Source organism: Rattus norvegicus, chromosome 15 (assembly GCF_021556685.1).
Source record: "Rattus norvegicus strain SHRSP/BbbUtx chromosome 15, alternate assembly SHRSP_T2T, whole genome shotgun sequence".
Taxonomy (NCBI): Eukaryota; Metazoa; Chordata; class Mammalia; order Rodentia; family Muridae; genus Rattus; species Rattus norvegicus.
Genome location: NC_141548.1, coordinates 9,784,223 through 9,856,311, shown reverse-complemented (window position 1 = coordinate 9,856,311; position 72,089 = coordinate 9,784,223). Strand labels below are relative to the sequence as shown.

General features: G+C 40.5%; 1 pseudogene; it reads right to left on the bottom strand.

The window, feature by feature from the left end:
- Window positions 1–42,711: 42,711 nt before the first annotated feature.
- On the bottom strand, window positions 42,712–71,159 carry LOC148000806 (60 kDa heat shock protein, mitochondrial pseudogene; annotated as a pseudogene).
- Window positions 71,160–72,089: the final 930 nt, after the last annotated feature.

Below are 72,089 nucleotides of genomic sequence, written 5' to 3'. Positions count from 1 at the left end.
AAAACCTAGACATGCCTATAAAGAAGGAACAATGATTAAAAGAATTGCCTCTATTAAATTGGCCTGTGAGTATGTCTCTGGGTGTTTTATAGATTTCTAATTGGTGTGAGAGGTCTAGCATAGGCAGTACATTTATTGGAAGGTAAGCCTAGACTGTTAAAAATATCTGGATTAGTAAACTAGAAGAAAAAGGCCAGTTACAAATGTGAATTCATGGTCTCTGCTTCAGTTTCTGATCCAAGTTTCTGCCTTGAGTTCCTGCCTTAGCTTCCTTTAATTATGAACTTTAATCTTTCAACAGAAGTAAACCATTCTTTTCCTCAACTTGCTTTAGGCAATTTTATCTATCATAAAAACAGAAAGCAAACTAGGACAAGCCCCTGCCCTTAAGCTTGGGAGAACTTTCCCTTTTCAGTTTCTGTGAGTTTGCTGGAAACTTGGAAGTAGAACATTTCGCTTTCCCTCACTTCCTCGCCATAGCCCGAAAGCAGATATTGCAAACCAGGAGCACGGGGTCCAGCAATGTCCTGGAGTATTGACAGTGTTAGATGACCCAAGTTGGTTCCTCCAACCTGGAGGGGCATGATTTAACTCTACTTCGTCTTTTAGCCCTGTCCCTGGATCTACTTTCTGTTTAAAGATCAATGAACTCTACCTGTTCTAGACCTTTGTGTGTGTGTGTGTGTGTGTGTGTGTGTGTGTGTGTGTGTGTGTGTGTGTGTGTGTGCGTGTGTGGTTTATAAAACTTCTGTGGAGCTTTAGGTGTTCACCAATTTAATGCATCAGCAAAGCACTCAGAATAAAGAACTCTTTCTCTTGACATGACTCTTTCTGAATTCAGTTACCCGGAAAGTGCTGAGCTCCAAGATGGTTAATTGAATGTTGTTCATTTACTCACTCAGCCAGTCACCAAACGCTCCCTAACAACTGACCTGTGTTTTAGTACAGGCCACAGGCTCGTTCCTCAAAGAAACCACAGATTAAGACTAGACGCAAAGGCTGCAACTCGGGGTTACAGACGCTGCCAAGGGGCCGCGGGACAGACGGGCCCTGTGCAGACGCACAGACGGACCGATGGACACATGTATGGGGGACCGGGGTGAGAGACAGGAGGAGGACATTAAATAAAGGACTTAATATGCAGAAGAAAAAAAAAGAATAGGTTGCAATGCTTACATTACCCCTGAATACTTTCAATTTTTCTAATATTGTTTTGACATTTCTTTCCTAAGAGGAGACTTGTGAAAAGAATTGTAAAATCTCCAGATATCTCTTGATCTTATAATTTTAAACATTTTTCCTAATAAAATGGAATATTCGGAAAGCTTTAGGACTTTTATGACCCCCAAATTTATTTTCTACACTTGGTATTGTTATAAGGTTTAGGTGTAAGGCACTGTTTTGGAGCATCTTTCTTTATTTACTTTACATGTGAATGTTCAAGTTCAGGGACACACTCCTTCCTTTAATGGATCTTTTCCAAAAGCAGAACAAGACAGCAGCTGAGTAAGAGTCTTTTAAAACTCTCCCCACAGATGCAGTGAATTGAACAGTTGTCCGAGTACCAAACCATCAGCAGAAAAGCTGAGGAAAGTTTTTGAGAGCCCACAGCGCTTGCGTTTAGTAGAACAGCATGAAAGGAGCTTGGAGAGGGAGGGGAGAGAGGAAGAGCTGCAGTCATCATTCTTTCTCCCCAAGTAGCACAGTCTGGAGAGAGAGGAACCTGTCACTTGAGGGAGTGAACAAGGACACAACCCAAGCCACTGAAGTACTTAGTACCAAAGCAATCATAATGAAATACAGTGCTGGTCCTACCCTCACAATTTCCAAAGTGATACTTAGTCTGGGGAACTGCATTATGCCACATGGTAAAGAGACTGCCCTGCTACTCTTTTTCCAACATAGAACGGCAGAGTTGGGATTAGAGTTTTGTTTACCAGGGAGTACAGCACAAGACAGTTTTATTTTAAATGCAAGAGCGAGTCTTGCCATAGTGAAACCCAGCACCAATGAAAACTGAAGGCCTAGGAACAGGAAGAAAGAGTGTACTGTAGCCATTATTCTTTCTTGCTCAGGATGAAGCCTCTAGATTACTTCTGGAATCAAGCAGAGACGATGCAACTTTGAGTTGAGCCTATGTATCTGTTTTAATGTTAGAGTGGAATGAGGAACACCTTCCTGTTAGAGTAAACATTTGGGAGATTCTACTTGGGGCTCTCATCTTAGATCACTTAGCTCTCAAACAAAAGACACAAAACCTTTATATTTATAATAAACCTTAAAGCACTAGAGCTGGGCAGATATCAACCTCTTTTTGTCTACCTCTCTGTCAATATCTCAAGATATAACTTGTTATGTTTTGCCTGGTCCACTCCTACTGCAATTCTCTGGTCATCATGGCCAGGCACTCACGATCCCCATGGCATCTTCTCCATTCTTCATCTCTCTCTTTCATGGTCTATGCCTCAGACACAAAGACCAGGAATTGAAGCCCTTGCTACCTCTCTTCTGCCTAGATGGCTTGTCTTGAAGCAACACAGAATCATTTGAATACGCACAGCATCAGACCAACCCATTGCACCTTCTCTCTTCCTGCGACTGTGCAGGGTTTGGTGGCTATGAGACTTGGGTATAACCCACCCAGCCTTGCACCAGCCTTAGTGTTTAAAGCCTCTTGGTAACCATAAAGTAAAGACATACATAATAGACAAATCAAAAATAATAAGCAAGGTAGGAAAAGACACTGCTACTTGATTAAGACCCTGCATAGTAATATCCTGAGTATGGAATACATTGAATTCTCCAGTTAGCTTGCAGAGTGACTGAATGAGTGAACACACAAACAAAACAAAATGACCAACCTCTGGGAGGTCTTTGCAAACACCAGGGTTGTGTGTTGTGAGAGAAACAATCTTCCTGAGGAAAAAAGGAAATCTGATCCAACAACGTTTAGTAGCTGGTGTTAGCAAACTTCTAGAGCCTGACACCAGGCAGTTTATTTTAGACACATCCAAGCAAAGTGCTATTTTGGTAAAAAAAAGGTTCCTGGTAACAACTGTTCCAATTCCATGTACACAATAAAGCTTAAGGTATGACCACATAGGAAAAGAAACCCTTTTGTAAAGTACACGTGACCTCTTCCATAAAGATGGTTTCTTAAGGGCCTAGGGGTGGATCTGGTGTGGCTTTTGTCTTACAGATAGCGTAGTGGTCACCCATCTATAAACTACATGTGATATTTTTTATAATGATGATTGACAGAAAAACAATCCTTAGGATAAAGTTTAGTGAGGAAGAGTCTGGGACATAATATCCTGGGACATTCAGGTATGGTCTAGCCACACAGATAATACGTCACCAGGTTATTAGTATCCATGAGGATTTGGATGTCTTCTTTCTCTCTTTAATTTATTTCCTCAAGACAAATTCTGTTAGGGAACCAGAGGCCTGACATTTGAACTAAGTAGCCCACTGAGCTCCTCAGATTCTGTCTCTTGACCCTGAACATGAGTGGTGGGATTGCAGCTATACCTGGCTTTTTATGTGGTTGCTGGGGATTCAAACTCAAGCAATATCCAGTAAGCTATTTCTCAGTCCACTACTTAATTTTGAGCAACCAGTTGGATGCAGCAAGAAAGAACTCAGGAAGGAAAGTCTTTAACAATTCTTGAGGCAAATGAACGGCAGAGACACAGAATGCACATCAGTTAGTGCCTCTTCAGTTTCCTCAGGAGCGTGGTGCCCTTGTTATTATGGAACTCTTTTGGCTCTTTGCCTAATTTATTCTCAAGTTTTATTGTTATGTCTCACAAATGGGATGGATGGTTTTCTTGCTTTCTATTTCAGGTCATTTCCTCTGGCACATAGCAATGCTGATCAATTTGTGTGCTTGTTCTAGTAGACTTTTGTGGAGCTCTCTGCATGCATTCCTATCAGCTCCAAAGAGCAACCGTTTGACTTCACGTTCACCTGGGGTGCTTACTATTTCTTTTACAGGATTGCTTTGGCTAGTACTTCTAAGTTTTCTTGTTCTTTAAGTCTGGAAGAGAGCTTTCAGCTTTCACACATTAAATTTAATATTTATAGGTGTAAGTAGCCTTGGTTATATTGAAATAGGCTTCAGGCTTAAAAGATTTATTGGTTTTAATTTTATATGTATGAGTGTTTTGTCTGCCCATATGTATTTGTAGCACATGTGTGCTATGCTCGCCAGAAGGGCCATTAGAACCCACATGTGGCCCATCTATATACAGCCACCAAAACTAGATAAGATTGATGAAGCTAAGAAGGTGCATGCTGAAAGGGACCAGATATAGATGTCTCCCGAGAGACACAGCCAGAGCATGTCAAATACAAAGGTGAATGCTAACAGCAAAACATTGAACTGAGAACGGGATCCTCCTTGGTGGAATTAGAGAAAGGGTTGATTGAAAGAGCTGAAGGGGATTGTGACCCCATAAAAACAACAATACCAACCATCCAGAACTCCCAGGGACTAAACCACTACCCAAAGAGTACACATGGACAGACCCATGGCTCCAGTTGCATATGTAGCAGAGGATGGCCTTGTTGGGCACTGATGTAAGGAGAAGCCCTTGGTCCTGCCAAGGTTGGACCCCCAGTGTAGGGGAATGTCAGGGGGGTGCGGGAAGGGGGTGGTGGTAGAGGGGAACACCCTTATAGAAGAAGGGGAGGGGGATGGGATAGGAGGCTTATGTCTGGGAAACCTGGAAAAGGAATACCATTTGAAATGTAAATAAAAAAATCCAATAAAACAGAAAAAAAAAAAGAACTCAACTGGAGTTATAGATAGTTGTGGAAACCAAATCAGGGCTTGTGTAAGAGCAGCAAGGATTCTTACCTATGACCATCTCTTCAGTCCCTGAGGTATACTTCTTGTATGTGTAATTGCCTAAAAATTTTACCGTGAAAGATGCTGAATTGTATTGAATACCTTTTTCTGTATCTATTGACTGATTGTCGTGCGATTTTTGTCCTTCATTCTGCTGACGTGGTTAATATGATCATTGATTTGAATGTAATGAACCATTTTGTTTCCCTGACATCAATCCCACTTTGTCGTGGATCTTGATCTCTTTAATGTGCTATTGTTGAATTTGATTTACTAACATTTCATTGAGAATTTTTTCACCTATGCTCATCAAGAGTTATTATTCGGGTTTATTCTAGGCTCTATTCTGTCTCATTGATCAATGTATCTCATGCCAATGCTATGCTATTTTGATTGCTATAGCTTTGAAGTGCTTAGCGATCACTCAGTGCTGTACTTCCTGCTTTGTTCTTTGTTTTTCTCCAGATAGACAATTATGTTTCTATTATGTGTGCTTCCATATGCATTTTCGAATGGCTCTCCTAAGCCTGTGAAGAGTGTATCAATATGTTAATAGGCATTGTACTAACTATATACATTGCTTTGTGTGGCATGGATAGCTTTAAAATATTGAAGAAAATTAAAAAAAAAAAGAATTGCGCTGTCTAGAATAAGATTCTGAATTGCAGACTAGCTTAGAGGCTGAAGCTGGTCTATATAAATGCAAAGTCTGCTTGGGCTATAGAGTGGGATCAAGCCTCAACTTAGTGAGGCTTTGTCTCAAAATACAAAGGAAAAGGAAAGAAGGATGTAGAGTTTAGACATCCATCCCACAGCCCTGGGTTCAGTCCTTGCAGTTGCAAAATTAATTACAGAGAACAAGGGCTATTTATTGCTGTCTCCTACAACTGGTGTAAATGTGTTCTTTGATGGAGTAGTGGAAAGCCATTGCTAAGTGGGAAGATAATCATAGGCACACAGCATATTTTAGCAGTAGTTTCTAGGAAATGTACTCCTGCAAAATGGAACAGTATTTGTTTTTGGTTTTTTATTTTTCCTCTGATTATTTGAGACAGAATCTTGTCATACAGCCTCCTCTAGCTTGGAAGTTGCTATAACGGCTCAGGCTGGCCTTGAATTCTTGGTCTTACTGTTTTAGACTCCCAAATGCTAGATGGAGCTACATATGTGTGCCATTGACTGTGAAATGTACTACTGTGTGTCAGATTCCACAGAAACCAGGGACAAAGCTTATTCAGTCCCTGGACTCCTCACCCCACCCCCTACCCTAAACCTCTCCAGCTCCAGGCTGGGCTTTGCTTCCCTTCCCAAGCTTTTCCCTATATTTCCCACGTTTGAGCCATGGCTTTCTTGGCTCCTGCTTGGCTTCTTCTTTGCCCTTTTGACTCCTACTTTTCGCTTACTCTCTCCATATTCCCTCTCATAGAAAGGTTTAGTCTGGACCCTTCCTGATGCCTCTGGCTGGTCTCTCCCTCATGTCTACAGTAAAAACCTCTCACCTTTCTTTTCATCCATACCTGGGAGCAATCATGGCTTCATTTCATGTTAACTTATGAGGCCTTAGTGTCAGTGCCAGTGCCAATACACACACACCCTTGCTGGATTCTCATTGCAAGTCTGGGTTATGTTTTGGACTATGGGCTCTGATGGCTTTGATGAGAATGTGTTCCCTGCCCAGGTGAGCCAGCCATGGTAGGTAGGAACTGGGCCTGTTACATGATTGTTGGAGGCCTCTGAGACCTTGGTGTCTAGCCTTGTGCTCTGTCCTAATCTAGTTCTGCTCACACCATTGAGTCATTTGTTTCAGCAAAAGCTTTGTGTTGGTGAGAAAGATAAGGCCACACAGCAATAAATAACCCAATTGTTTCCTTCAGGATATTCCTACCAATCAACTTATCAGTGCCAGCCGTGTGCCCAGTAAGGCAAATAACTCACTTTTCAAACCAGAATCTCCTACTCAAGATTCACATTCACACTTAACCTCTGTGTGTTCCAATCCTGAGTTCTCAGGTCACATACTCTTGTCCAATCCACAGTTGGCTCTCACCTTGAAAGATGGGCTTTCAAGGCAGGAGAGTGGCTTGTGCATGCACTGTCTTGCTGCATCCTGTGAACATCCTTCTCATTAAGACTCCGAGATTGCTCAGTTAGCATCTCCCTTATGGTAGCAAGCCAGAATATATGGCTTGAATAATGACAAATTGTCTGTTGATTATTTTAGTGAACTCAAAAGAGATTTTGGTCTCACGTCCCTCAAAGACCCCAGGTTGGCTGCAGAACTAGTGAGTGGAGGACACTCATGCCATGTAGTTTGGTGATAGCTTGCAGGTCATAGGATGTCAGAGACCAGGACAGTCTTGACTTGAGTGCAGAGGTGACAGGGCATTTGAAAGAGTATCAGAAAGCTGAAGATCGTTTCGGGGAAGGGCATGAGCACCTCTCCATTGTTGTTAGGACAGGACTTGAGTAGAACAGTGTGGCGTGGGAGAGAAAATGCAATCTCATTTCACACTCATATGCTGACTGAACCAGGAGCATATTGGTTCTATAAAACCACTGGGTTATGATTGGAATATTTTCTTTTCTATATAAATTATGGCTTACATTTCTTTCACTTAATGAGTTCTGCTTGAACTTTGAAAATACAAATGAAATGTTTTCAGCATGAGGTCATTCCTGGGGCACTAGAAATGAAAGTGCCATACAACATTTGAGAGAAAAGGGAGATCTATAAATTGCATTTAAGCATTTTTTATTTGCTTAATAGAAAATTAAATCCAATATGCACAAATTGACTGTATTCTACTTGCAATAAGGAGAAAAATTTTAAACACAGAAACAGTAATAGGCAATATGGTAATAAGAACCCCAAAGCCTTCATCTCTGTATGCTTATCAATAAGTATTAATTGCCCTGACCCCATAAAATCTTGAAAGAGTCACAATGTAATCATGTTTTAAATTAAGCTAATTATTGGCATTAAGATTACTAGATTGCTATAAAATTCTATGCCCTGTTGTCCTTGAAGTTTGCAACTCAACGTCATTAGTTTTTTTGTAGAGGCATGATCTTTTATCACTGATCTTGTACACAGATTGCAAAAACGACACATTTTCATGATGTGATAGCAAGTGTTTAATTCAGAATGATAGATGGGTTTCATGCTGCTGTTTTCTCTCTGGGTTATTTGGGCTAGAGCAAGTTGGTAGATAAATACATTACGAGTGCTGGGTTCACTGTCATTTGTTACAATAAATGAGATAGGCAAAAGCCACAACCAGAAACAAAATGTCTTATATCAGGCTGCTACAAATTACTAAATACTTGGGATCAAAGTGCCTTTGGCCTGCAGGGCTTCATGCTCATTGTTTGCCCTCTGGAAATACCTGTGCTACCTAACCTCATGTCCTCTTGCTTTCTACTCAATATAAAACCATAATCAACTGTGAGCTTTCTAATCTGTCTTCTTATAGGCTTTAATTAGTCTTATTTCTTTTACTACACTGGGTCTAAAGAAAATATCCTGACAAAAAAAAGATAAGAAAACCACACTTGAAAAAAGTCTTTTTTTTTTTTGTAGTGTCTGTGTGTAGTAGGGGAGAGGAGAGAGAGAGAGAAGAGAGGAAAGAGAGGGTGGGGAAAGGTGTTGGGGGTAACCTTGTGTTTACTTACCATGTGGTCTGCAAATGCCTCAGAGATCTGGAAGTCAGAAGGACAAGTCAGATCTTATGGGGCTGGATTATAGGCATTTGTGAGTCTCTAAATGTGAGTGCCAGAGGATATGAGTTCTGCTCCAATAAAGATCTTGAAACAGTGAGTCCTCTTTATTGCTGAGCCATTTCTCCAGTTTTGGTTGTTTTTCATCCTAGTTATGGAATGGGGCTGTAATAATTCACACCAGACCTGGTAGAGGAAATGTTTCCTCCGGTTCCCTCCTCCCTCACCCCCAGATCTTGTTTCTGGTTAGTTGGCTTTCTTCTTGATATTGCCCATACCTTCTTTGGTAGGGAAAACTTTGTATAACTAAATCCTTTCAAGAGAATCTTCTGAGTGTCTCATTTGGTGCAAGGGTATCTGAAAAGTGGTTAGTGAGCTTTGTGAAGGTCTTGTGCATACAGGGATCATCTTTAAGAATCACTTCTCCAGGGGACTTATGCTCCTCTTTCTTGTCACTCAGCTTTTGTTAAGTGTCTGACATATCGAAGCCCAGACAGATGAGTCCTATCCAAGACTATGGCTACCTCAGGGATTCTGCATAAAGACATGAAATAAAAAGGCTAGGCATGAAATTATGAGTCAAGCTATAAAAGATGTCCAGCTGTGTGTAGTCATGGCATGTTCTATTTTGCCTTCCTCCTCCTCCTTCTCTTCCCCCTTCTCCTTCTCCTCCTCCTCCTTCTCTACCCCCCTTTGAGTCTCACTCCTCTACTTACTTCTCCTATTCTTCCTTGTTCTCCTCCATTGAGAATAATTTGTGAGGGGTTGGCAAAGTAGCTCAGTGAGTAAAGGCACCTGTCACCAAAACTGGCAACCTGAGTTTGAACTTCAGGAACTTTATGTGAAAGAAGAACATGATCTTCTGAAAATTGCTTTATGACTGCCATACAAATTCCATGATGGGTGTATACTGCCCCTCACCCAATGCACACTAAACAAACAAACAAACAAACAAACAAATAGAATATAGTGAAATAAAGAAAAAATGTGACATGTTGTACTGGGGAGTAAATAGCATTCATCCTAGCAATCCATACATTCTGGAGTAATTTGCCAAAGTGACATTAAGACCAAAGCCACTGTTTGTTTCTTGTTGTTATGTGTAATTTTGCTATTCCATCCAGCTTCCCTTGAATCCATGGATAAATGACACAGACACACACAGTTGTTCAATTTCAACTTTCCTTTTGACATAGTTGCTGGGCAGTACTTTCTCCTGACTGGAAAAGCATGCCCTTATCAATATTATTAGTTCTGCATCTCCTTATCTGCCCTCAACATTAGTTGTTCAGTTACATTGAGTCCCTGTTAAACATCCCTGACCACTTGCTTGTAGGAGCAGCCACAGGCCGCTGCTCTTCCTGAGATTGCTCATGGCTGCTTGGCTTTTCTCTCTTCAAAACATCATGAACCCCCTCTCTTCCTCGAGTCTGTGTGCTTGCCTCCAGGAACCCAAAAATCCCACCTATCTCTTCTGCCCAGCAATTGGCCAATGGCTTCTTTATTGGCAGATCAAGAACCAATTAGGGAACAGGGCCTTAGCATCAGAACCACCCCTACATCTTGTTTTATTATATTTAAAATGGCTTGGTCTGTTTGTCAGCTTCTGGAGACAGGGTTTATACAGTTTGCTATGCAATGGTAAGGATCACTGTAATGCTACTTGTATCATTTACCATTTGGAGCTAATACTGTAGGCTCAGGGCTCAGAAGATTCTCAAACTTAACAGACAGCTAGCAGTGTCACAGGTCTTGCTGCAGCTAAAACTGAATCCAGTATTAGTAGTCTTGAAATCCCGAGAGCTGATTTTACTATCCTTCTATCTTCTGCAGAGGGATTCCTAGCTTTATTGAGTAAAATATTGTCTGAAGAACTTGCCAAATGTGCAAATTCTCAACACACACACTTGATCACTGTATGCTAGTCTCTTCCCCTTCCAATGACTCTACTTCCTAAGTGAAGTTTCTAGGAAAATGTCTGTGCAGGCATATTAAGAATTACCTAAAAGACACAGTCCTGTAGCCCCCGACACAGATTGTCCAGGCTCTTCAGAATGGAATCAGACGTTCTAAACTCAGCCTGAATATTGAATTGAATGAATATCCTGGTGTCTACACTAGAGTCTGAGCCACAGTAAGATTAGAATAAGGGTTAGAGTTAGGGTTGGGGTTGAGGTTGGGGTTAGGGTTAGGGTTGGAGTTGGGGTTAAGGTTGGGTTTAAGTTTGTGGATTGGATTGGGTTTGGTGTTAGGTTTAGCATTGGAGTTGGGGATAGGATTGGTGTTGGAGTTGGGGTTAGGGTTAGGATTGGGTTTAGGAAGAGGCAGTAAGATGATTTTTTTTGCATAGGACTGAAGAAATGAAACAAACATTTTTGTACTTAAAGTAATACAGACCTTTACAAATCAGTAAAGTTTCATAGCTGTTGGAAACTGGGCAAATGATATGAGCAAGAATTTGAATAAACAAATACTTTTTAGTGTGCCTAATTTTAAAGTCAATGAAAAAGAAAGAGAGATGTTTTAACTTCTTAGTAAGAAAGAATGAAATAGTAAATAAATATGACTTTTATATTCCAAGCTTACATAAGGTCAGTGGCAAAGGCATTCTTTAGAGAATATAGATCAGTGATGTGGTCCTTGAAACTGTTATCCCTGTATCTTCAAGACTATTACAATGGTTATATCAGGTAACTTCATATTTCTACTTTTATGGCAGCCTCACCCCAGCCCTGTCCTTGTTGTTCCCTCTGCCTGTAAAATACTTTCCCCAGGTGTGTTACTGTGGGGCAGTTAGCCTCATGTTCTATCCTCCTGCATGGTGTACCCAGCTGTGCTACTGTGTGCCCAGAGCCTTGCCTTCTGTCCTCCTGCATGGCGTACTGATCTTAATTAGTTTTCTCTCACCTCCTCTATGCACAGATGTGAATCCATGGGGGAATTTTTAAAATTTTTTAATATTTTAAATTCATATGTCTGTGTATGTTTGTGTGAGTGTGTACCACATGTGTGCAGATGCCTTGGAATCCAAAGAGCATACCACAGCCTTTGGAGCTAGAATTACCGGCATCTGTGAACCACACACTGTGTGTACTGAGAGCTGAACTCAACACTTCTGGAAGGAAAGTAAGCAGCCTCAACTCTTGAGACATCTCCAGCTCTAAGAATTTTTATATGATTTCCTCTTACATCTCCACAAGCCATTTCTTGGATACTTGTCCCCAGGTAGAGGGGGCAAAAGTGGCTCTCTGGTGGGGCTTTAGAGCTGGCATCCACTTCTGGTTCCCACCCAAATGTTCTGTTTCTGGGTTAGCACCATATAAGAGCCAACATGCAGCTGATACACCTGCCCCAGCAAGGTGGATTAAAACCACGAACGAGTCCAGGTGAATGCTCCTTTCTGAAGGCTCTTTCTGCAAAGAATTTGGTCACCATGGAGAGAAAAGTACTGTCACCAAGTGGCTAAGTTATTGTTCGGTGTCTGTGCAAAAACCATGATAATTAAACAAAGCATAAGTGAGACTGAAGAGTTGGAAGAGATGTTTGCCACACATACCTGGCAACCTGAGCTGAACCTCAGGTGGAATGGGAGGACCAAATTTCAAAGTTGTCCTCTGACTTCCACTTGTGCACCATGACAAGTGTGCCCCCGCCACCATTATAGTATAGTATAGTATCACACACATACTAATCTCCCCCCTACCACACACACACACACACACACACACACACACACACACAGAGAGAGAGAGAGAGAGAGAGAGAGAGAGAGAGATTAAGTACTTTTGTACAACAAATGACTATGCCTAGAGTCCTCTCAAGCTCCAAGCTCCATATCTAGAAGTGCCATTAGTGAGGCTGTGAGTCTTTGAGTTGATCAGCAGTAGAGGGAAATTCTATTTATTTTGTCACCACGTCACTCAGGACAGTGGACAGGTACCATCTCCAGAGAGAACAGACAGGATATGAAGTTGGGAGAATAAGTACTGAGGGGAATCATGGTAACTGTATGTGAACGTGATCAGAAAATTTTACATAAAATATGTAAGTACATACATTAAATGCATGGTATCCTCAAAGAATAAGCAATATTTTATAAATATCATATTAAACATTGAGCTGCCCTGGAGATCTGAGAATGTATGAATCAGGAAACCTTAATGTGAACAGCCGCAGTCTCAGGCTAGGAGAGAATTCTGGGAAGTCATTGTGGGAAGTAGGAGGGCTGACAATGACAAGCTGAAAGGAGCAGCCTGCAGGAGGTTCAGCTCAGGTAACGAGGGTATAACACTACCCAGTAGCTGGAAATAAGTTCTAGTAAATAAAAGTATCACATGTGTGGCAACAGGTCATTTGTTTCTCATGTGCCCAGGGTACACTGAAGACACTCACAGCCAGAACTTTAATGTCTTCAGTCTGGGACCTAACCCTGGCCGAGACTGTAAGGTTAAGTGTGGCCCATAGAGGGTGCAGAAACACAAAGAAGGGAGTGTGGTCTGTACCTGTGCAACTCCAGCATCTGAAAGGCAGGGTCACAGTCCAGGTTACCCTCCCCCAACTCCCTGCATATGACTGGTAATTATATTCCAAGTTTCCAGGAGCTAGAAGAGTGCTACTGAAACACATTATCATTTTTTTCTTTTCGTTTTTTTTTTCTTCTGGTCTTTGTGCCCTCTTTCATCTTTAAACTATACAGTAGCAAGCAGTATTATTGTGCTCATGGCTTTTCACGCATACATTTAATTTCGTTTGTACTTCTAGAAGTATATTAATTGATTTTCTTATCCCTGTAATCAAGCACCTGAAAGAGTAACTGAAGGGAGAAAGGGTTGATTTTGGCTTACAGTTCAAGAGATAGAGTCCGTTGTACTAGAAATGGAAGGCTGCAAGTGTGGGAGCTAGTGGGTCACTTTCTATGACGTCAAGAAGCAGCTCCACTCATATTCCCATTTATTCAGTCTTGGGTTTCAGACCATGAGATGGGGATCTTCCACATTTAGAGTGGGTCCCCTCTTTAGTAAAACCTTTCTAGAAACATTATTTTAGATATGCATCCTTTTTCATATACCTCACGGAGGTGTGTTTCACTGGTGATTGAATTCATTAGGTTTGACCATCACATGTGACTTTAGCTTGTTTATTTAAACTCATTTGCCTCCATTTATAAAACTCTCCTTTTTATATTTAACTAAGTTTGAACTTTTTTATTATAGAGAAATTATGTTTTTTCTAACTCACAGTATACTGCATATAAGCTTTGTCACACTCTGTTGAATTAAAACAGAATTATTAGGGAGCTTGCATGTTATTTTCATTTGAATGTCAACCTTCCCTCAAAGCTTGCTTTAGGAGGGAAAGAGAGGCTTCAGGAAATAGAACAAAGGTTATGTGTCAGGGAGAACAGGAACTTGAAAGACCCTTGAGGGACCCCACTCTTTCCTCACTGTCTCCCTCCAACCCCTCCTGTTCCCAACATTCCCATTTCTACCTGCCCCTAGTTCACTGTCTATAACATATATTCTACATTTTATATATAATAAACACACACACAAACGCACACACACACACACATACACACACACACTGCTGTTTGTATTTCTCTGGAGAATGCAAATAGTAGTTGGTAATCTTTCCACATAATTTAGGGTAGAAGGGAAATATTTCCTCCATGATGCTGGTAAGGATAAGGTTGGTGGCTTGTGTTTTCTCTTTCCTTGATAATCTGAGAAGATGCCTGGACTTTGGCTATGCATTTAATCATTATCACAAGGCCTTCTTTAGCTTCAAGGTGTTCTTGCCTTAGGAGCTGAGCAGGTGTGTCTTTTGTCAAAGTCCTCCCCTGATGACACACAACTGTTATTTCATTACTGCTCAGTGTCCTAAAGGGAACTGGAGCTCAATCCACACTCCTCCCAGTCTCTACCATGATTGAGTCTCACTTTCTGGCCGTGGGGAGTTGCTCATTCAAATCAATATTTTCTCTAATCAACTCACTACAGGTTTCCTCTTTGCCTCTTCTTGGTAAAAAAAAAGCAAACGTTTGATTCCAATTATTGTGTAGAATCCCTGATTTTGAGGAAAGGACTATTGGCCAGATGACTTAGGTCCTTAAGAATAGTTACTTATAAACATTGAATCATGCCTATTCAGCTTATTAACCTCAGCAGGACTCCGCTGACTGCTTGGTATATCAATGCTTCAGCTATGATGCGAAGATTACTATTTTAAAACAGAAGCTGATGATTCAGTGTAACACTGCAAAGGATCCTGCCCTCAGATGCCTGGGCTTCCAGAGTACTTCTGTTCCTTTCTTTTGTAAATGATGACCCATATGACCAGTGCAGGAATCTAATTGAGGATGATGACTCAACCTCCAGTTCTCACCAAGAGCTACTAGATTCTGAGTGTTTGAAAGCAAAGTATATTTTGAAAATTCCACCAAGTTATATGAGTCAAGAGCTGGATCCAACTTAATAGCCACAACCTATTGTGTGTGAATTGAATATCAGATTCCCTTTCATTACAGGAAATCTGTACATTCATTGCTTTGTGAACTTCAGCTTCTCTTCTGAACTAGAAATGAAAGAAAATTGTAACTATATATTTTAGTAAATTACATGTTATTATGAATTAATTTCAGGATACAAATAGCTTCATCTCTGTTCAAAAGCGGTCTTGACCAATCAATGGACATGAAAGTACTGAGAATAGTAATATTCACAGTTAAGCTTTATTGCAGACTTACTTTGTGCTAGGCACTGTGCAAGTTTTTATGATTTTTTATTATTAACCTTGATGACACTTTATGAGTTATTTTTTAACCTTTGTAATTGTTATAGCCAAAACCAGAAATACTGTTGTTTGTATGTGTGACCCAGGCTGGCCTTCAACTTTGTTCCTGTTTCCTTCACCTCCCAAGTACTGAGATCATAGATATGCAGCACTGAGCCTACACTGAGCCTGCACTACATATCACACACAGACACACAGAGAGAGAGAGAGAGAGAGAGAGAGAGGGGGGGGGGAGGGAGGGAGGGAGAGAGAGAGAGAGAGAGAGAGAGAGAGAGAGAGAGAGAGAGACTGGGGGGAGTTGGGGTGCCTTTCAAAACTTCAAAGTCCACCCCACTGTGACACACCCTCCAAAATAAGTCCATACCTTATAGTCCAAATAGCTCTACTAACTGGTGATTAGGCAGTCAAGAAATGTGAACCTACTATGTCACTTTCACTTAGCAGTGACAAATGTTACCCTTGGTTCTTCCTTTCTGTCCTGACTTGCTTGGGTCAGGAATATTTAGTTCACTCCTTGTTACCCAAATCTGTGTCTTCTATTTTACCACAGAATGTGATTCTCCTTCCTGGAGTAACTCTGTCTTTCCACAGGAGTATGCTGTGCTCACTTCATCAATCCACACTGGTATGGACGTTTAGGTCAGTTCCTGTGACCTATCATGAAACAAGGAGAGTCACGTACTGTCAGATGAAGGGTTGCTTCCTAGAAAAATGGGTCTGTTTAAGGATCCTGTGACCCAAAGGAGCTCTTTGACCAACAAAGTGCAGAATCTCAGAAAGACAATTGGTAAGTGCCAGGGTTTTAGTTATGTACTTTAATACAGAAGTTCCTCATCCCAGAGGATTCCATTTAGATGGAGGGGGAAAGTATATCCCAGACACTATTACTGAAGCCAAGAAGTGCTTGCTGAGTGGAGCTGATATAGCTGTCCCCAACCTCCAGAGGCTCTGCTAGCTAGTGCCTGACCAATACAGATGCAGATTGCTCACAGCCAACCATTAGACTGAGCCCAGGGAAACTAAGGGAAGAGGTAGCAGAAGGAATGAAGGAGCTGAAGAGGACTGAAACCCCATAGGAAGAACAACAATATCAACCAACTGGACTGCCCCGCCCCCAACCCCCACCTCCGTGCCCGAGCTACCAGGGACTAAACCACCAACCAAAGAATACACATGGATATGTCCACGGATCCAGCTGCATATATCTCCAGACTGGGAGATACCCTGATATGACCTGTGCAGGCCCAGTGAGGCAAACCATGCTCTAGATGACCCCTGCCTGATAGCACTCCTGAGACCTCTCCTGACAGGACCCCAGACACTCTGGCATCACTAAGAAGAGCAAGGGGTGGGGAAATGGAAGAGAAAGGGACACAGAGGGATGTATGTGGGGTTGTGGGCCCCTCCGCCACTGGGCACAGCTGCTTGGGGAGGCAGAATGCAGGGAATTTGACTGCACTTATCCCACGCTGCTGCCCAGAGTGGTGCTGGGCCATAGGGAAGTACCAAGGTACCGCTCTGTGGGTGGGAAAACATCATCTTAGGTGTGGGAAAGCCATAGTTGGTTTGGAGGTCCCCAGGCCTGCTAAGAGGCTGTGTGGTTCTCAGGCTCAGGCTTGGTGGTGGCAGTTGTGGCTAGGAGTGCAGAGAGACTTTCTACAGGAGATTAGGCTGAGGTACTGTAGGGCAAAAGCCTCTTTCATGGCTCTTCATGGTGGATCTTGGTGAAAAGAGCCAGTCCATGATTCCAAACAGTTTACTGTCATGGCGTAAAATGGATGTGTAAAACCATACCCCATTTCTCAGGGTGGGCTTGAGATTTGCAGATAGGAATATCTGGGAAAGGAAGCTTATTGGCTAAGCCCTCCAGGCCTCTTTGTATCGCATTAGCATGAAGAACTGTGTTTTGAGTCTCTGACCACAGGTCATATCTCTTTTATGTAAGAAGCACGACAGGCGTTCCAAGTCAAGAATCTGGCAGGCAGCTGGGAGTCACCTAAGCCTTAGGTTTGTGCCCACTGAGGCTCCAGGTCTCGACCTGCTCTACCTTACCAAACTTCCTGGCATGGTTTTATGTCCCACAGATGTGGACACAATGAAGAGAGGCAGAACTGGAGACTCAAGGGTAGTGAGGAACCGCCTGATGTGAGTAACTGGTGATGCTACCTGGGACCATGGTGGGGTCTTGGCCTACTGGGGGCTGTGTCTGGGTTCATGGTCCCGCAGCAGCAGAGGTTTGTCTGTTACCACCAAAGACCAGGTATGTGGATGTCTGTTCCTGGTCTGGTCTGCAACCTGGGGAAATGTTGATGTCTGAGGGCTGTGCAGAACTGCCCCCCCTTCCCCTCACCTGGGTGTTATTGGAGAGCTGGTCCTGGAAACATGAGAGCAGGAGGACTGACCCTGCCCCTCATCAGCTGCAGCTCTTGGGAGATCAAGCCCTGCACCTTGCCTAGCTGGCATAGTAGCACTGACCCTAGATGGGGGACTTGCAGGTGAGCCAGTCCTGAGGGTGTAAGAAAGGAAGAACTGGTCTTGCCACTTGTCAGTCGAGGGATGACATGGGTAGGGAGAGATGACCCCTGCCACCTATGTCAGGCTGAAGAGAAGGCCCTGAGGCCATCAGAACTAAAGAGTTAGCCCTGTCCCTCACATGGTGCAGCATTCAGGAGAGCAGGCCCTGCCTCTCGCCAGGGCAGTGTAGTAGAAATGACCCTGAATGTAGGAATTCTGACTGAGCCAACCCCAAGGGTATAAGAAGGACAGAGCCATCCGTCTCTTGTCTGTTGTGAGGTGGCAAGACATTCCCTCTCTTCCCCTTTGTCCTCACTAACAGCAGTGGGAGGAAGAGCTGGCCCCAACACGGTGAGGAGATCAGGAGGGCTGTCCCTGCCCCTCAACTGCTGGATCACTCAGGAGAGCTGACCAGGAAAGCAAGAGTGTAGAAGAGCTAGCCCTGCCTCTTTGTGTGTGGTAGCATCAGCAAGGGAAATATCCTCCCTCTTCCCATGTGTGGCAGGAGGGAAGGTTGGTCCCTACAGGGTCATGAGAGAAGGAGACCTGTCCCTGCCCTTCACTTGAGCAGCACAGTAGAGGTAACTTGGATGTCAGGGATGAGGTGACCCAACTCCCAGGATGTGAGCATGGGAGATCTGGCTGAACAAGTTTTCTGCAGTGTGACAGCATGAGCAAGAGAGAGAGATGCCCTCCCCAACTCCACCGCTTGCCACTTGCTGCCCATGAGAGAGCTAGCCTTGGAGTCATGAGAGCAGAGGAGCTGTCCATGCCCTCACCTGAGCAGCACAGCAGAGCTGCCCGTGGATGTGAGGTTGCAGGCGAACCAGCCCCAAGGGTATGAGCGCAAGAGAGCTGGCCCTGTTGTCTGCTGGGCAATGGTGTGGATGAGGGAGAGATACCATCTTCCTCTTCCTCCCTCACCCCTTGCCACAGGCATCTCTCATCTAGTGAAGGTGGGGGAGCTGGCCCTGGGTCACAAGGATGGCATAACTGGTCATGACTCTTACCAGCTGCAAACACTTGAGAGAGCAGATCCTGTACCTCAGCTGGGCAGCAGGGTCAAGCTGGCCCTGGTTAGTTGTAGAGGTTGCTGGTGAGCCAGATCCGAAGGCTTGAGAATAGGAGAGCTGGTAGGCAGACCAGCTCAGACCCTTCTCAGGCCCATACCCAGGGCTCTGAATTGACTTTGAATTTCTCCAACATCTACCTCATTGATGAGCTGCTATGCAAAGCTACAGGGTCTCCATAACACAATGCAACAATGGGATATCCAAGAGGAGACCCAGTGAGGATCCAGGATTGATGGAGTAGCAGAAGTCAGAGGTCTTGTACCAGACCGAATGAGTCATTGCAATGAACACTTGCAAGAAAAGAAGAGTGGAAGAAGGGTTCACTGGGACACACCATAGCTCCATAACATGAATTTTTCTCTGTTGGGGGGTCGTCTGCAAGGGTGGAGGGTGGGTAGGAAGAAATGGGAAGATGGGTAGGTTTAGGGTGCATGATGTAAAACTCACAAAGAACTAATAAAAAGTAAAAAATTATAAACATTTTAGTAAGGTATTTCTACTCTGAATGCACAATGCATGATTTTGATACATACACATTACTTTTGTTCATTCAAACGTTGAAATCCTTCCTTAAAAATTTATGATTAATTTTGATTAATTAATTATGATTAATGATTCCACCTTTCTCACATTAAAAAAATGAGTCTAGAGAAGAGATTTTGTTTTCTCAGGTCTCTTTTTGTTTTTGTGAAATGTCTCTGTTAATCATGTCTCATCCTGTCCTGTTTAAGGTTATCTCTGCTTTCTTCAGGCTAACGTGAATCTCTCTTTTTTTAATTTTTTATTAGATATATTTCTTTACTTGCATTTCAAAGGTTGGGTGAGTCTCTTTAATTTTAACTGTGTGACACGCTTATTTTACCAGGAGGGATGGATCAATAGCCTACCAAGTGTCCCTTGCTGCCTGATGAGAAGCATGGAGACCAGATTTCCAGCTCCTTTGCAGTGTTTCTTCCCTGGTTTAGGCAGGGTGACTGATTAGCTGGGGTTAGCAAAACCCCTATACATGGTTCCTTCTGGATGGTCTTTTCCAGAAAGTGTGTCTGCAGTCATCTGTCACAGGGGGCAGCTCCAAATATGTTTCAACTTTCCTCCATTTCATCACCAGCAATGGTCATTTGTCACTTGCAAGCCAGAAACTGCCAAAGCTCAAATCATTTTAGAAAGAGTGACATGGAGTGACATTTTTCAAATGCTGAACTTGCTTCAAGGGGAAGAACAAGTTTACTTGGGAGAAGGTGGTGGAACAAGAACAAAATAGAATATTCTCCTGGAGGAGAAAATTACTTTTCCCACAAATGGGCTCTCCAAAGAGAGCTGTGCCAAGATCAAACAGAGTGAAAAGCTGTCCCATCTTTTTTGTGTGACATGTAGTCTAGAAATGTTCAAATATTTTCAGCTTCAAACATAAAATGGCATTAAAATAATCTGTATTTAATTACGAACTCGTGCCACCTCAAAGCAAATCTGAGCATTTCCTATTTGAAATGGTTAATGGAAATGCTCAAACTAAAAATATGCTGATTGGTCTATTTTCTGTTGTGATAACAGAAAAATGGTGATTTATACAGGAAAGTGTTTTTTTTCACTCACAATATTGCAGACTCTGAAAGCAGGGTACTAGAGTCACCTGCCATCAACTGAGGGGCCTCATGCTTCTTCAGCATGACAGAAGAGCTGTATGTAAGAGAGGTCACACGCCACAGAGGCAGAGAAGGTGACATACACAAGAACAATCTAATTCTCAGATTCAATTCACTCCCACTAGACAAAGTCCAGTCACAACATAACCTAACCCAGTTTCTTAAGAGGATGCATTAGTCCGTCCAAACCTAATGACCTCCTGTCTAGTCCCTTCTCATAAACTCTTCCTTTCTTCTCTGTACCCTTATGTGGTGTCCTACATTTCTAGTACACAGCCCTTTGGGGAGAAATTTCATCCAAGATATACTACCTGCTGAACAAATAGATATCATACGAAGAGATTTATTTGACATTTGAAAAAACTGTTGCTGCTGGCAAGTTTAGAAAATGGAGGAAAATCTTGACAAAGGCCTAGGACCAATGGTAAAGCTTTTCCCCAAACGGGTCAGGCTTGGACTTGGCAAAACCTTTTTTGGTCTCAAGGCTAGTGTTTAGGAATGATTGATCAGTGTATCCAAAAACTAGCTATTGCAGGTTCCTCATCCTGGATGCTTACAGCCTATGCATGATCACCTCCAGAGACCTCGCACCCAAACTAGCTAACCCCTTACTCTGCACAGTGACTGATGAAACTGCTGGGCTTGTAGCTTATGGTGTGGCTCTACCAGAGTATGTATACACAGTCCACATGACCCCCACTGTTTCTTATTAGTGTCTGTGTGTCTGTTGTATTCCATTCTCTGCTTTCCCTAGTCAGAATGGTCCAGGAGGAAACCTCATGGGTGACGTCAGGTACTGTGGTGTCTTGAGTTTAGCTAAAGGAGAAATACAATAGAACAACCTAACAGAATAGTCCTGACTTTGAAAGTTTACTCTAAGGGAAAACGATGTCGTCCGAGTCTTGGTTGGATTCTGAGTCAGCTGTACAACGCTATTGGTGTCTATACTTCTTAGCTGGATAATAAAAGCACTTAGGAAGATCAAGAAACCTGGCTTTGATTGTTCTTCTCACCTCCTCCTCTCCAAGAGCTTCCAGAGACTAAACCAGTATCCCAAGAGTACACAGGTGTGGACCTATGGCTCCAGACGCATATGTAGCAGAGGATGGTCTTGTAGGCCATCAATGGGAGGAGATGCCCTTGGTCTTGTCAAGGATCTATGCCCCAGGGTAGGGTAATGCTAGGATGGGGAGGTGGGAGTGAGTGAGTGGGTGGATGAGGAAGCACCTTCATAGAAGCAGGGGGTGGGGGGATGGGATAGCAAGTTTCTGGAGGGGAAACAGGGAAAGGGATAACATTTAAAATGTAAATTAAAAAGAAAAAATGAAAAAAATGTAGAGCAGTTGTTCTCACGTTCAGTAGCAATTGGAATTGTCTGGAGCCTTGAAGCAAAGCACAAAGTTTTCCTCAGGTAGTTACACCTTATTCAACCATGTGTTTAGGGACTATTGTAATCAACTTAGGTGATTCTAATATAGCCCAAGATTTAGAGCAACTGATGTGACTATAATGTGTGTGTCACTGGCTTTAATATGTTCCTCTTTACAAATCATGGCTTCACCTATAGGGAGTGTAGCGGTTTGAATAGATTTGGCCCTCATAGATTTGTGTGTTTGAATAATTGGCCCATAGGAAGTGACACTATTAGGAGCTATGTCCTTGTTCAAATAGCTGTGACCTTGTTGGAACAATGTGTTACCTGGGGTGGTGGGCTTGAAGCTCAATCTCTGCCCAGTGAGGAAGAGCCTTCTGTTGCTGCCTTTGGATCAAGATGTAGAACACTTGAACTCCTTCTCCAGCACCACGCCTGTCTGCATGCTGTCATGCTTCCTGCCATGATGATAATGGATTGAACCTCTGAAACTGTAAATCAGCCCCAATTAAATGTTTTCCTTTATATATAAAAAAAAGAAACCTGGCTTTGAAAACTGTGAAACTGTCCCCACTCTCCCCTTTTCTTGCACAAATAAATGGACAGAATAAAAATTATTTTTTTCTGACAAACTACATGGAGATCATGGTGTTTCACTAGTACATCTTTAAAGGGAGGGTGCTGACACAAGAGACTGACATGAGTCTCTTCTAGAATTCTTTTTATATTTGTAAGGAAAACCTGAGAGTTCTTGAGTTTGTTAGTGTAATACCTTAAAGTGAGGCTGCGCATAGACAGTGCTTTCTAATTTTCTTTATTTCTTCTGAAGTATGGGGTACCCTATTTTCCCCTCTGTCCAGCTATAGTTCTGCCCTTAACTACTGCAGTTACTGGATTGACTTGATAGGTAGAATAATGACTATCATGAGAAGAGGTAGTAACAGTCAAGTTGTATGGGCTGTTCACACCACAACAAGCACGCTAAGCCTGATAATAATTACTAGAGCCACATTTAGGGAAGAAAGACCAGGCTTGAGGATGTTCTATGATCAGACTGGTCACTTACAGGCCCATGTAAACTTGAAGTGGTCTTGTGTCCTTGCAACAGACTCAAGAGGCAATGATCATCCAGAGCTTTGAGTTGTACAGTATATGTAATCTTTAATGGAACCATGCTCCATTGCACATAAGCATAATCACCCTGTGGGTTTTTCCTAGCTTTAGGACTGGTCTTAATGAGTGGTTAATAGCAAGTGTAATGAGCACTACACCGGGCTTAGCAAGCCTGGATTTTGCTTACTTAGCAAATATAATGCTTGTTTGAAAATTGTGTCCAGAAGTACTTGTAAATAACTGTTCTGCGATGCAGACAAAATTTCTCTTTCATTTTGTTTGAAGCATTAATTAACTTTGGAAGCCCTTTGAATCTGTAGAACAAGGGATAGAATTCAGCCTACTTTCTTCCCCTAAAATGAATAAGTTAAAATGTGGTTTTACCATGGCCTTACATGTAAGAATATTCAAGGTGAAATTTCCTATTCATTCTCTGTTTTTAACATTGCCTTCCCTCTCAGCACCAGGATAGATCTCTCAGCCTCTTTATTGATGTCATTGTTTCTATTGAGTGTTCTACTTGAAAGATGAATGTATAGGTATGGGACTGGTGTAATGTACAGATCTACTATGTGTTCAATAAATGTTTAATAATTGAAATGGCATAAGTGGAGGAGGTTACTAAGCCACTCATCAGAGATTAGCATGTGTTCAGAGAATGTGCTGAAGCTAGCAGTTAATGGTCATGGCCGTGTTGTGAGTAGGCCTTCCCAGGCCCATAAAACAAATTTAAGCCCACTCAACCAGTGAATGGGAGAAGGAGGTGTAGGGTGTTCCACAATGCTGGCCCACCCGGTGTCACCACTGTGCAGAATGTCTCTTTTTCTTTTGCTCTTGTGGAAAGGGGATTTCTCATCTAGCTGATTTGTCCAGTTAAGAGAACGAGAGCCTGCAGTGGACTCTAATGCCTGACGGCAACAGCTACCTCTAAAATCTCACTCAGAATCTGATCTGCCGAAATAGATACCAGCACTAATGTACATCCTTCTTCTTGACTACAATTTCAGGGCTATTTCTCAGAAGTGTTCCTGTGAAAGAAGATTCACAGTGGTGGCTCTTTGGGAAAGCATCTGCATGTAGAACATTTTCAGAATAGGAAATCCTAGGGATACAGACAGCAAGCCATGTTTCCCAAAAGCTGAAGAATATAAAGAACATTGTGCTGCTTGTGGACACTTTAAAAGTCCCACTGCAATTCATTCCATAGATTTTTCATGGCTCCTTCAGCCCAGTCACACTCACAGGCAACTGTGCTTAATTTTTTCCTTTAAAATGAATTCTTTGGTCTGATTCTGGAAGGCTAGTCAAATTGCTTCCTCTCACCTAGTTAGAAAGAATGTATAGGCACAAGAAGATACACTTACCAGGTCATCAAGTGTTCTCATTCAGATAGGCAGAGGACACCAACCTCTCAGCACTTACGTATCTTGCATCCTTTGCAGTTTTGCTGTCCCAATGCATTCCTCTGCCATTGTGACTTGTAAGAGACACTGGAGGAGGGCACAGGTACAGCTCTTTGTTCTTTGCATTTATTGTCTAGATTCCTACACAAATTGCTCCATGACTAGACATTTTTCTGAATTTCTCATTTAAAGGGCACATTTCTTGAATCAACAGAAAACTTAAAAAGACTGCATTAAAAAGGAAAGGAAATGATAGCCTAAATTTGAGGTGGGAGTCTGGACTCAGAAGTGGAGAATAAACGTTACTGCTCTTGCTGCCCATGCTGGCATCTAACATTATCTGACATCGACAGAGGTGGGTAGTAGACATCCATCTGGAACCTGCAGCAACACTGAGCATTGCCACTTCCTGACTGTTACTCCTAGAGGGTGCTACTGTTTTCTTTGACAGTTATAATTACATTCTTTTCATTGGTTCTGGATCTGCTATGGAGGGCAACTTCCTCCACCAAGATGTTCAACATACGAGGCCTGAGAGTCTGCTGCCTGGCACTTTAGGTGCCTGCGTTTGTGAATCCGTGCAGCAGATCATGGGATTTCTGGGCATGGTCTGTATTTAGACATAGACTAAGGGACACAAGGACTCAGTGTCACCCTTGTGGTCCCATCAGAGCTTCTTAACCGTGGGCAAGCCTTCTTCTTTCAATCTTTCTAGGATGAGGGCACACAGACACATAGGCACACAAACACAGACACACAGACACAGATGCACACATAGAGGAACACACACAGGAATACAGGCTGTCACAGACACATATGGAAACACAGTTACATACATAGACATGAATAGACACATAGTCAGTCACACAGTCAACACTGTCAAACAGACAAACAGAGAGAAGCACAATGCAAAGACACATGCAGACAGATATGATGCATACACACACACACGCACACGCACACGCACACACACACACACACACACACACACACACACACACACACGCACACATAGGCTCCCAAATCAAAATTTAATGAGAGTGAATAGGGTTTCCACAATTTTATCCTAAACGTTTTCAGCTCTTTGGCCCTTAGACTCCATTTTTACTTTTTTTTTGTTAAGAATCAGCAGAGTATCTGTTCTTTGTTTCAAGTGAGCATTGGTGCTCTACATAGCTCAAAAAATGTGGTACAGCTACACAACGGAGTACTACTCAGCTATCGAAAACAATGACTTCATGAAATTCATAGGCAAATGGAATGAACTAGAAAATATCATCCTGAGTGAGGCAACTCAATCACAGAAAAACACACTTGGTATGCAACTCATTGATAAGTGGATATTAGCCAAACGCTCAAATTACCAAAGATGCACTCCACAGACCACAGGAAACTCAAGAAGAAGGATGACCAAAATGCAGATGCTCCCATTCCTTCTTAAAAGGGGAAAAATATCCATAGGAGGGGATGTGTAAGCAAAGTGTAGTGCAGTGACTCAAGTAACGGCCATTCAGAGCCTGCCCCACATGTGGCCCATATATATACAGCCAGCAAAACTAGATAAGATTGATGAAGCTAAAAAATGCATGCTGAAAGGAATCAGATATAGATCTCTCCTGAGAGACACATCCAGAGCATGTCCAATACAGAGGTCAATGCCAGCAGCAAACCACCAAACTGAGAATAGGATCCCCTTGGGGGTAATTAGAGGAAGGATTGAAAGAGTTGAAGGAGCTTGCAACCCCATAAGAACAACAATGCCAACCAACCAGAGCTCTCAGGGACTAAACCACTACAGAAAGACTATACGTGAACTGCCCCAGGGCTCCAACTGCATACGTAGCAGAGGATAGCCTTGTTAGGGCACCAGTGGAATGGGAAGCCCAGTGCAAGGGAATATGGGGGGCAGTAAGGGGGATGTATGGGGGGGGAATACCCATATGGGGGAGGGGGAGGGGATGGCGGCTTACGGACAGGAACCCAGAAAGGGGGGAATAACAGTTGAGATCTAAGTAAAGAAATATATCTAATAAAAAATTTAAAAGTATTGGTATGACACACTGTGCCTTCTGTATCTAAATGCTTCCTCACAAAAAACATTGCTAAATATTCATGTGTTTAATCTTTGTGAAAAGTAATAGTTTGAAGTGTGTTGAATGTGGATCTGGCAAACATGTGGAGTCAGTAATTTAATTACATATCAGGAAACTCACTCGATAGTAACAAGAAAATGAGTCCTCAACTAACGAGTATGGGTTGGCAGATGGAGCAACAGTGTTGGTGGATGGAGTAAGAGGAGTTACTCTTTATACAGGGATGACTCACGCTGCCCAAAGGTCTGAATGGAATTATCTGCCCAGTGTATGGGAAATGGATCGTATCTGTGTCCCTGGAGTTTGAGAGGCTTTGCAAGCCAAGCTTCTTTCTGAAGTTTGAACACCATTAACTTAGTGTGACTTTTCACAGTGAATTGTAAAGGCAGGAAAATTTGATTTACATTGTCCCTGCTAAGTCCACATAACTAAGTAGCTACAGAATAACCTTTAATAGCCCAGTAGAAAATGTGCTTTTACCTTATTGATTTATTCTATGCAGTGAAAGCAAAAAAAAAAAAAAAGGAAAAAGAAACAAGGGTAGAACAGAAGCTCAGTATGACTATGTTTGACTCTAGGCAACTCTCTCCTCCTGTTGTTTATTCTTGAGCCCCTCCCCCAGGCATGCTTATGTGCTCAGTGTTTAGTACTGTCAGAAAGTTATATAGGGCTATTGTGATAGGAGTGTGGTGGTACTCATCACTGTTTTAATTTCAGGTTCTTTATCAATTGCTGCTGGATAGTATATTTTAAACATCTCTGTAATAGCCTCTGCTGCAAGAAATGAAGCTGTTTTTAAAATGAGGGGTGAAAGCTATACTTTGATATTTGTAGAACTATTTAGAATATAGTTAGAAACAAATGACCGGTTCTGTGACTTTATCAGCCAGGAGTCTTGGGTAGGTTTCCACAACAGGCAAGAATTCTCTCCTATTGTTCAGGGATTAATTCTAATTAGACACCTGTTGGTTACCCCCATGACATGTGTTACTATTTAAGCTTTGGGGATAACTTGTCAGGCTGGTCATTGTGCTTTTCAGATCTAACAGCTGATCAAAAATGCAGAGGGGAAATAACCAGGGTCACTTAGTTCATCGGCAACGTGATTTCTACACCCAACGCTCAGGGGATATTGTGAAAGGGGCGGAAAGTTTGTAGAACCAGGATGACTGCTGTGAGACAGTGTGCGGTGTTTTCTAGACACGATGCATCTATGAAATCTCAACAATATATTTGTGTAAACAAGATCCACATAGTGACAACCCTTGTCCATATGCCAAGAAGCGATGGGAGAAATTTCGCAGATCTCTATCCGTAAACGAAGAAATATAGGGAATCATGGTTGTTGAGTGGCAGAGAGTAAGTTTTTGCCGGAGGTAAGGTTTTTTGATAGGTTATCCAATCTCAAGTAGTGTGTGTTAAACACATGTATGCATGAGCAATGCTTGATGGACTAAGTAGTACTGTGTAAGAGGTCATTAATTCAGTTGTGAGTTAAGGGAAGAGAGGGCGTGGGAGAGATGACAGTAGAAATTATTTAAGTCCACTGTGCTCATGCACAAAATTACCAAAACTATTATCAAAAAAGGATGAAATCTGAATATGTCAAACCATTCCTCTGATGAAGTTGTGCAACTCTCCACGAGAGCTTTGCTTCATCTTAGAAAATTTTATAGTTGATTGCTTATTCAAAGGTGATTGTAAGGTCAAATTCCAAGACATATATTTATCCAAAATCTTACTGCACTTCGGTCATGTGTTCAAGTCTAACTGTCTCCACTTTTTTTTTTTTTCCGGGAAGGGTGTGGCTGTTGAGTACAGCAGAATAATGGTGTGTGATTTCTGAGTCATCCCCTCCTGAGGCAAGACCATGAAGAAACATTCATTTTCTTCTAGAGGCAATGCTTGCTCATTCTAAGGCCTTCAGCTGCCATGCAAGCAGCCTAATGGCCTTGAGGCTGTCATTTGTGAGGAACCAAATCTAGCCTACGGAGGGGGTCACTCGTAGAAGCTCTGTGACTGTGTATAAGGACAAAGCAGACATTAGTTTCAGTGTCAATAGTTCTTGTACCCTGAGGTCCTAACTCCAGCCACCATCTAACTGCAGTTTCCACAATGCCAAGTCAAAGTCTTTCAGGTAAGGCCTTTTCTGACTCTATGGTAGGTGATACCGTGAGAGCTAAATTTTTTCCTAGGCTAATTTGTTTTAGAGCCATTTATTACAGATCAACAGAAAACTAAAATAGTTTTCTTCTACTTTTAGCTGTTGAAGTGGTTATTGTAAGCATTTTTTAATCAAATTTTATTTGTTCCTGTAATGTAATGATCCTTGTCTTTTTTTTTTTAATTTCATGTCTCAGGGATTTCATATGTTCATATCCAATTCTTGTAAACATTTTTCATTTGCCAGGTTTGAGTTTTCATCTCTCAGGCAAAAAATAAACCAAAACAACAACAACCCCTCACAACTAAAACTTTCTAGAACGCTGACATGACTCCCTGAAAACAAGTGGCTGAATTTTGCAGTTTGGGGAAATGGTTAAATATTCGTTGCACTTTTTTATTTGGTAAAAATAAGAGGAAAAATTGAAAAATGAAAATGCCAGCACTAGGGATAAGAAATACAAAATCTCATAAAATCAGTTATAATGAAGGTGATAGATAGCAGTAGGGTTCTGCCTTGACAGAAGCTGGTAGTGGCCTTGAGTTAAGTCTTCAGTGTGAAATTATGCTCAACTGTGAAGGAAAGGAACAAACTTAGAACACATATGCAGCACGAAAGATTCTATCTAAAAGGTAAATTACATTTAGGGATTTTCTAATTATCTTTTCATCCTAGACTCGGTTTATTAGTCTACTCCATTTTAATTAGCTCCAGTACTGGGTGAAAGTTTGATGAAGATTTTTATCACCTAAATGCTCTCCTGGATTCCCGTGTGGAGAACTTGCTTGTGATAAAGACGCAATAATGGGAGGTTCTGAGGACGAAGCGAGCTGATGGAGTTCAACCTTGAGGTGTCAACCAGCAATGAGTGTCTAGTTCCTACTGTGGAGGAAGAAGAGATTAGCTTTGGGTTCAGTGTGCAGGCGACACAAGCCCTGCATTTTAATTGCCTTCCTGCTCACCATCCTAAAGACCTCTCTGCTAATGTAATACCTTTCTGCATTCCACTTTTCAGTCCCTTTTTCTTTCTGCATTCCACTCCTTAGTCTCTTTCTCTTTATTGTGTGGATTGCTTGACCTCCTAGTATGTGTTAGAAGCATAGTACATACAAGTTATGGAAATATTAGTGAATAAATAATATTCATTGTACATACTGCATATCTAATATGTAATTTTACATATTCCATAATATTGTATATTAATGCTAACAACACACTTCAGTGTTTTAATGATTTTAATAGAATATATTGGGCTATTCAGAGATAGTCACATCATGTGTAAGTAGAATTTTTTTTCAGATTTTAACATTTATATTTTTATTTTCCATTTCTTTTAACAACATTTAATTTCTTGTGTGTAGTAAGTACATATATTCCTGTGTATATGTGCAATCAGTACACATGTGAGGATGCCTGAAGATTCCAGAAGAGGTTGTTGGATCCTTGAGAGCTGCAGTTACAGGAGTTTGTGAGCCACCTGATGTGGGTTTGTGCAACCAGATTCTGTTATGTGCTCTTATATGCTGAGCCATGTTTCCACCTCTTATTTTCTACTTCTTATCTAATTGTGTTGGCTTGCAATTAAAATAAGGCTTAACGCCAATAATAACTAAAGCACCCCTAGTTTTCTCTTCATTTCACTTGCATTTCCCCCACTGACAGGCATTATTGGATATTATTAACTATTGCTAAATCGATTTAATGTTTAGCAATATAAGTCCCAAGGAGGCAATAATTTTGCTAAAATTGCTTCTAGGACTATTTGAAAATCTTAGTCTGAGTAGCAAACAGATTTGTTCTCTTTGTCAGATATTCGTGATACTAGTGCCCAGGTGTAAAATTAATTGTTTGCAAATGCTAAGCCTATTAAATAAGGTTTTTCACTTCATTATAATTTCATTCATTATATATTCATTCATTATAAATTCATTATAATTTCACTTCATTATAAGGTTTTTCACTTTATTATAATGGATTTTAAAAACGACTCAAGATTGGCTGACAAGTCACGTGTATAAAGGGCCATTTATTCCTTGAGTAGAAATGAATTGATTTACTTGAGAGAAAGTTAAATAATTGCGTAAGAAAGTAATTTTCCATGGTGTTAGAAGTGGACTTCCAAGGTAGAAAGGATATCAGAATGGAAGTGTAGGAAGCCGATTTTAAAACTCCAAGAATTGATGGAAACATTTTGTGAAGATCAGTTTCAAAATTTGATTTAACATAGTTGCATAATATTAAATTTTGCTGAGTGAGGTAAGGTAACAACACGAAGTAAAATCAATGCTTCTCTAAACCACTGCACTGCAGGCAGATGAGGGATGAATATGGCTGCCCTGTGGTTAGGATGGCAGTTTAAAATTTCCAATATGTCTTTTGGCATTTGATGGTAGAAAGCATTCAGCTGGCAGAACATGGGAAGAGTTAGAGGAGGTCGTAGGAGTCCCTGTTTGGTCCGAGCTCTTGTACTAAGCGCCAGGAGACTAGATCAAACCCAAACAGAGTGACTTGTGCTGAGCAATGTGGGAATCAAATTTAACTTTGGTCAGTTTTCTTAAAATTCAGGCAGTTGCAGACAGCCTGAACCCGCTATGGAGATGTTCTCTCTGTTGAATCTTCTAAGCAGAGTGGCTTCATTTTTGTTCTGCTTCTGCTTTCTCTAATCTCTTTCTGTGAAGCCAAAGTCCTTTGCTAAATCCCTGGGAATACTTTCTCTCTTTTTTCTTTTCTCTTTTTAACATTTCAAATGTTATCCCTTTTCCTGATTCCTTCCCCCCAAACTTCTTATCCCATCCCCCTCCCCCTGCTTCTATGAGGGTGCTTCCCCACCGACCCACTCATCCAATCCCTCCCACTTCCCTCACCCTGACATCCTCCATATGCTGAAGCATCCAGACTTCACAGGACCAAGGGCCTCTCCTCCCAAAGGTTATCAGAAAAGATAAGGAAGGACACTTCATATTCATCAAAGGAAAAAAAATCCACCAAGATGAACTCTCAATCCTGAATATCTATACTCCAAATGCAAGAGTACCTACATTCATAAAAGAAACATTACTAAAGCTCAAAGCACACATTGTACCTCATACAATAATAGTGGGAGACTTCAACACCCACTCATAGCAATGGATAGATTATGGAAAAAGAAACTAAACAGAGACACAGAGAAACTAACAGAAGTTATGAACCAAATGGATTTAACAGATATCTATAGAACATTTCACCCTAAAACAAAAAAATATAACTTCTTCTCAGAACCTCATGGTACCTTCTCCAAAATTGACCATATAATCAGTCATAAAACATGCCTGAGCCAAACCCTGTGGGGGAGAGAGCTAGACCTTCAGAAGTGCAGACACTCCTGAGAAATCAGAGGACACTACCCTCTGCCCACATTCCCGAACTAAGAGGGAATCACCTAGTGCTAGTTGTGTCCCCTGGGCACAAGGACCTAAGAGCAGTCAGAGGCAGGACCCATTTGATTCCTGCCTGCACCGAGAGGTGAAAGACAGTCACCAGGAGTGCCTACACACCTGAGAGTAGAGCACCTGTTCCCAAAAACCGCTTAAAGAAAACAGGAAAACAGTTCTACAGGAGTGCTGACATAGAAGCCCACAGGAGGGTCAAGCTACTGTCAGAAACAACAAGACAAGCTAACACCAGAGACAACCCAATGGCTAGAGGCAAGCTCAGGAACATAACCAACAGAAACCAAGACTACTTGGCATCATCAGAGCCCAGTTCTCCCACCAAAGTAAACACTGGATATCCAAACAGATGGGAAAAGCAAGATTTAGATTTAAAATCACATTTTATGACAATGATGAAGTACTTTAAGAAGGACACGAATAACTCCCTTAAAGAAATGCAGGACAACACAAGTACACAAGTAGAAGCCCTTAAAGAGGAAACACAAAAATCTCTGAAAGAGCTACAGGAAAACAAAAACAAATAGGTGAAGTCATTGAACAAAACTGTCCAGGATTTAAAAAGGGAAATAGAAACAATAAAGAAAGCACAAAGGCAGACAACCCTGGAGATAGAAAACCTAAGGAAGAGATCAGGAGTCATGGGTGCAAGCATAGCCAACAGAATACAAGAGACAGAAGAGAGAATCTCAGGGGCAGGAGATACCATAGAAAACATTGACACAACCACCAAAGATAATACAAAATGCAAAAAGATCCTAGCACAAAACATCCAGGAAATCCAGGACACAATAAGAAGATCAAACCTAAGGATAATAGGTATAGAAGAGAGTTAAGACTCCCAACTTAAAAGGCCAGTAAAGGGTGGGGATTTAGCTCAGTGGCAGAGCGCTTGCCTAGCAAACACAAGGCCCTGGGTTCAGTCCCCAGCTCCGAAAAAAGAAAAGAAAAGAAAAAAAAAAAGGCCAGTAAATACCTTCAACCAAATTATAGAAGAAAACTTCCCTAACCTAAAGAAAGAGATGCCCATAAACATATAAGAAGCCTACAGAACTCCAAATAGATTGGACCAGAAGAGAAATTCCTCCTGTCACATAGTAGTCAAAACACCAAATGCACAAAACAAATAAAGAATATTAAAAGCAGTGACATATAAAGGCAAACCTATAAATATTACACCAGACTTCTCACCAGAGACTATGAAAGCCAGAAGATCCTGGATAGATGTCATATAGACTCTAAGGAAACACAAATTCCAGCCCAGGGTACTATAGCCAGCAAAACTCTCAAGTAACATAGATGGAGAAACCAAGATATTCCATGACAAAACCAAATTTACACAATATCTTTCTACAAATCCAGCCCTACAAAGGATAATAGATGGAAAACTCCAACACAAGGAGAGAAACTATGCTGTACAAAAAGCAAGAATGTAATCTCCTTGCAATGAAACCAAAAGAGAGACACACAAACATACTTCCACCTCTAACAGTGAAAATAACAGGAAACAACAATCACTATTCCTTAATATCTCTCAACATCAACAAACTCAATTCCCCAATAAAAAGACATAGACTAACAGACTGGATATATAAAGAGGACCCAGCATTTAGCTGCATACAGGAAACACCTCAGAGACAAAGACAGTCTCTACCTCAGAGTAAAAGCCTGGAAAACAATTTTCCAAGGAAATGATTCAAAGAAACAAGCTGGAGTTGCCATTCTAATATTGAATTAAATTGACTTTCTACCAAAGTCATCATAAAAGACAAGGAAGGACACTTAATATTCATCCAACGAAAAGTCCACCACGATGAACTCTCAATCTTAAATGTTTATGCTCTAAATGCTACAGTACCTGCATTCATAAAAGAAACCTTATTAAAGCTCAAATCCCACATTCTACCTCACACAATAATAGTAGAAAAATTTAATACCCCACTCTCATCAATGCACAGATCATGGAAACAGAAATTAAACAGAGACATAGAGAAACTAACAAGTTATGAACCAAATGGATTTAAGAGATATTTATAGAACACTCCATCCAAAAACAAAAGGATATACCTTCTTCTCAGCACCTTCTGGTATATTCTCCAAAACTGACCATATAATCGGTCACAAAACAGGCCTCACCATTTACAGGAAGATAGAAATAATCCCATGCATCCTATCGGGTCACAATGGACTAAGGCTGGTCTTCAGTAACAACAATAATGACAGAAAGCCCACGTATACATGGAAGTTGAACAACTTTTTACTCAATGACAACTTGGTCAAGGAGGAAATAAAGAAAGAAATTAAAAACTTCTTAGAATTTTATGAAAATGAAGGTACAACATACCCAAACTTATGGGACACAATGAAAGCTGTGCTAAGAGGAAAACTCATAGCTCTGAGTGCCTGCAAAAGGAAACAGGAGAGAGCATATGTCAGCAGCTTGACAGCACACCTAAAAGTTCTAGAACAAAGAGAAGGAAATTCACCCAAGAGTAGTAGACATTAGGAAATAATCAAACTGAGGGCTGAAGTCAACAAAGTAGAAACAACAACAACAACAACAACAACAACAACAACAACAACAAAAACTATACAAAGAATCGACAAAACCAGGAGCTGGTTCTTCGAGAAAATCAACAAGATAGATAAACCCTTAGCAAGACTAACCAGAGGGCACGGAGACAATATCTGAATTAGCAAAATCAGAAATGAAAAGGAAGACAGAACAACAGAATCTCAGGAAATTAAAAGAATTATCAGATACTACTATAAAAGCCTATGTTCAACAAAACTGGAAAATCTGGAGAAAGTGTACAATTTTCTAGACAGATATCAGGTACCATAGTTAAGTCAGGATCAGATAAAACATCTGAACAGTTCCATAAGTCCTAAAGAAATAGAACCAGTTATTAAAATTTTCCCAACTAAAAATATTCCAATACCAGATTTGTTTAGTGTGAATTCTATGAGACCTTCATAGAAGACCTAATACCAATACTCTCTAAACTATTCCACAAAATAGAAACAGAAGGAACACAACCCAATTCTGTCTATGAAGCTACAATTATGCATATGTGTTAACCACACAAAGACCAAACATAAAAAGAGAACTTGAGACCAATTTCCCTTATGAATATTGATGCAAAAATACTCAGTAAAATTCTTGCATACCTAACACAAGAACACATTGAAATGATCATCCACCATGATCTAGTAGGCATGGACGGTTCAATATATTAAAATCTATCAAGGTAATCCACTGTATAAACAAACTCAAGGAAAAAAAATTACATGATCATCTCATTAGATGCTAAGAAAGCATTTGACAAAATTAAACACTCCTTCATGTTAAACGTCTTAGAAAGATCAGGAGTTCAAGGCCCATACCTAAACACAGTAAAACAATATACAGCAAACCAGTAGGCAGCATCAAACTAAATGGAGAGAAACTGGAAGCAATCCCACTAAAATCAGGACTAGACAAGTCTGCCCATTTTCTCCCTACCTATTCAATATAGTACTCAAAGTCCTAGCCAGAGCAATCCGACAAGGAAAGTAAGTCAAAAGTGGCAGGGAAGAAGTCAAAGTATCACTGTTTGCAGATGATATGATGGTTACTCAAGTGACTTCAAAAGTCCCACCAGAGAATTATTAAGCCTGATAAACAACTTCAGCAAAGTGGATGGATATAAAATTAACTCAAATAAATAAGTAGCCTTCCTCTACTCAAAGAATAAACAGGTTGAGAAAGAAAGTAGGGAAAGGACACCCTTCACAATAGACACGAATAATATAAAATACCTCATTGTGACTCTAACCAACAACAAGTTCAAGTGTCTGAAGAAAGAAATTGAACATGATCTCAGAAGATGGAAAGATCTCCCATGTTCAAGGATTGGCACGATTAATATTGCAAAAATGGCCATCTCACCAAAAGCAATCTACAGATTCAATGCAATCCCCATCAAAATTCCAATTCAGTTGTTCATAGAGTTAGAAAGAGCAATTTGCATTTGGAATAACATAAAACCCAGGATAGTGAAAACTATCCTCAGCAATAAAAAAACTGGGGGAACTACCATCGTGACCGTGAGCTGTATTACAGAGCAATAGAGATAAAAATGTCTGGTATTGGTACATAGACAGGCAGATAGATTAATGGAATAGAATTGAAGACCCAGAAATGAACCCTCATACCTATAGTCACTTGATCTTTCCAACAGACCTATAACCATTCAGTAGAAAATAGACAACCTTTTCAACAAACGGTGCTGTTTCAACTGGTGTTCAGTAAGTAGAAGAATGGAAATCCATCCGTTCTATTTTCCCTGTACAAAGTTTAAGTCCAAGTGGATCAAGGAGCTCTACATAAAACCAGATACACTCAAACTTATAGAAGAAAAAGTGATGAAGAGCCTCAAACACATGGGCACTGGGGAAAATTTCCTGAACAGAACACCAATGGTTTATGGTTAAGAATCGACAAATGGGATCTCATAAAACTTCAAAGCTTCTGTAAGGAAATGGACACTGTTATGGCAACCAACAGATTGGGAAAAGATCTTTACCAACCCTATATTTGATAGAGAGCAAATATCCAGTATATATAAAGAACTCAAGGAGTTAGACTCCAGAGAAACAAATAACCTTATTAAAAATGGGCTACAGAGCTAAACAAAGAATTCTCAACTGAGGAACACCAAATGTATGAGAAGCACCTAACGAAATGTTCAACATCGTTAATCATCAGGGAAATGACAATCAAAAGAATCCTGAGATTCTCCTGCACATCAGTCAGAATGGCTAGATAAAAACTCAGGTGATAACAGATGCTGGCAAGAATGTGGAGAAAGAGGAACACTCCTCCATTTTTGGTGGGATTGCACGCTGGTACAACTACTTTGGAAATCAGTCTGGAGGTTCCTCAAAAAATTGGATATAGTACTACCTGAGGACCTAGCTATGCCACTCCTAGGCATATACCCAAAACATCTCCAACATATAACAAAGACACATACTCCATTATATTCATAGCAACCTTATTTATAATAGCCAGAACCTGGAAAGAACACAGATTCCCTTCAACAGAGGAATGGATACAGAAAGTGTGGTAGATCTACACAATGGAGTACTACTCAGCTATCAAAAACAGTAACAATAATGAAATTCATAGGCAAGTGGATTAAACTAGAAAATATCATCCTGAGTGAGGTAACGCAATCACACAAAAACACACATGGTGTGCACTTACTGATAGGTGGATATTAGCTCAAAAGCTCAAATCACCCAAGATACAATACACAGACGACATAAAGCTCAAGAAGGATGATCAAAGTATGGATGCTTCAGTCCTTCTTAAAAGAGGGACCAAAAATATTCATAGGAGGGGATATGGAGACAAAATTTGGAGCAGAGACTGAAGAAGTGGCCATTCAGAGCCTGTCCCACCTGAGGATCCAGCCCATATACATACAGCCACCAAAACTAGATATTATCTATGAAGCCAAGAAGCACATGAGGACAGGAGCCTGATATAGCTGTCTCCTGAGAGGTTCTGTCAGAGCATGTCAAATACAGAGGCAAATGCTAGCAGCAAATGATTGAACTGAGAATGGGATCCCTGTTAGAGAAATTAGAGAAAGGATTGAAGGAGCTGAAGGGGCTACTTCAAACCCCATTAGAACAACAATACCAAACAACCAGAGCTCCCAGCTACCAAACCACTACCCAAAGAGTACACATGGACAGACCCATGGCTCCAGCTGCATATGTAGCAGAGGATGGCCTTGTTGGGCACTGATGTAAGGAGAAGCCCTTGGTCCTGCCAAGAGTAGACCCCCTGTGCAGGGGAATGTGGGGGGGGTGAGAATGGAGGGTGGTTGGGGAGGGGGAACACCCTTATAGAAGAAGTGAAGGGGTTTGGGGTAGAGGGCTTATGGCCATGAAACCAGGAAAGAGTATAACATTCGAAATGTAAATAAAAAATACCTAGTTAAAATATTTACAATAAAAAAGAATAAAGCAGGAAGAAAGAAATTCATATTCAGAAACCGAACATTCTGCAACTCAGACGTTGCAGAAATTGAGGGCTTTTGATTACTGAGAACAGTTTCGACTCAACTTATTATCAGGAACTCATAAAAGATAGTGAAGTTTAGCATGGCTTTTAAAAATAGTCTAGTGGTTACAAACATTAAAATAAAACTATGGTCACTTACTTGAAAGATTAACAATTTTGTAGTTAGTTCCCTTTTATTGATTGTTGGCATTCTGTCTAGGCTCTGCCCCACAGTTACCTGGCAACAGCCAGGTGTACCTGACACTATAAAAGTGACTGCTTGCCCTCTCCCCGTTGCTGTCTTGTTCTTTCTTGCTCTCTTGCTCTTGTTCTTGCCTTCCTCCTTCTCTCCCCATTCCTTCCCCTTTCTCTCTCCAAGTGCTCATGATTGGTCTTTACTTCTCTATTCATTCTCTCTCTCTCTCTCTCTCTCTCTTTCTCTCTCTCTCTCTGCCTTTCTCTGCCTCTACTACTCTCTTAACTCCCCTCCCCATGCCCCAAATAAACTCTATTCTATACTATACCATTGTGTGGTTGGTCCCTTAGGAGGAAGGGATGCCTCAGCATGGGCCCGCAGAGGCGTCCCCTTCCCCCACACCTCACCACACCTCCATAGAACATATTCTCTCTCCTTTATCCTTTTTACAAACATATCAATGATAAATTCTTTTTTCTTCTTTTACACACCGAGAAGAACAATGCTAATTTTTTTTTTTTGAGGATTCACTTTTAGACATGAAAGACACTTGGGTATCAATATGATCAATGAATCTTCTTGAAATTAAAAAAAAATTAAAGATTTATTTTATCTTTTAGTATGTGCATGCATGCTTCTCTGTGTAGGGATGTGCACGAGTAAGTACAGGTGCCTGTGATGGCCAGAAGAGGACATCAGAACCTTTGGAGCTACAGTTACGTGAGATTGCCTGACGTGGATTTGGGGCATTAAACTTGGATCCTCTGGAAGAATAGTATGTGGTTTCCACCGTTAAGATATTTCTCCAACCCGTTGGAATTAAAGTTAATTTTATATATACAGCAAACTCAAAGGAAACATAGGTCGCACTGATTTGCTGCAAAGACAAGAGCTGACTATGAAAATTCTTTATGTGGCAAATGTTTAAGGTTTAATGGGAGACACTATAGCCACCATCATTTCTCTTGTGTGACAATGCTTCACAGAACTGTGTATGATGGACAAGCTACCAGTGAGCCATTTATCTGATGAAAGGGACAATGAAAATGCTGCTAGCCTCAGGGCTTGGGCTGGCCTTGTCCCCAGACTGTCCTCTATTTCTGCTCGAAGGTTTCTTGTGGCTTGCCCTACTCTGAACCACGCTTTATTATTTTATGATAGAGCACAACACGTTGATGACTATGGTCATGAGAAATAGAAACATCCCATCTGTGTTATATGGCATTTTTATTTTACATTATATCATCCACAAGATGCTGTACCAGCCCTGCCAACTGCAAAGAACAGCCCTTCGACAGCTTTTCTTCTTTCTGCTTTTACTCAACAATGTATGGGAAAGCTCTCCCCTTTACTTTCTTTGGTTCATCAAAGTTTAAGCAGAAGCACTTTACTGACTTTACTTTGTGTTTTCAAACCACAGACATTGAAGTCCTACCATGCTTCTGCTTTAAAATCAGAATTACAAAATGTGCAATTCTTGTTTCACTCTGCTATGATTCCAAGTGTTGACTCAGGACTCAGAAGGCCTTCCCTACCATGGACTCCCTGTGTAAACTTTGTACACCCTTAAAGTAGGAAAGCAGCCAGCTTCCCCTTCACCCTCCTTCCACCTGAGGAGCTCCAGCAACCAGGCCCCTCCCCCACACCTCCCTGTCATATCTGCATTTCCAGCTTCTGTAACTCACAAAATCATCTCCAGCTTCTGAATAAGACCCCTCCCAGATTATGCTAATTTTTAGGTGAAAAGTCTGAACAGGAAAATGCACCAATCCCTGACCTTCTTGAAGCTCAGGACTTGAAATCTCACCAATCCTCTCTCTGAAAATCTCCACCGAAGGAACCCCTCTCCCGCCCTGAATTCTTCTATATAAAGGCTGTGTCTGTTCCGTTCCACACTGTCCACTCCCAGGAGCAGAGGATTTGTCTATAAACTGGTCCCTCCCAATAATTTTCTTATGAGTTTTGCTGCCTGGTGTGATGCCAAGGTCCATGCAGGAGGAATGACAAATGGCTTTAGAACTCATAAACTGTGGCCCACTCATTAGCACAGTCATTACTGGTAAGTCTTGATTGAGGCACAACCTAGAGTACTGTGTCCTGAGGACTTCGTGCTGTTACGGAGTTTTCAATTTTCTCTTCCCAGTTCCCACTTAATCTAAGAATTGTGTGAAATCTCTAAGGGGGCCTCCAGACCTTCATTTGTCTGCATCTCCGGCACTCACAATAATAATGCTTGACCCCTTTCAGGCGTTGCCGATGGGGCGTATTTAGGATTCAATCACCACCCTAGGAAAGAACTTACACAGAGATGTAGATGGTCAGCAGTGATCACCACCCTTAGAAAACATCTGGAAAAATAAACTTTTTAGAGAAGCTAGGTTAAGATGCTTTTACTACTGGCTCTGATATCTTAGGAAACAACTTGAAGTTCAGAAAGCTTTACACCCTTATTAGTTAAGCAAGGGGTGTTTTATGGTCAGGGACAAAGAACAATGGGAGCACTGGCTGACTTGACTCTCATTGAGGCTGGATGATGGATTTCTTATACCAATTTTTGCTCTCAGATTTCTGACATGATTTAATAAGGAGTTGCTGGTGAGTGGTTATGCATTCTGAGGATTTAAGGCAGATATGACTGATTTTTATATAAAAGTTTAGACTTGTGGTTTTAAGAGTCTTATAAGATTATCTTTAAAGATAAGTGATAAAATAATCCTTTCTTCAGAACTGGAAATTACTGCCCACCAGTAAGAGAAATTGGCTGAGAAAACTACCTTGCTTGCTTATGCTTTGTTAATCTCTAACGAATTGCTTAACTGTGAATGTACATGGGTTCTTGGAAAAAATTTGTTTTCTTTATCTGTATTACATAATGTTACTTTTTAAAAGTTATTGGTATACATTAAAGGTAAAGGTACATTGTTTTTTCATAGTCATTCACTAGAATGACTGAGTCGTTCACTAGTGAGAGACCAAATTTTTGAGTTCAGGCTCCACCTTAGAAAATCTTGCCTAAGTTTAAATTCAAGTAAACTAACAGGCTGGTACCTAGCTCCAGTTTCCAGGTTATCCCCCCAAAAAGCCTGAGCATAGCTCCCCAGTTTCCAGGCTACCCCTCAGCAAGACCTGCTTCTCCATCTACTGAAATGATCTTTTTTTTCTTTTAGTTTGTTTATATAGTGGATTATGTTGATGGATTTCCATATATTGAACTATCCCTGGGATGAAGCCTACTTCATCATGATGGATGATCGTTTTGATGTTTCCTTGGATTCAGCTTTCAAGAATTTTATTGAGTATTTTTGCATTGATATTCATAAGGGAAATTGGTCTGAAGTTCTCTTTCTTTGTTGGGTCTTTGTGTGGTTTTGTTATTATTATAACTGTGGCTTCATAGAATGAATTGGGTAGTGTTCTTCCTGTTTCTAGTTTGTGGAGTATTTTGAAGAGCATTGGTATTAGGTCTTCTATTAAGGTTTGATAGAATTTTGCACTAAACCCATCTGGTCATTGGCTTTTTTTTTTTTTTTTTTTTTTTTTTTTGGCTGGGAGACTTTTAATGACTGCTTTTATTTCTTTAGGTGCTATGGGACTGTTTAGATAGCTTATTTGATCCATTCTGATTTTACTTTGGCACCTGGAATCTGTCTAGAAAATTGTCCATTTCATCCAGATTTTCCAGTTTTGTTGATATATGCTTTTGTAGTGGAATCCGATAATTTTAAAAAATTTCTCCGTGTCTTGTTATGTCTCCCTTTTCTTTTTTTTAACTTTAAACAAAATTTTATTACTAAAGGTTGTCACACAATTAGATACTTCTCTACTCTGTGCACAATCATCCTTACCCTCCACAGAGAGACTGCTTCTGAACTTCTCGTGTGCTGACACAGCACTACAGTCCTGATGCTAACACAACAATAGAGATGCCTCAGTGATTTAAGTTGAAAGCAGGACACTGGTACATGACTCTTGTACCCAGCATCAGGAATGTACAAATGTCTTTATTCAAAAATACAAAATAACTATCTTTAGGCATGGGCAATGACAGCAGAAAGCCATTATATATTGTCAAAGGAAACAAGAGCTGACGGTTACAGTGATCAGCCCACATTCTCTTCAGTCACTTTCTTTAGATGATGTCTTTGATGTTATCGGGAAGAACCCGCCTTGAGCTTCCTGCCACACTTCATTGAGAAGGGCAAAGCACTATTCTAGAAGTTAGAACACGCCACCTTCTATACCCGCTCCCATCCCAACCATTGCACCCATTCCAGGCTCCTTCTCTTTAGGAATTTATGTCACTACAGCTTCTAGTGTAGTTAGCAAGGAGGCCATCCCAGCGGCATTCGGTAAAGCAGCTCTTAGAATCTTTTTGGGATTAATGATTCCCTTTTCTACCATGTTCACAAAATCTCCAAGCATGGAGTCATAACCAACTTCTGAGGAACTCTGCAGAATTTTCTCAACTATCAAAGACCCTTCAAGACCTGCACTCTTCACAATTATCATTGCAGGAATTTTGAGTGCTCTTTTAATAATTTCCCTACCTATCTTCTGATCTTTCAGGGTTTTTCTAACCTTCACTGTGATGACACCCTTTCTTCCAATTCTTTTCATTGCATCAGAACTGATGTTGTCAAAATCTTTGTCTCCATTTGCAGAAATCGTAGCAACCCAAGCAATTTCTTCAGGGGTTGTCATGGGTTTAGATTATTTCTTAAATTCAACAATTACAGCCTCAACAGCCAGCATCACACCTCTCTGGATTTCCCCTTTGCTGATCTTCTCAAAGCCCTCCGTGGCAACAGACTGTGCCGGAACAGTGGCAGTGGTGGTGCCATCTCCAGCCTGTTCTTTGTGTTATTGGCAACATCCTGAACAAGTTTATCTCTGATAGTTTTATGTTTATCTTTTACACTAATTGACTTTGCAACAGTGACCCCGTCTTTTGTTGCTTTGGGACTTTTCCGATTCTGTTCAATAATTACTGTTCTTCTCTTTGGCCCCATTGTAACAGCTACAGCATTGGCTAAAAGGTCTACACCTGGAGCATCTGCACCAGACTTTACAACTTTGGCATAGGCCCAGGTGAGATGAGAAGCCAGTGCATGAGACACTGGTCTCTGTTGTGGTTTGCCCTGAAGTTATCTGTATTTTGATGCTAATTCCACTGCCCCAAGGACAGCTGCCTAGTCACTACTCAGAACTCAGGTGACTTCACCAGAACCTTCCCCCCATTGAATTTGTAAAGTACAGGTGAGGGGTAGGTAGAAGGAAGAATAGAAGGATAGAAGAAGGCCTGTCATTGGAGGAGAAGGAAAGATGGGCGGGAGGGAAGTTTGAAGGAAGAGGAGGAGACTAGAACAGAAAGGGAGAGACAGGAGAGGGAGAGAGGGAGAAGCCGTGGCAGGACAATGGAGGCTGAAGTAAAGATTCCACTCTGTATTTACAGATTGTTATTAATGTTCCTAAGGGATGGATGGTACTGGGCTTTATATGTTTAGGTGGGCACTTATATCTTATCAATTGAATCTAAGGTTATTGTGTTGTGTGTTCTTTTACATGACGGTTCGAGTGTAGTAAGAGGTGTGTGCAGCTGTTCTGGGCTGCAGCGGAGTTGGGATGTGTTTCCAACAAGAAATTAGCAGGTATCTTGGGGCATCGCGGTGCTAGACCTAGCGAGGTAAAAGACAACTATACTTTGTTATTTTTATATTTTTACAACAACAGGTCTCATTTGGTAAAGGACTGTGGGTAGTCAAAACATTTCTGTGGGTGGTGGCAGGAGAGCAATAGTTGAGGCAGGCCATCTGCAGCGAGCGAGGCTATGTCTCCCTTTTTATTTCGGTTTTGTTATATTTGGACACTGTCTTTGTGCTCTCTGGTTATTCTGGTTAAGGGTTAATCTATCTTGTTGATTTTCTCAAAGAACCAGCTCCTGGTTTTGTTGATTCTTTGTATAGTTCTTTTTGTTTCTATTTGGTTGATTTCAGCCCTGAGTTTGATTATTACCTGCTGTCTACTCCTCTTGGGTGTGTTTGCTTCTTTTTGTTCTAGAGCTTTCAGGTGTGATGTCAATCTGCTGACGTATGCTCTCTCCAGTTTCTTTTAGGAGGCACTCAGAGCTATGAGGTTTCCTCTTAGCACTGCTTTCATTGTGTCCCATAAGTTTGGTTATGTTGTGCCTTCATTTTCATTAAATTCTAAAAAGTCTTTAATTTCTGTCTTTATTTCTTCCTTGACCAAGGTATTATTGAGTAGAGCGTTCTTCAACATCCATGTATATGTGGGCTTTCTGTTGTTTTTGCTGTTATTGAAGACCAGCCTTAGTCCATTGTGACCTGATAGGATGAAAGGATTATTTCAATCTTCTTGTATCTGTTGAGCCTTGTTTTGTGACTAATTATATGGTCAGTTTTGGAGAAGGCACCAGGAGGTACTGAGAAGAAAGTATATTCTTTTGTTTTCGGATGAAATGTTCAATAGATATCTGTTAAATCGATTTGGTTCATAACTTCTGTTAGTTTCACTGTGTTTTTGCTTAGTTTCTCTTTCCATGATCTGCCTATTAATGAGAGTGGGGTGTTGAAGTCTCCCACTATTATTGTGTGTGGTGCAATGTATGCTTTGAGCTTTAGTAATATGGTGGTCTCACCTATGCTCTCAGGTGTGTCAGCATTCCTGGGAGACAAACTCTGTCTCGTTGGGATTTGGGTACGGAGAGCTGTGGCACAGGGTCAACTCCAGGTACAGATGGAAACCAGAAGGATCCTGTCCCTCACTTGCCGTTTTCTATAAAACCTTATCCTGATGATTCCTTGGGGCTTTTCTCCACCAGACCTGTCTTGTGGGTCAGCAGTGAGATAAGCCCCAAACATTAGCATGTGAATAAAGGCCCTGGTGTGATTGTATCCGATTGACTCTTGATTGGTCTTTAGGGGTTCGGGAATGCTTCTTGGTACAATTGAGGAAAAAATGGAACAGATTTACACTGTAATTTTATACTGCTTGAAAAGTTTTGCTGGGACATACAAGCAATGGAAGAAAAAAATAAAGTGTAGTGTTGGAACACTGTACCTTCCACTCATCAACTTTGTGTATGTATGTATGTATGTATGTATGTATGTATGTATGTATGTATGTGTAAATACTGTGTGGTGTGAGTATGTGTTGGAACTTGTTCCATCCTCCAACTGTGTGCACATATGTATATACACATGTATACATGTACATGTGTGCTTGGAGCTTGCTTGTTGGGGCTTTCGTCCAGTCATTCATTATGTGAATGTGTATGTGTCTGTCTGTCTATCTGCATGTAAGTAAGTAAGTATGTATGTATGTCTGTATGCATGTGTGTCTGTCTGTCTGTCTGTCTGTATGTATGTATGTATGTATGTATGTATGTATATGCATGAGATTATTGCAGTATACCTTTGCTTTATCCGCTCAATGTGTATGTATGTGTATAAATTTTCTCTTTTCTTTTCTTTCTTGATGACTCCCAAGGAGTTAAAAAAGTTCAGAGTTTTTCACTGGCCACAGGGAGTGCCAAACCCAGTAAATTAAACTTTGTTCCCTCAGAGAAAAGCCTGCTGAATATTCTTTCTAATCACTGTCTGCTGGAGGCGGCAACTCCTGTCAGCTGCTCTCAGCAGTGACCCCCACTGGGTACCTGCCTTGGTTGACCCTATGGTGTTAAAGCTGGTTTTTGGCAGTGTGACTTTCTCATTGGAAGAAGCCAAGAAGTAATGGAGAGAAGAAAAGAAGCAAGGAAGTGGTGCAGGGCGGAGGCTCCTGAGCTCCTGAGCTCAGCTGTGGACACCCATCCCTGGGAGCTGCAACTCCTCTACTGAGGAGGCTTCCTCTCAGAGCTGTGTCTCTGGATGCTCTTTTGGGATTCTACCCCTCCCAGAGCTGTGTGCTTACTGCGTTTCCAAGTCCAGGACACCTTCCCATCCAAGTAGGAAGGTCAACAGTAAAAATAATTTGATTGATTCATTCACTTATCGACTAATATTTCATAAACACCTATTGTATATCATAATAGTAAGTATTCCACAGAGTTCCTATCTTCAACTACACTACAGTGAAGAAGAAACTGGAAGGTAGTATTGCGAAAGAGTACATTGTGTCATCTATCTGTGTAATGGTGGCTCTTCCCTCCATTTCAAATCTGATCTCCCTGTGCTTCTGGCCATATGTCTTTGGTCTTTACATATCACCTAAACCTAAGGATTAGTGATATTTCCTCTAGCCTCTACCCCAACAACTAATTCATAATCATCTCTTGAGTTCCAGTATAAAGGACACCTGCTGACTTCCCATTTCTGGTTGTGAGCTAATGGTCCATTGAGCTCCATCCAATTTGTTACCACTTCTTCAACATTTGCTTTGCCCATTCCATCCCATGTCCTCCATGACTGGAGTGTTGTCACTGTTTGCTGACCTAGATCACTGTTCTATTTCAGAGTATGTGTGGCATCTGTGATATGTGTAGAAAGTTGCAGAAATCCCTGTTTTAGCATGTCCAGTTATGGAGGGCTGTGAGAGATAGTTTCCAGAGCTGTTTAGAGGGAGGCAGAAGCCATTTGGAACTCAGTGCAAACACATACCATTGATCTAACCTGCCTCTTTGGTGTGAAGAGGAAAACTGGACCAGTTCTATGGGCTTTACCTCTGGGAATCTGGGCCTGTCCTTTTCATTACTCTCAGGTCACTAAAGTCAGATGAAGCCAAAATGGACAGATTTCTTTGTCTTTGGCTCCACCCTCTTTGCTCCTTCATGGTTTTCTGCTTACATGCTCTTTGAGCCCAGCCTTAGTTGGGACCGCAGCAGATGTAACATCTCTCTGCTGCTCTGGTCTAACTTTCCTGAGACAGGAACTATTTTTCTTTTTCTTTGCAGCTTCTGTAAATAGCCCGCTCACAGTTATTTCATTCTCTGCATTGCTCCTCCCATTAAGAGGAGCACAGGATGCTGCAAATTATGAGAGTGAGGTCAGAAGTGGCTCCTGCATATGGCTCCTCTGTAACGTTGTTGGTTAGCTGTGGTTATGGTCCCTCCTTGTAAAATGAAGTTGTTTATGATATTACCTAATGTAACTTATGAAAATTAAAGGAAATATTTTGTGTATAGATCAATGTCTGACTCACATACATATCATGTATAAAGTCATAAGAAATATCATGGACTGTAGAGGTTCTGGAAGTACAGACTTTTTTCTTCTTCTTCTTCTTTAGCTCTTGCCTATTGTTTCCAGGAAATTTATGTGACCACTTGTGGTCATCAGCACCCTCTCGAGGTTCTTGTTATCATTAGTACAAGGATTTAAGAAGATACTCAAATGGAATTCAGGCACGTTTTTGTTAGAATTTAATGGCACGAGTCTCTAATGTGGGGGATCCTGGAGTAGGGAAATATAAATAAAAGGTTCTGCAGAGGTGGTGCTGTGTGTGTTTATCTGGCTGTGTCCCCTTCAAGGGTGATGTCTGCATGGTCATAACACCAGACTTTCCGCAAACATGTCAGTCTTGTAGAATTAGAATCTACTTTAGTACAAATGTATTTTTAATATTCATTATGATGCTCTGTCAGAATGATACTTACAGGATCATAACATAGTTGTTTCTTTTAATTAAAAATAATTTATTTCAAGAATTGCTCTTAAATCTGCATTTTTCCCTCAAAAGTTTTTAAAGTTTTAAAGTTTTTTCCTGAGTCCATTTCCTAATTATGAAACACAAAATATCTGAAAATATTAAAAACTTACTCAGTCAACTCTTTTTTTATAGTAGTGTATACTCATCCAAGACTTTTTATATTACTAAGTAAGCCTCCTAAATTGATTTTTGGGATACTTTTTAATTTTTCTCAATGAGTTTAAAAAATAGCAGTCTTTAACTCAACCAACTCTACTATAGAGAGCCTAATTTACATTCCAAGGCTCTAGTGTAAGTTAAAATGTCAGGTAAATAAATGAAATAACTTGACCACAGTAAGCCATGCAAAATATTTTTTCATTAACATTTTAAAAATTGCTAATAGTTTTGCACCATATCATATATAGGTCAATTATTCTGCTTGTAGTTTATGAATCTTTAAATAATTATATACTCACTAGGAAAGTGTACTCCTTTACAACTTTGCAACAAGTGGGATGATTTATCAGTTATCCAGAGTCACTACATCATTTCTGTGTTCCTGGAGCTGTGAAATATTTTTAACCAGGTCTAATGAGAAATATTGTCAGCTTCAGTGCTGAAATTGCTTGTGTTCAATTCTTAAGCTCCTGTGAAAAGCAACTCTAACTTGTGCCCTTGGCGTGGCAGTTCCCTATCTTATATCTCAGTGTAGTGAGTTTCTATCTTATTCCCTTGTTACGGCAGATCTCTGTCTTATGCCCTCAGCATGGCAAATCACACCTCAGGTGTTCAACCTGATGTGCACTGTGCTGTCAGTGAGTGTGTGCTTAGAAAAGGAAACCTGACCTAGATAATTCGCCTAAAGCAAAAGGAATGGAAAATGGACCTGCTTACGTAAAGCAATGATGCATGATTTTGAGTTACCTAATAGTTTGGGTTTTCTACACCCTTTCCTTACCCTTCCAACCTAACTAATTAAGTATGCTTACTTAAAGTTCTTAATAGAACTTAACATTTATCTCCCACATTTTCTCAGTTCTGTTCATTAGAAACTAAAGGAGGCATATTTATCTTGTGTTTTAGAGTCGTATTGCTGTGAAGAGACATAATGACCATGGTAACTCTTATAAAGGAAAACATTTTAATTGGAGCTGGCTTACAGTTTCAGAGGTTTGGTCCATTACTGTCATGGAGGGCAGCATGGCAGCATGCAGGCAGACATATTGCTGGACGAGGGGCTGAGAGTCTACATCTTGATCCAAATGCAGAAGAAGGGGACTGAAAATACACACTGTGTACAGCTTGAGCATCGGAGTCCTCAAAACCCACCCCCACAGTGACACACTTTCGCCAAGAAGGCCACTCCTACTCAACAGGGCCACATATCCTAATAGTGTCTTTCTCTATGGGCCAAGCATTAAAACACATGAGTCTGACAGAGGGCATTCCCATCCAAATGACCACATCTTGGGTTCATCTTCAAGTGGAAGGGTTTTTTACTTCTTTTTTTGGCATTAATTTACAGGAAGGAAATAGGACTGAAAAATAAAGACCAAATGAATATTGTTCTTTGGACTTTAAAATACAAACATCGTTTATCTGTTCTTCATTCATTCTGTGTGTATTTGTGTGTGTGTATATGTATTGTATTATGTGTGGTATGTATGTGCCAGTGTATGTCTTCTCAAGTGTCTTCCTTCATCACTTTCTATTATTGCCTTGATACAAAGTCTTTCACTGAACCGTAAGCTTGCTGCTTTGGCTAAGCTGCCTGGCTAGCAAGCTCTTGAGATCTACATAGCTCTGTTCCACAGTGCTTTGGCTATAAGCAGCTATATGTGGCATTTAACATGGGTGCGGGCATTCGAACTTAGGTACATATGCTTGCACAATAATATTCTTATTCATCTTCTAAGCATTTATATGTTCCTATAAAACAAATTTCCAAGGAACAAAACAGTATTATCCATTGATGGCCTCTCAGTGAGTCTCTGTCTTCTATGGGATTATGAATGTTTGCAATTTACTTTATTGTGAAGCTGTGTCTTGCATCCCAACATCTTAGGTCAGGTTCTCAAGTTAGATTCTGAGAAGAGGGTTCTATCCAAGTGATGTTTTACATTAAGATCCAAGGGAAATTAAAAAAAGACAAGGTAGAGCTGGGATGGAAAGAGGAAAAAACTAAAGAAGACTGACATCTCAGGAAAAAGCATGCTAGTGGCTTTGGCTTTATCCTTTGGTAGAATGCAGGGTGTGTAGGGCATCTCAGAGTCATCAAAGCCCAGAGCGAGGAAATTAGACAGGCCCAGGCCAACACTGATTCCTAAAGGGTCCGCATCTACCCAAGATCGCCATCCTCTCTGGATACTACACAGTGGCCTTTCTATTGGAAGCACCCTAAATCTGATGGCGAAGGTGCACAAAAACCCATCAGTAGACAGCTGATGAGATGTGCTGCACCACCATACTGATCTTGTCTGCTTTAGAACAGTACAACTTGGTGTTGATGTGTGACTCTGGACAAACTCTCTCACCAGTTCAAAAGTAGACAGTTTCCATTGGATTTCATTTGCTAATAAACCAGGCCTATATTTGGGGTAGCTTTTTTCTCTGACACCCCACTCTAAGGCACATCTGTTTTGAGGCCAACAAATTTCTGCTATGTAGAATGAGTTCATTCTTTTCTTTCCCTCAAGACACTGCAGGAATAGAAATATCTTCCATGGGATGGAGTCTCTCCAGGTCTGGTGGTTTTTATCATTCAACCCCCAGAAATAAGGGGCTGGCAGAGGCTGTGGTTTCAAAGAACCACAAGACAATTATATTCGAGTCTCATGAACATGAGTAATTTCTCCCTGAGGCTAGACTACTGGCCTCTAACTCCAGCTGCAGTTTCACAACCTGAGCTACAGGTTCATAGTGACATTTTACATTCTCTCCCATGGGTAAAGGAAAGAGCAGAGTTCACATAAGTAGGTCAGAACTGGTTCAGAGAAGCTCCTTTCTGGTTGTTGGTATCTGAGGGGAACTGAGGGCTCATGCTTGAACCAACTTTTAAATATATAAACTACCACCTCTGCCTAGGTTGACACTTGTACTACTTTGAGATATAGTGTTTTCTCTCTGAATTATCAGAACAAAGGCATTGTATGTCACCCCTGTATAAAATTGTTTCTATGAACACAATTGCATAAAATCATCCAAGATGATGGCTAATTAGAATGGAGTCAACTAAGAGGAGAACTCTACAGGGAACTGATACTAACAGTAGGAGTTCACTCATAGATGAATGGTCAGATAGTTTGAGAAAGAACCTAGTATGTTATCAGGAATCTAAAGAGCTAAGAGGTCAAATAGGCAAAGATAACAAGGTCAAATGCTTAAAAGACAATCAGCCAAAGAACAGGAAATTCAAGGTGATTTGTGAACTTTTCGGAAAGAATATTCCTTAAATAGCTGAGGTCAGAAAAAATGATGTTAGATGTCAGTGCGTTGAAGACGGAATAAAGGAATAAAATCAGCAGATGTAAAAGATCTTAAGGCTGTTGGCTCAGGGATAAGGATGTTTGCTGGCAAGTAATCTGAATTCAGCGGCTACATAGCTGAAGGAAAGATTCAACTGCGATGAGTTATTCTCTGACCACCACATTGGGTTGGCACATAAACCATATGTTGGCACATAAACACACAGAATGAGGAAATAAATTTTAGTGTATCTTTTAAAATAAAGCTATTATTTATATGGTAGAAGGAAAACAGGGCAAAGTCACATTCATGGGAAAATTGTTTTGCATTTTTCCTTAATTATGGAAAAAAGTTTCACATAAGAGCATGAGATGCCAAAAGAGATATGGGGCAGTTCTGAGTGAAATTAGCACTAACTCTCAAACTGGGTAGAAGGCGACATGTGGGTACAGGCGGACAGCTAACCATAGACCCATTGTCTCTATGCAGGGCACAAAGGCCGAGCGATCGTGAATGAATGCTGTACCCCACAAGGAGTGGACATTTAGCTAGTAACTTATTCTTTGCATTTTAGAATTATGTAAATATCACCAGAACTCATATTGAAAATGTACCCAACACTGTCTTTCATGTCCGTTTTCACTGGGTTCCTATTTTACCCCTGGCCCCAGATAACCACAATTTTGTGCTTCATTCACCTGTTTCTGGGTAACACATAGGTGGTCTCTGAGTGTGCCTTCTGGCATTTAGCACAGTGTTTCTGAAGTTTTATTGTAAAATGTATTAGTACGTTGTATTAGCAACTTGTTCAGATTTGTTGTTAAATTATATATTCTATGGTCTAGACCTATTCTATGGTCTAGACATCAAATTTAGAATATTTCCGGTTTACAGCTACTATTTTCAAGTTTGGTGTATTCAGAACAATGTCTCTATGGACTTTGAATACAGATGTTTCGGGGTCATCTACTGAATTTACCTGGGGACATCTGTGTAGAATTGCTACATATATGGCAAATATAACTCTTCAAAATAAATTTTTTTTATTCTTGAGAATTTTACACAGACACACACAAGCAAACAGACACACGTTGACACACAGACACAGGCAAACAGACACAGGCAAACAGACACACAGATACACACACACACACAGAGAGAGAGAGAGAGAGACAGAGAGAGAGAGACAGAGACAGAGACAGAGACAGAGAGAGAGAGACAGAGAGAGAGAGACACAGAGAGAGAGACAGAGAGAGAGAGAGAGACAGAGAGAGAGAGAGAGACAGAGAGAGAGAGAGAGAGTTAATTGTGATGACTACCATAACACAGCAATTGACAGAAGGAAGAATTTATTTGTCCTTGAGGTGTAGAGGACTGAGTCCATTACAGGTGGGAGGTAGCCATGGTGCTTGAGGAGCAAACTGGCAGCTGACACCTTGCACCACCAGAATGAAGTAGAACAAAGGAAGTGGAAGTAGGACATGTCCTTCTGCTCTCAAACCCCATGTCCACTGATTTCCTTCTCTGTCAAGAACATACCCCCTAAGCGTCCTAAAACAGTACCCCCAACTGGGGTCTAAGTATCAAAATACCTGAGGTTATGGGGGAGACATTTTCATTCAAATATACGACAAAATAGGATCATATCATCTTTCCATGTACCCCAACAACACACACCACATTTTTACAACATGTCCCTATTCCAATTTCATGCCTTAAAAAAAAAGAGAGACCACTGAGTCCAATTCATGCTTTCCATGTGTACATTGGTGTAGAGCCGTTCCCTGGAGAATGGGGAACCTACTGATGCCCACTCCAAGAAAAGAATTATTCTCCCTTACTATTTAACTTTTTGAGTAACTTTCAAACCTGTCTCTGAAAGGACTGTGCACATGTGCTTTCCCGTCAGCTGTGTCTGATCCGTCCACATTGTTCCTGGCCTTGTTCTGGTTTGCTGTCATCTGTTTTGGATTATGGTTCCTCTAATGGGTGCAAAGTGGTTGCTTATTTGTGGCTGTAATTTGCATTTCCCTAGTAACAGATGATATGTAAAAATTTTTTTTTCTCCTGCACTTTTAAGATAATTTATTTAGGGGCATTCTGTATGCAAATTGATAGTGCTTGAAGATAAATATCCCCACATGCCCAGGTATTGACTACTTCATCCACAGCTCTCAGTCTGGGCTTGGAACCAGCCTGATTCTCTCTGTGTGTGAGTTATTTTCTTTCCTAAGTCCTGCCATGATGGACCGGAGGCCAAATTTAAGTGGAGGCAAAATAAGCCCAATTTTCTAAATCATGTGTTAGGCAATTTACTACAGTGATGTAAGTCTGAGCAATAAACAAACGGTGTGCTATAGAAAATTATAAAGAGCAAACCCAGAAGCACTCGGCTTTCTTATTGTCCGATGTCAAGACTAAGTGATGCTCACAGCCCTCGGTATTGTATGCCCTCAGCAAATGTGCTGTAGACTGTTCCTGGCCTTGCCATTCTCTTAACGCCATTCGCTGAACAAAACTAAAACTTACTGGATTTAACTCAGCCACCATATTCTTCTTTTGTGCTGCTTCTACAAAGTGTTTAGGTGCAAGATTATCTTGGTTTATTATTTTATCTCCTGAGATGGTTTATTGTCTGCACTAAATTTAGGTTTTCAGTCCATCTTGAGTTAATATTAATGAGAAAAATAAGATCCAGGTCAAGAGTCTTTCTTTTCTCCTCCTCCTTCATCCTCTTCCTCCCCCTCATACCTCCTCCTCCCCCTATACTTCTGTCTTCCTCCTTTTTCCTCCTCCTCCTCCTTCCTCCTCATCCTCCTTCCTCCTCGTCCTCCTTCCTCCTCCTTCCAACTTTTCTTCTCCACTCTCTCCCTATTCTTACCTTTTCCTCTCCCTTCTTTTCTTCCCTTCCTTGCTTGAAGTGAAAACTTCTAGTTCTTTGGAAAGTTAATTATGGAAGATGATGTTTTGCTGGGGCACACAGGTGAAAGAATTATTGCTAAATCAAAGACGTGAAAGAATGTTTTCATGAAGCAGACACAGGTTAAAGGATGTTTTGATATAGCAAACATATTGAAGGTCCTGTTATGAATATAAATATGACCCCTCAGACAGTGGGAGATGAGCACTGAGCATTGGTTTGGTTTGCTCCACTTTGCTATCCTTTGCTAAAGACACACATTTATTGGTTTGCCTTCCATAGAGTTGTCGAGCTCAACTTGTGGTAGCCTCCTAAGAACTGCTTGTGAGGTTCTTGTGGCAGCTTGCCGCTTCAGTGGCCTTGCCTCAAACTGGTTGGTGAGCCTGGAGGTTTCTTCAGGATTGAACTATAGCTTCCAGGTGTCTGCTTGCTAAAGAGACTGGACCGTAGCTGCTGGTTTGTCCCTGGTGTCTGCCTGCCTAGAGGACTGGTCTGCAACTGCTGAATCTTATTTGATGTTTGCTATAGGACTGGACTACTGCCAAAGAAAATCAAGCTTGCCCCCAAAGAACTACACTGAGCAGGTCCACTTCCTCCATACTTTAATGACTTTTCTCTTCTACTCCCTCTGTTGGGTGAGGAGAGGTTGAACCCGTATTGAAAGTAGGTTGCAAAAAATGTATGCCTATACTCACTCTTCCTTCTTTTCCTTTCTCCTGTTTTTCTTCATCCCCCTCATCTCCTTTCACCCCTTTCTCCTCCCTAGGCTCCTTCCTTTCTGCTTAATGCTTTTAATCGTCTTCCTCCTCGTCCCCTTCTTTCTCTCCCCCTCCACTCCTCCTTCTCCTTGCCCTCACACTCCTCCTCCTCCTCTTGCTCCTCTTTTCTACTCTCCTTCCCACCCTTTCCCTTCTCTTCTCCACCCACATGCCCACCTCTTCCTGCTGCTTTCCTATTCCAATTATTCCAGGAACATTGACTGAGATAACTGCTTTCTCCATCACGTTCCTCTGCTCCTCTGCTAGAGTTTATTTGAATATTATATCTATGTGTATCTAGTTCTGTTTTTTGTCTACTTTATTGATTTATTTGTCAATAACTTGCCAGCACCAAATGACCTGATTATTGTAGTTCTGTGTATATAGTAAATCTTATTGTTTAGTACATTCTATCCCCCTGACTTCATCACTTTTCTGCAAGATTGTTCTGATCTTGCTCTTTTGCCTTTCTGCATAAATATTAGAATCTGCTTATTGATCCCTACAAAGTGATTTTCTGAGGTTTCCACAGGAAATGCACCCAGCTTATAGATTAAACTAAAGAAAAGCTGACATTCTGACCAAAACTGAGCCCTCGTCAGCAGAAACATGCACTCACTCCAGTCTGGCAGACCTTTGACCCATTTCAGTCTGGCATTTTCTTCTTTAGATATGGTACTATTTTGCTAAATTTTCTTCATGTTTGGTACTAATACACATAATGTTGTTACTAATTTCAAATCTATTTTTTCATTTTAAACATACAAAACAAAAACACTTTCATTTATTAGCCTTGTACTTTACATCTTTGTTATAAGATAGTAGTTTTTAATGTCCAGAAGCATTTTTCACATATGTTTTACATTTTGTGCACACATACTCACTCGTGTCATTTGAGAATGTAACAGTTTATATCACACTTTCTTTTAGCTATGTCTTTTCCTTATTTTTTTAACTTGGAAGTAATTTCTACTTATTACCTTTGTTTCTTAAGATTATAATATAAATACATCATTTCGCTCTTCTTTTTCCTCCCTCAAAATCCTCCCACATATATATATTCCTAAATACAACCTTCTCAGATTATGTAATGTTACTTTTATGTGTGTTTTCAGGGCCGATCATTTGGTATAGTCACTTGATGTTCCTGTGGAAGATGATTTCTCCCGTTCTCAGCATTTCTTAGTTGTGTGCAGTTCTTTGTGTAGGGTGTAAACTGGGTGGACTGTCCCCTGTCAACTTTATCCTGTCCATTGTTGTCCTGTCCCGTTCACATTTGGGGAGTCATGTTGGTGAAACTTCTAACACCACCAGGAAACAACCTCACATCTTTTGCAAAGTTTTCTTATGTTTCTGGATTAGCTAAGACTTTCAATTATGTTCATGAAGCCAAGCATGTAGCATGGCTTCAGAGAACAATCGCAGGTGAGTGGCATGGAAAGACTGTAGAAGGCAGAGGCCTGAGAAGACAGCAGTAATGTGTCTTCAGTACATGACTGGGTATTTGTGACCATGAACTCTCAACAATATGACTTCCTGCAAAAGACCACAATGTTATCAGCACAAACAGGAGGGGCTCATAAAGTCCTTCCCCAAATTCAGGAACTACAGGCAATGGATGGCTGCAGAGAGGAGGAGGGGGAGTTTACTTTTATTGTTAGACCTATACCCATGTATAGGTAACATTAATGGACCTTAGTAGTTTATCTATCTATCTATCTATCTATCTATCTATCTATCTATCTATCTATAACCTATTTATCTACCTACTTACCTATCTGCAAACACACACACACACACACACACACACACACACACACACACACATACACACCAGTTATAGAAGAAGGGGGCATGGATTTGACACTGGGATGCAGAGAGACACACGAGAGCTTGTGGGTAACAAAGGAGAAATAGATATGATGAAAATGCATTGTATTTCTGTACTAAAGTCTCAAAAACAATATTGAAAGAAGAAAATAGTAAAAAGAGAATTTTCTCTTTCTTCTTTGAAAGGAGTGCTGGGAAAAAATACCCGTAATCTAATCCTGATTTTAAGACCGGAGAATCTGCTTTTTCAGTATAAATATTTCTTTACTCAAGTTCAATTTCTTTTAACCATTCTGAGAAGTGTGAGATATGATTTCAGATGACAAATGCCAGGTAAGCACAAGACTGCTGAGCGGTATCCCAAGCTCCACTGGATTCAATTTGCTAATATTTTCTTGAGGACTTTTACATCCTCAAAAAATGCATGTGCCTGTAGTTTTTCTGTTTTGTAGTGCCTTATGTTTTTAATTACAATAGTGATCAGTTCATATTATGAATTAAGAAGTGTTTATTTTTAAATTCTTGAAAGAGCTTATGAAGGGTTGGTGTAATTTCTTTCTTTAAAAGTTCTAAATAATTCACCAGTGAAGGTAGCTGGGTCTAATGCTTTCTCTCTTTCTTTGAAAAGTTACTAGTTATTAATTTTACTTTTTTAGTAAATGTTGACTAGGTATGTCTCAAATGCTTCTAGTTGTGAATTCCCATTGGCTGTTTTTTCAAAAGTCAATCTATTTTCATATTTCTGGTCATTGAGTTCTTAATAATATTTCATTATTATTTGAAAATCTATAAGATCAATAGTGATAACCTTCTATTTCCAAATTATCAACTTGTGTCTGCTCTTTGTATACTCAGTTTTCTTGACTAAAAGTATCAATTTCACTGATTTAAAAAAAATCAAGTGTTTTTGTTGTTTATTATTCTCTATTGCTTCCTCATTTTCAGATGGGGTTATTCTTGTTACCTCGTATGCATATCTTCTTTCTTCTCTATGTCTATGTTGTGTCCTTTCTCTTCCTCCCTATAGTCATGGCTCAGACACTTTTTTAAAAATACATTCCCTCTTTTCCAAGATACACATTTGAAATTACAGTTTATTGCTAGTCTTCCTTTTGCTGCATTTTAATAAGCTGCAAATTAATTTTGGTACAGTTTAACTAGTTTTAAATCTCTCCTGGCACTGGAAAAATCTGTTATGTTATGTGTATTTATGTTTTGCCTATATATACATATGTGTACCATGTGGCTCAGATATCAAATATTCTGACTATAAAACTTAGACTTACCTTAAAATCCCAGTTTTCTCATTTCAACCTCCTGAGTAATAAGAATGTTATTCTTCTATGTCTGACTAAAAACTTGATTTTCTAAGGTATCTCGTTAAAAATAATTTAAAAACTGACTACCTACCTGACACATGCAAATATACTTGCATACATGTACAAGTACTTGCACACATAAACACCCTTTATTTACTTTAGACTGAAGCGTGCAGGTACAATGTTATAGGGACTATGGAAATTAGCCTGTATGTACACTGAATTAATACATTTAATTGACATGGTTAGAAGTGCATGAATTCTGTTTTCTCATGCCAAGCTAGACTCATGCTTCTTCAACTTCGTTGAAACAACATTTCTCAGTCATCTTCATGTGCTGTTCTGATGCCTTCTAACCAGAAACCTTGTATTTCTGGATCACATTTCTTCACATTGTTGAAACTCAAACACAAATAACACAGTTCAAATTTCTATGGTTGAGTTGGCTCCCTGGCTTAGCATATGCAGCCCTTGGGCTAGCCTCAGTGTTCTTACCAAGCAATTCTCAAAGCAATGGCTGCTAAGTTGCCTTACAGGGGCTGCCATCCTGAGGATTGTGTCCGTAGCAGTGACATCCAGCCTTTATTGCTGTCCTTTTTATGTTGCTCTTATATAGTTTCATTTTTCTCAATTTTATTTGTCAATTTGACACAGGCTAGAGTCTTCTGAGAGAAAAGCTCAGTTACCCAGATCAAGTTAGCTTGTAGGCATTGTCTTTCCTGCTGATGGTTACAGGAGGGAGCCCTTTGTAGGTATCACCATTCCTAGGTAGATGGTTCTGATCTGTTTCAGAAAGATTACTCTCTCACATGGATAGGTCTCAAGTCGGGCCAGACATTGATTGCCCAGTTCCTCATTTTCTGTCCCCTCTTCATCCATGTGCATCTTGTAGACAGGAAAAATGTAGGGGTTGTGGCTGAATTGCTGCGCTCCTCTCTACATTGGAAGTATTGCCTGGCTCAGAACATGGCCACTTCAGTCTCTGTATCCCCAGCTGCTACAGTCACCCCCATAGATTCCTGGGTGCCTCTCCTATGCCAGGTCTCAGGCAGATCCCAGAGATGTACCCCACCAATTTTGGTTCTCACTCCCAGCTCTCTCCTGCCTCCCTTCCACCCATACCTGGTCCCCACCCCATTCCTCTCTTTATCCTTTTCCTCATGCAGTTGCTTCCCTTGATCCAGCTCTGGAATCGATTTTATCTCCCCTTCTGAATGAGATTTACACATTCTCCCTTGGCCTCTCCTTTTTCCTTAGATTTTTTGGGGTCTGTGGATCACAGTGCGGTCATCCTGTATTTATGGCTAATGTCTAATTATAGATGAGTAGATATTGTACCTGTCTTTCTGGATCTGGGTTACCTTACTCTGGATAATATTTATTTTTTAAGTTCCATTCACCTGTCTGCAAAAGTCATGATGTACTTGTTTTTAATAGCTGAACAGTATTCCCCTGTGTAGATGTACCGCATTTCCTTTATCCATTCTTCAGTTGAGCGATATTTAGGTTGTTTCCAGGTTCTTGCTCTTATGAATAAAGAGGCTATATACATAGTTGGGCAAGTATCCTTGTGGTATAGTGAGGTAGCTTTTGTGTATATGCCCCAGAGTGATATCTTGGTCTTGGTGTAGAACTATTTCCAATTTTCTGAGAACCTGCCAAATTGGTTTTCAAAGTGGTTGTACAAGTTTGCACTCCAATCAGTCTTTGCCTGAGTTCACCTGTCTCTCTGACTTGCTTATCCTGCACCTGTCCTTCTGACTGACATGGCCTGCTCCTGGGCAGCAAAAGTCTGCCTGAGTTGAGGCCCAGGGCATAGCAGCAGAAGGAAAAGTGGGAAGTGAAGGGACAGTGGAATATGTCTTTGGGAACCAAATCCAGGGAGTGGGGCAGTTCATCTGGCAGGTAGGTCACTCATATGTTCTTCTGAATGCTGTGCAGTATCTGAGCAGTAGAAGTCTACCCAGTTGGGACCAGGGGCCAGGAAGGGGGCAGTGATGGGGTGGGTTCATGAGGTAGTGGAGTGAGTTTGGGAAACTAAATTGTGGGCAGTGCCAATGGCTGACAGGTCACTCACCTCTTCTTCTGACTGGCATGGCTTACTCCTGGGTAAATAATTTATTGTTAATATTATATTTTATTAATTCTTTGTGAGTTTTACTTTATGCATCCCAATCACACTCATCTCTCTGATTCTTCCTAGCTACGAAATTAGGACATCTTCTGTGAGATAAGAATGTAGGGCTCTGGAAGCTGGTGAAAGGATGTTCTGCTAAGGCAAGCACGTGAAAGGACACTTGCTAACAACAGGCATCGCCTTACATTGCATAGTTGAGTTTCATTTGTCAGGACTTCACAGAGAGAAACACACCAAAAACAAAACAAAACAAAACAAAAACAAAAAACCCTCTGCTAGTGTGCTGCAGTTTCTTGCTGCTTCTAGGGACTTAGGCTGATTGACAGAATGATGTCATCTGAGACAGATGCATGTGCTGAGGCAAGACCCATGGAGGACGTGTGCTGTTTGGGATATAAATAGGACTCGATGGACTATGATGGAGGCTGAGCTTGGCTTGGTCATGGAGCTGTCTGTGCAATGCTTTGAGTCTTGGGTCTTCATTGATCTTCTCTTCCCTGAGAGAGGCATAGCTGAGAACTTTTCCTGGTGTTACTGCTAGCCCTGGTACCTCCTGTAGAGGCTGAGGCCTGGCCTTCTCTGCTAGGTAATGCCACAGCTACTGACTGATGTTTGCTATCCCAACTCTACTGAACTGGACAGCTGGTTACGCATGAAGTGTTTGGGAGTGGATAGAGCTGCTGTTAATCTGTAATCTAAATTGCCAATTTCTAGACAACACAGTCAAGAGTTGCTCCAAAGAACCAATCTATCTATCTATCTATCTATCTATCTATCTATCTATCTATCTATCTTTCTTTCTTTCTTTCTTTCTTTCTTTCTTTCTTTCTTTCTTTCTTTCAAACTTTTTTCCATTTTTATTAAATTGGGTATTTCTTATTTACATTTCAAATATTATTCCCTTTCCCAGTTTCCTGTCCATCAGACCCCTAACCCCTCCCCCTCCCCTTATATATGGGTGTTCTCCCCATCCACTCCAATTAGTGCCCCCACAACAATCCCTACACTGAGGGTCCAACCTTGACAGGACCAAGAGCTTTCCCTTCCACTGGTGCCCCAATAAGGCTATTCACTGCTACATATGTAGTTGAAGCCCAGGATCAGTCCATGTATAGTTTTTGGGTAGTGGTTTAGTCCCTGGATGCTCTGGTTGGTTGGCATTGTTGTTCTTATGGGGTTGCAAGCCCCTTCAGCTCTTTCAGTTCTTTCTCTAATTCCTCCCACAGGATCCCGTTCTCAGTTCAGCAGTTTGCTGCTAGCATTTGCCTCAGTATTTGACATGTTCAGGTTGTCTTTGGTGTTAGCTTGTCTTGCTGTTTCTGATGGTGGCTTGACCCTCCTGTGGACATGTGTGTCAGCATTCCTGTAGACCTGTTTTCCTGTTTTCTTTTAGCCAGCTATGGGAACAGAGTGTTCTGCTCTCAAGCCTGTAGTTGCTCCTGGCACCTGGCTCTCAGCTCTCTGTGAGGGCAGCAACTAGTAGGGGTCTGCCCCTACTGCTCCTAGGTCCCTGTGGGCAGGCGGCAAAGATCCAAAGAATCTTTCTCAAAAGGTCCACTTCCTCCTTTTCCCCTGAGTCCTTTCTTTCCACTACCTCTGGTGGGTGGTGGGCTAAAAGGGAGGTTAACGCATTTAAGAACTACCATTAGACATGAGGTTGAAAAAGTTTCAGATAAGTTCTCTGACAGATTATTCAATCCCAAATTGTCAGCACAAGACACATACATATACCCACAACACAAAATGAACTTGGTAACACTTGTTTGTGTGTATGTGTGTGTATGTTTAAATAAGAGTCATAAATTTAAGAGAAAGTAGAGGCTTATGGTTGGGATTGGAGAGGTAAAAATGACAGAAATATAGTCCTCTTGTATGAATTCTCATAACATTTAAAAATTAAAGAATATTTACATTATATTTGAGATTATAATATAAAACATTGATCAAACTTTAGGGAGAGAACATATACATAGCATAAGATTTCCTTTGAGTTAATCAATGTTTGTGTTGAAACTGATTCCCTGTTTTAAAATATTCTGTTGTAACTGTTAAATCATATTTGAAATGGAATTATTTTGCTTGATCATAATTGTGTGGCAGTTTAAAAATATTATTTCACATTTCCTTTTGCTGTTTTGTGATTTACTTTTTACAATTGTTTCATGAACTCAGGTACTCTGCCCTATCCTTTTGAGTTCCATCACATTCAAGAGGATTCCATCCAGGAGCTGAGCTGGGCAATTAATAGACATTCAGCTTCTGCTTTGATCTGTGGCCTCTTTGCTGGTAGGGCTGTGATCCACTAAGATTAAAAATTGACCTGCTCTATAGCTACAAGCTTGTGTGCCTCTGTGAAAGGCATGCCTTTGTTTGTCCTTTGTGTTGCTGTGGTAAAATATCTCAATAGAAAATCAATGTAGGAAACAAAGGGTTTATTTTAGCTCACTATTCCAAGTTAAACCCATCACTTGGGGAAAGTCAAGACAGGAACCTGAAGCAGTCACGTCTGCAGTTAAGAGAAGAAAGAAATGGATGAGTTCATGTATAGTCAGGAAGCTTTCTCTATTAGTAAACCACCCACAGTCCACACCTCAAAATTAGGGAATGGCGCTGAGCATTTTCAGGCTGGGATTTCACATAAAAGTTAATCAGTCAAGACACTCATCTACGGACCTTCCCACAGGCCAGTCTGATCTAGATTGAGTCTTCCTTCCCAGGGTATTCTATACTGTGCCAAGTTAAAAATTAAAACTTATCCTTACTGGTCATGTATGAGGTTTCTGTTTCTGTTGTTCAAGTTACCCCTAAGTGTACTTTCTTCACAGGACCAATTATTTATAGCTTCTGTTTAAAAATTAATATTTGGAAGACTTCAGTGACATGTTTTCATGTTGAAATGACAGAAGGACAATGATATAGAGAAACAGAATGAGTTAAAATGCACTCATTTCCATTTCTGACACTCGCATGTCACACTTCAGGAAAGCAAGCCAATTAATTAAACTCAAGAAGAGCAAACACCAGATAGCATCTGAAGTCAAGAAGAGCTGAGAGCTCAAATCTTCATGTGGCTTTCTCTCCTCTTACAGAGAAAAACGTCATACTTGGAGAATATGGCAGAAGATGGAACTTTTAAAAATCTAGAATGGAGGGGCTGGGGATTTAGCTCAGTGGTAGAGCGCTTGCCTAGGAAGCGCAAGGCCCTGGGTTCGGTCCCCAGCTCCGAAAAAAAAGAACCAAAAAAAAAAAATCTAGAATGGGATTACCAGTAATGGAACTTTTGAATATATTCATATTTCATTCACCTAACTAGCAAAATTAGGGGAACCAAACTAGGAATTAGAATTAGTGGTCTGATAGGTGAAGATATGGATTGGATACTAGATGTTACCTGATTGTGGAAATCTCTGTTGGGTTAAGATAGCTTCTGATTTTCTATTTTAGGTCCATAATAGTGTTTTAATTCAGTGATGTATATAAGAAATCCTTTTAGAATGATGTTAAGATCTAGATTTTCATCCAATAGGTTGGGAACTTATATTTAATGGTATCTATATATTTTGATCATTCCCCAGAAAACATTTAAGAATGTAAGTCTTGCTGGGGATCCAAGTGCCTACCTCCCACGTTACAGCCCTGTATGTCTCCCAGGAGGACAACTCTGACAGGGATTCATGTCAGACTCCTGCCCCAACTCCAATTCCAGCTAAGATTCCACAGAGCCCAGCAGACATGGGCTCAGAGCTCCATCTCCCTTCCAGTCTTTATCTCCATTGGCACTCCCAGAGGAACAGCATGCCTTCCCTCCCCTGTCCACAGCATCACAGTCTTGCTTGTCTGTAGGAGGCCTGCTCAAACCAGGAGCACAGGAAGCCTATACAAACTCTGGACACACAGCTCCACCTGCTTCCTGGAGGCATGCTCCAAACTGGGACACCCAGGCCAGCTACAACAGAGACAATCATATGGCAAAAGGGAAGTGCAAGGACATAATCAATGAAAACCAATGCAATCAGAACCCAGCTCTCCTAGTACAGCAAGCCTCGCATATCCTAATATACCTGAAGAGCAGGTATTCTTTTGTAGACATATAGGAAAACACAATCAAACAGGTGGAAGCCCTTAAAGAGCAAACAAATAATTCCCTTAAAGAAATTTATAAACAAGCAGGCAAAAAATTGAACCAAACAGTCCAAGACCTAAAAATGGAAATATATCTAATAAGGAAAAAACAAATGGAGGCAGTTCTGGAGATGGAAAACCTAGGAAAGAGAACAGGAACTACATACACAAGCATCATCAAAAAAATATGAGATGGAAGAGAGAATCTTGGGCAATGATGATACCATAGAAGATGATATATCAGTCAAAGAAAATGTCAGGTATAAAAAGTTCCTATCCCAAAACATTCAGGAAATCTGGGACACAGAGATCAAACCAAAGAATAGGAATAGAATAGGAATAGAAGAGAGTGAAGATTCCTAGTTCAAAGGGCCAGAAACATCTACAAAATCATAGAAGAAAATTTCCTTAATCAAAAGAAAGAGATGACCATAAACATACAAGACACTTACAGAGTGGACCAGAAAAGAAAATCTTCCCACCACATAATATCCAAAACAACAATTATAGAGAACAAAGAATATTAAAAGGTGCAAGGTAAAAAGGCCAAGTGACATATGAAGGCAGACATATTATAATTAATATCTGTCTTTTAAACAGACTCTAAAAGCCATTCAGTCTTCCTCAGCTAGGAATTCTTTGTTTAGCTCTATATCCAATATTTTAATAGGGTTATTTGATTCTCTAGAGTCTTGAGTTCTAAACTTTGAGATCTTTGTATATATTGGATATTAGCCCTCTATCAGATGTAGGATTGGTAAAGGTCTTTTCCCCATCTGTTGGTTGCCATTTTGTCCTAATGGCAGTGTCTTTTGCCTTACAGAAGCTTTGAAATTTTATGAGGTCCCATTTCTTGATTCTTAATGTTAGAGCATGAACTACTGGTGTAATGTTTAGGAAATTTTTCCCAGTGCCCATGTGTTTGAGGCTCTTCCTCATTTTCCTTCTATTAATTTGAATATATCCGGTTTTATGTGGAGGTCATTGATCTACTTGGACTTAAGCATTGTACAATGTGATAACAATATATCTATTTGCATTATCTACATACTGACCTTCATTTGAATCAGCACCATTTGTTGAAAATGCTATCTTTTTTCCACTGGGTGGTTTTAGCTCCTATCTCAAAAATCAAGTGACCATCGATGTGTGGGTTAATTTCTAGGCCTTCAGTTCTATTCCATTGACCTACCTGACTGTCTCTGTACCAATAACATACAATTTATCATTATTGCTCTGTAATACAGCTTGAGGTCAGGGATGGTGATTTCCCCAGAAGTTCCTTTATTGTTGAGGATAGTTTTGGCTAACCTGTTTGTTTTGTTATTCCAAATGAATTTGTGAATTATTCTTTCTAACTCTATGAAGAATTGAGTTGGAATTTTGATGGGGATTGCATTGAATCTGTAGATTGCATTTAGAAAAATGGCTATTTTTACTATATTAATCTTGCCAACCCATGAGCACAGGAGGTCTTTCCGTCTTCTGAGATCTTCCATTTCTTTCTTCAGAGACTTGAAGTTCTTGTCATACAGATCTTCCACTTGCTTGGTTAGAGTCACACCGAGGTATTTTATGTTAGTTGTGACTATTGTGAAGAGTGTTGTTTCCCTAATTTCTTTCTCAGCCTGTTTATCCTTTGAGTAGAGGAAGACTACTTATTTATTTGAGTTAATTTTATACCCAGCCACTTTGCTGAAGCTGTTTATCAGGCTTAATAGTTCTCTGGTGGAGCTTTTGGGGTCACTAAGTATACTATTATATCACCGTAAATAGTGATATTTTGACATCTTACTTTCCACCTTGTATAGCTTTCACTTCCTTTTTTTTGTCTGATTGCTCTGGCTAGGAATTCCAGTACTATATTGAATAAGTAGGGGGTGAGTAGGCAGTCTTGTGTAGTCCCTGATTTCAGTGGGATTGTTTCAAGTTTCTCTCCATTTAGTTTGATGTTGGCTACTGGTTTGCTGTATATTGCTTTTACTATGTTTAGGTATGGGACTTGAATTCCTGATCTTCCCAAGACTTTTACCATGAAGGCGTCTTGATTTTTGTCAAATGCTTTCTCAGCAGCTAATGAGATGATTATGTTTTATTTCCTTTGAATTTGTTTACATAGTGGATGATGCTGATGGAATTCTATATATTGAACCATCCCTGCATCCCTGGAATGAAGCCTAGTTGATCATGATGGAGGATTGTTTTGATATGTTCTTAGATTGTTTTTGAGAATTTTATTGTGCATTTTTGGGTCAATATTCATAAGGCAAATTGGTCTGAAGTTCTTTCTTTGTTGATTCTTTGTGTAGTTTAAATATAAATGTAACTGTGGCTTCATAGACAGAATTGAATAGTGTTCCTTCTGTTTCTATTTTGTGGAATAGTTTGGAGAGTATTGGTATGAGGTCTTTTATGAAGGTCTGATAGAATCCTGCACGAAACCCATTTGGTTATGAGATCTTTTTTGTTGGGAGACTTTTAATAACTGTTTGTATTTCTTTAGGGGTTATGGGACTGTTTAGATGGATTATTTGATCCTGATTTAACTTTGGTACCTGGTATCTGTCAAGAAAATTGTCCATTTCATCCAGATTTTCCAGTTTTGTTGAGTACAGGGTTATGTAGTAGAATCTGATGATTTTTTGAGTTTCCTCAGATTCTTTTATTATGTCTCCTTTTTCATTTCTGATTTTGTGAATTTGAATACACTCTCTGTGTACTCTTGTTAGTCTGGCTAAGGGTTTATCTATGATGTTGCTTTTCTCAAAGAACCAGCTCCTGTTTTTGTTGATTCTTTGTGTAGTTCTTTTTGTTTCTCCTTGGTTTATTTCAGCTCTGATTTTGATTATTTCCTGCTTAGTACTGATCTTGGGTGTATTTGCTTCTTTTTGTTCTAGAGCTTTAAGGGGTGCTGTCAAGACGTTAGTATATATTCTCTCCAGTTTCTTTTTGGAGGCATCAGAGCTTTGAGTTTTCATGTTCACACTACTCTCATTATGTCTTCTAAGTTTGGGTATGTTGTACCTTTATTTTCATTAAATTGTAAAACTTCTTAAATTTCTTTTTTGTATTTCTTCCTTGACCAAGTTTTCACTAAATAGACCATTGTTCAACTTCCCAGTGTATGTGGCCTTTCTGTTATTTTTGTTTTTATTGAAGACCAGCCTTAGTCCATGGTGGTCTGAGAGGATGTATGGGATCATTTCAATCTTTTTGTTTTTGTTGAGGCCTATTTTTTCACTGGTTATATGGTCAGTTTTGGAGAAGGTATCATGAGGTGTTGAGAAGAAGGTTTATTCTTTTGTTTTAGGATGAAATGTTCTATAAATATCTGTTAAATCCATTTGGTTCATAACTTCTGTGTCTCTGTATCTTCTGTTTCTCTGTGTCTCTATTTAATTTCTGTTTCCATGATCTGTCCATTGTTGAGAGTGGAGTGTTGAAATCTGTTATTATTGTGTGAGGTAAATGCATGCTTTGAGCTTTAGTAAGATTTCTTTTATGAATATAGGTGCCATTGGTTTTGGAGCATAAATATTTAGGATTGAGAGATCACCTTGGTGGATTTTTCCTTTGATGAATATAAAGTGTTCTTCCTTATGTTTTTTGATAATATTTGTTGAAAATCAATTTTATTCGCCATTAGAATGGCTACTCCAGCTTGTTTCTTGGGACCATTTGCTTGGAAAATTGTTTCCTAGCCCTTTACTTTGAGGTATGTTCTGTCTTTGTCACTAAGTTGTGCTTCCTGTATGCTGGGAAATGCTGGGTCCTCTTTGTATGTATCCAGTCTTTTAGTCTATGTCTTTTTATTAGAGAATTGAGTTCATTGGTGTTACAAGATATTTAGGAATAGTGATTGTTGTTACCTTTTATTCTTGTTTTAGAGTTGGAACTATGTTTGTGTGGCTCTCTTCTTTTGGGTTATTTTGCAAGGAGATTTCTTTCTTGCTTTTTCTAGTGTGTAGTTTTTCTTCTTGTGTTGGAGTTTTCCATCTATTATTCTTTGTAGGGCTGGATTTGTGGAAAGATATTATGCATATTTAGTTTTGTCATGGAGTATCTTGGTTTCTCCATCTATGGTAATTGAGAGTTTTGCTGGGTATTGTAGCCTGGGCTGGCATTTGTGTTCTCTTAGGGTCTATATGACATCTGCTCTGGATCTTCTTGCTTTCATAGTCTCTAGTGTCATTCTGATAGGTCTGCCTTTATAGGTTACTTGACCTTTTCCCCTTACTGCTTTTAATATTCTTTTTTTGTTTTGTATGTTTGGTGTTTTAAATATTATATGATGGGAGGAGTTTCTTTTCTGGTTCAATCTACTTAGAGTTCTGTAGGCTTCTTGTATGTTTTTGGGCATCTCTTCCTTTAGGTTTTATTTTAGGTTCAGGAAGTTTTCTTCTATAATTTTTACTGGTCCTTTAAGTTGGGAATCTTCACTTTCTTACTGTACTTATTATCCTTAAGTTTGATTATCCCATCACATCCTGGATTTCCTGGATGTATTGTGTTAGGAGCTTTTTGCAGTTTACATTTTCTCTGGAGGTTGTGTCAATGCTTTCTATGGTATCTTCTGACCCTGAGATTTTCTCTTCTTTCTCTTGTATTCTGTTGGTGTGCTTGCGTCTATGACTCCTGATCTCTTTTCTAGGTTTTCCATATCCAGGGTTGTTTCTCTTTGTGAATTCTTTATTATTCCTGTTTCCATTTTTAGATGCTAGATGGTTTTGCTCAATTCCTTCGCCTTTTGGTTGTTTTTTTCCTGTAATTTTAAGGGAATTATTTATGTCCTTCTTAAAGTCCTCTATTATCATCATGAGATTTGATTTTAAATCCAAATCTTTCTTTTCTGGTGTGTTTGGCTATCCAGTATTTGCTTTTGTGGGAGAACTGGGCTCTGATGATGCCAGATAGTCTTGGTTTCTTTTGCTTAGTTTCCTGTACTTGACTCTAATCATCAGGTTGTCTCTGGTGTTATCTTGTCTTGCTGTCTCATACTGTGGCTTGACCCTCCTGTAGAGCTGTTTTCTTTTAGCCAGATCTGGCTATTGAGAGCTGTGTGACCAGGTCAGCTCCGGTTGTAGGCAGAAACCAGAAGGGTCCTGTCCCAGACTGCTCCTGGGTTTGTGTGTCCTGAGGCCTCCAGGCAGATTGCTCAGAGCAGAAGTGTTGGTCTTACCTCTGCTCTCAGGTGTGTCAGTGTTCCTGATGACTGGCTTTCAGCTCTGGGAGCAGGCAGAAACCGAAAGGGTTCTGCCCCTGACTGCTCCTAGGTTCCTGTGCTCAGAGGGCAGAGAGGGCACTAGGCAGGTTCCTCTTGGGCCAGGAATGTGAACAGATATGGTGGTGTTCCCTGAGCTCTCAGAATTGTTCACACTTTTTTTATTTTTAATGTTCTCTATTTCTACAAAATAGAAATAGTAATCTTTGACAAACTGATAAATGCTAGTATAATTTATGATCATTTAAAGAGAAATTAGCATTCAAGAAAAAAAAGAGAGTGAAACGTTATCTTAGAGTTGCTCTGAAGGCCCTCTTCCCCAGAAGGCAGCTTGTATAGAAAGAGGAGAGCAGAAGAGACCAGGCACAAGTGACACACGAGAACGTGTGTTAAATTATATAATGTAGACCAGGGCCATGGATGTCATGATTTTAAAATGTTGTGGTGAACACTTGGGGTCATTAAGGGAATCCTGTTGGCTGAATCTGGAAACCTGGTGCCTAGATTCTGATTATCTTTACAACCTCCGCTGCTCCCATTGTAGCCCAACCACTGCTTCTGGCACAGTCTTTTGATTGGCAGTGACTTCTACCTATGGTCCACTCTGTTGTTCACACTTCTAACAGTCCAGTTCTCTCCCCCATGAGATTTAGGTACAGAGAGCTGTGGGACCAGTTCAGCTGTGGATACAGGCAGAAATGGGAAGGTCCTGTCCCAGACTACTTCTGGATTTATATGTCCTGAGGCTGCCAGGCGCTCCTGGCAACTGGCTTTCATCTCTGGGAGCAGGCAGAAGCCAAAAGGGTCCTGCCCCTGACTGCTCCTAGGTTCCTGTATTCAGAGGACACTAGGCAGGTTCCTCTGGGGCCAGGAATGTGAGCAGAAATGGTGGTCTTCCCTGAGCTCTCAGGATTGTTTGCAATTCTGAGATTCCAGCTCTCCCCCCTACCCCTGCATTTAAAATATTTATATTTCAGGAAGGCTTCTTTTTTTTTTCTTAAACAAAATAAGTAAAGGGATATAAAGTAGTATGTTGGAAAACTGCCTTTCAGAAGTTAATGTATGTAATGGTAACATGGTATCTTTTGTTTCCTGCTCTGTGTTCTTATACATGCATGCCCTTTAACATGTATGTAATCTTTCCATCAGGAGATGGAAAGGAAATAATTGAAAGAAATCAGATGCCTGAATGTATAGACCATTGAGCAACAAATGAGTCCCGTGGGTTACCTACTTTCTAAATATCCTCATGAAGTTAAGTAAGTCTCTAATTAGCACTTACGTATGTTTTTGATGTCTTTGATTTCTCTTTGAGAGATGCAGTCATCGCTCATTAATAATGTACCTGCACATGGAAATATTTCAGATCATTATCTGTGTAGTGTGGTGAGTTGGGGAAAGGGATAAATTGGTTTAAGAATTGATGCTGTGTTACACCTCCAGCTGTGACTTAAACACCAATCTCACACTTTATACAGAAAAGAGAATCGAAGTAATAGGCTCACAATTGGTGCCTACACACTGCACTGTCAGCTACAGATCTTCATGAATGGCTTCTGCCCTGACATTGCTCCCACAGCAGGCAACAAGGGAGTTAATGAGATGATAAAGTGCTTTAGGGGCTCTGATCTCTTCAGGGGAAGTGGCTGTGCAAGTCTAAAGCTTTGTATTATCTTTCCTTTCCCTCCAACCTCTAAATTTTTCACATTAAGCTGGCCTGTCAGTTACCCACCAGTGCCCTGTTCAGGCTGCTGTGATTTTATTTCTCATTTTAGGAGTTTGTGCTTTTAATTGAGAGATGTTGATGTTTCCAGATTCATCCTGACAGATTCATAAGCAGCAAGAGAGACTTGCTGTCGATGGGCATTTTGAATTACATGTTTAAAACTGTCTTTGATGGCAAGGATGCCAAATTACCCACTTGACTAGAATGTTCTGTGCTTCTTTGTGAACTATGTGATTGAAAACTGCAGAGGGTTGATTTTTTTTTTACTATGTTTGTTTGGTAGTTGAAATTGTTAATAAATTATACTTGTGTTGAAAGTCATCTTTGTTGCCGTTTGGAGAATATTAAATAAATGAAAGACTTAGTAGCTTTGCAATTCAGTTCCTAAAAGTGTCACCCTTTTAAAACAGATTCAGTTTTGAAAGAATCCTCCTGAATTACCACTTTAGCAGGACAGAGATGTATTGGATTTGTAATGGGGGTTGATGGTATTGTGCACCCACAGAGAATGTGTGTTCAGGAAATGAAGCA